General features: G+C 36.9%; 6 protein-coding genes across 8 annotated transcripts; 2 read left to right on the top strand and 4 right to left on the bottom strand.

Moving 5' to 3' along the window:
• Positions 1 to 394: 394 nt before the first annotated feature.
• LOC145032478 (E3 ubiquitin-protein ligase SINAT2-like) lies at positions 395 to 2,809 on the bottom strand. Of its 3 annotated transcripts, XM_078981300.1 has the most exons (5): positions 2,425 to 2,808; positions 2,203 to 2,318; positions 1,511 to 1,755; positions 1,029 to 1,415; positions 395 to 945 (listed from the first exon to the last, which is right to left on the bottom strand). In XM_078981300.1, the coding sequence occupies exons 3-5, from the start codon at positions 1,721 to 1,723 to the stop codon at positions 622 to 624; spliced, it is 924 nt and encodes a 307-aa protein (XP_078837426.1). In that variant the 5' UTR covers positions 1,724 to 1,755; positions 2,203 to 2,318; positions 2,425 to 2,808; the 3' UTR covers positions 395 to 621. The 3 variants fall into 3 exon arrangements, with proteins under 3 accessions (XP_078837426.1, XP_078837427.1, XP_078837425.1); XM_078981301.1 differs by lacking the exon at positions 2,203 to 2,318 and having other exon boundaries at positions 2,425 to 2,809; XM_078981299.1 differs by having other exon boundaries at positions 2,203 to 2,808.
• An 11,114-nt stretch (positions 2,810 to 13,923) lies between these two features.
• LOC145032475 (formate--tetrahydrofolate ligase) lies at positions 13,924 to 17,188 on the top strand. The gene is made up of 5 exons (XM_078981294.1): positions 13,924 to 14,243; positions 14,841 to 14,990; positions 15,187 to 16,362; positions 16,437 to 16,583; positions 16,686 to 17,188. The coding sequence occupies exons 1-5, from the start codon at positions 14,094 to 14,096 to the stop codon at positions 16,959 to 16,961; spliced, it is 1,899 nt and encodes a 632-aa protein (XP_078837420.1). The 5' UTR covers positions 13,924 to 14,093; the 3' UTR covers positions 16,962 to 17,188.
• A 298-nt stretch (positions 17,189 to 17,486) lies between these two features.
• Positions 17,487 to 18,817, bottom strand: LOC145032476 (peroxidase N-like). Its single transcript, XM_078981295.1, has 4 exons — positions 18,562 to 18,817; positions 18,309 to 18,491; positions 18,077 to 18,242; positions 17,487 to 18,007 (listed from the first exon to the last, which is right to left on the bottom strand). The coding sequence occupies exons 1-4, from the start codon at positions 18,772 to 18,774 to the stop codon at positions 17,586 to 17,588; spliced, it is 984 nt and encodes a 327-aa protein (XP_078837421.1). The 5' UTR covers positions 18,775 to 18,817; the 3' UTR covers positions 17,487 to 17,585.
• Positions 18,818 to 18,921: 104 nt separating this feature from the next.
• LOC145032474 (Pentatricopeptide repeat (PPR) superfamily protein) lies at positions 18,922 to 22,484 on the bottom strand. The gene has a single exon (XM_078981293.1). The coding sequence runs from the start codon at positions 22,217 to 22,219 to the stop codon at positions 20,045 to 20,047; it is 2,175 nt and encodes a 724-aa protein (XP_078837419.1). The 5' UTR covers positions 22,220 to 22,484; the 3' UTR covers positions 18,922 to 20,044.
• A 16,589-nt stretch (positions 22,485 to 39,073) lies between these two features.
• On the top strand, positions 39,074 to 41,835 carry LOC145032473 (P-loop containing nucleoside triphosphate hydrolases superfamily protein). The gene is made up of 2 exons (XM_078981292.1): positions 39,074 to 39,419; positions 39,875 to 41,835. Exons 1-2 carry the CDS (start codon positions 39,359 to 39,361, stop codon positions 41,428 to 41,430), a joined length of 1,617 nt encoding a protein of 538 aa, XP_078837418.1. The 5' UTR covers positions 39,074 to 39,358; the 3' UTR covers positions 41,431 to 41,835.
• Positions 41,836 to 44,134: 2,299 nt separating this feature from the next.
• On the bottom strand, positions 44,135 to 53,825 carry LOC145032472 (callose synthase 3-like). The gene is made up of 35 exons (XM_078981291.1): positions 53,639 to 53,825; positions 53,284 to 53,552; positions 52,728 to 52,828; positions 52,478 to 52,602; positions 52,285 to 52,378; positions 52,056 to 52,166; positions 51,536 to 51,964; positions 51,316 to 51,453; positions 51,159 to 51,235; positions 50,973 to 51,066; positions 50,776 to 50,895; positions 50,579 to 50,696; positions 50,114 to 50,501; positions 49,960 to 50,020; positions 49,782 to 49,863; positions 49,651 to 49,700; positions 49,487 to 49,573; positions 49,264 to 49,401; positions 48,986 to 49,165; positions 48,717 to 48,877; positions 48,521 to 48,644; positions 48,331 to 48,428; positions 48,140 to 48,242; positions 47,902 to 48,053; positions 47,703 to 47,812; positions 47,497 to 47,622; positions 47,361 to 47,429; positions 46,927 to 47,264; positions 46,726 to 46,845; positions 46,431 to 46,633; positions 46,228 to 46,340; positions 45,897 to 46,126; positions 44,962 to 45,810; positions 44,690 to 44,875; positions 44,135 to 44,590 (listed from the first exon to the last, which is right to left on the bottom strand). Exons 2-35 carry the CDS (start codon positions 53,483 to 53,485, stop codon positions 44,342 to 44,344), a joined length of 5,826 nt encoding a protein of 1,941 aa, XP_078837417.1. The 5' UTR covers positions 53,486 to 53,552; positions 53,639 to 53,825; the 3' UTR covers positions 44,135 to 44,341.
• Between the last annotated feature and the right edge of the window lie 17,797 nt (positions 53,826 to 71,622).

Raw genomic sequence — 71,622 nt, 5'->3', positions numbered from 1 at the left:
TTATATCTTGGTCTTCCGGTCGGGTCAAAAATGGCTAGGGCGTAGGGTTGGAAAACGGTCATAGACAGGTCTGAAAAATAATTGTATAATTGGAAAGTGGAGATGCTTTCAATTGGTGGTCACTTTATGCTTCCCACTCCATTCTTCGTAGAGTGTTGGTGGCCATAAAAAAACATTGACATGACACTATTTTTGAGTCTCTAGTGGAATATTAGTTCAATTGGTTTAATGATAGGAAACATAAAACTACTCTAAACCGGGTCTTCTGGATACAAAATCCAGTGATCACCGCTCCTTGCAAATGTTGTAGTTTTCTCCCTACTTACGTTTTCTTTATTAGAATCATATTATCAATGGAAATTGATCGTTTTAGCCAAGAGCAACAACATGACAATGACTTGAAAAATATTTCTGTTTCGGACAAAGTTTACCCTGATAAATGAGCACCAGGCAACTTTCATCAACATCCCCCGTAATAACTCACCCCTGTGCAAAAATATCAAGCAATAAACTAGACTCTAAAAATGTGAATTCTGTTAGAGCCACAGGGCTCTATATCAGTCTTGAGCCAGAACCTGGAAGTCAGTCCAGTGAGTATGACTTCCACTTCCAGGTTGTAGCTCAAGACTGTTCTTTCCATATGCGTCCAGACACTTTTAGCTTCAGCTCCTGCCTGTCCCCACCAGAAAAGAACAACGCTATATTCCTTGTTATAATCAGCCCATCAAGACTATCACGAACAGTCTTGTGACTATCACGAATACTCCTCGGGATCCCTTGCCACTTCAACTTTCTACCATTTCCTCCAACTTCCAGACTGTAACTAAACTTGTTAGCATCATTTTCATCCCCCATGAACCGCAAAAACGCCATATAAACCGGTGCTGCTCCCAGATGAAAAGCTTCAAAATGCAAGCAGAATTGGTATCCAAAGCAGTTGAAAATCTGCACACCCAAAATCTTATTAGCTCACAGGGACTGTTTACGTTACTTGGTATTTCTAAAAGGGGGTGAAGTGTAGATCTTACGGTCAACATCCAAGTAGCATTCTCGATCTCATGAGGATTAGGCTTCACATACCGGTGGTTGAAGCTAGAGCCATCATGCATATCAACATTATGATCGGTCTTCAAATGTGCAACAATGAATGGAATATCACCGGTGACTGGACATTCTGCACCTGCGTAAGGACAATTATACCCTCGATGCTTGCAATCTTCTTCATGCCTCATCCTGCTGTGATATGCTAAAATATCTTGGCAACCATAAACATGGTATTTGCATGGTAATTCAATGGACTCTGCAACTTTTTCCAAAGCCAAACACCTTATATTTCCAAGCTCTTGTCTACATATCGGGCAACTGTTTTGAACTTTAGTCTTGCAAATCACACATATCGTGTGCCCATTTGGACACTACACATAAACATTCAAATTTAGAACATAATTCTTATTTGTATTCATTATTCACATGAGAATTGGTCAATTGGGAAGAGAAAAAAAAAACGTACTTGATGAATTGGGGGACACATTATGTTGAGGCATACAGGGCACTCAAGTAGATCATGAACAGCACTGTTTGATGCCATTCCAGGCCTTCCACCAATAGAATTACATATTCTGAGGCCATTTCTTCCTTCCACATTTGCAGATTTGACACTGTAATCAGCAATGGCAGCACGTGATTCAGTCACATCCTGGTAAACATTACCTCCAGGAGCCATGTTCTTGCTTTCTTGTGGTATTTGATTTGATCCTGAAAGTTGAAATCAAACCAAAATTATTATGAAAAACCCTAATTTTGAAAGTTTGAATGCAGATGGGCAGGGATGGAGAGGGGAAAGACATAACATAGACAATAAAGTTGAGTTGAATAAAGGTAGACATAACTTATAAGATATAGGTATGGGATTATACTATTATAGGGAAAACAAGATAACTGTTATACAAAGAAAGAATCCATTCCACAGATAGCGTTGGAAAGAAGATTTCTTTATGAGTGCAAGAAACCTACAGCCATGGGTTAACTTTTCATATCCAAATGTAGCAGATTTTAACAAACATTCAATCCGAATATCAGAATATGTTTTCTAGCGAACCTCATCCGAGGTTGACTAGACACCTACTACAATTTCGGTATGGGAGACTGGTGTTAACGGATTCAAATAACTGAGAAATTAAGGTATTTAACCATGGAATTTACCTGAATTCCTTTAAAGAAAACTCATACATTCCTCGCTAAATCGTAACATCGTTGTTGAATTTCAAGAAGAAAACAAGTTGACTTGGCCCATAATTTTTTCAGAGACTTTTTTTTCACTTGAATCATCAACGGACGTTAGTTTCAACGAATCAAAACATGCGCAGAAAACAGAATCGTTATAATCAAGAGACTGATACAGATAGCTAAAACGTAAGAACTGACCAAGAACTGCAAACCCCAGATGAGAAAGTCAATACCCAGAAGCCAAAACGAAGCAACCCATCAGTACTTGGGGTTTGTTATGAGTTTGTTGTAATGATACAACAAGATTAGGGTTTAAATAGATAGAGTAGATCGGATGAATTGACTTGAAGTGGTGATAAATTCCGACACTTAAAGATTTGGGCAATCTTGAACTCCCAGGATTCATTCAATTCTGTGAATCTATCTAGGATTGTAGAACGGTTGAGATGGTAATAAATATTGGGATTTTTATGATGTGTGTGTTTAACAGCTAATAAGGGGATTTGAGCAATGGTTTTGAAATGCAAATTTATGGTTTTTCCTGTTGTCTTGTTTTGAATTTAGTTTTGGCTTTTACGAGACATTTGCGCACGCGTTGCTCTGTTATCATCAACTTTAACTCTATTTATGATTTCATTATCACCCATTAATCTCAAATAAGAGATAGAGTAAACCACAAATTTCCTTCTGTGCTATATGTTTTTTTTCTTTTTTTTCTTTTTTGAAAAGGCAAATAGATTAATCGTTATTAATATTTTGATCTTGGTTAAATCTGTGCAGCCGTCATATGCAATTTTAAAGCGTTTTTTTTTTTTTGTTACTTTGTTAAATTCTAATCTTTTTCTATAAGCTAATATTTGAGCATTTGCTATGGCCTATGGTGGACTTAGACAAGATCGGAAATAAAAATCTTAATGGGAATGGAGCCTAGGTATTTGGTATATGTATATATTAAAAAAAAAAAAAAAGTTATGTTCTCTATTTCCTACTAAATTTGCTATATGTATATGAAAATATTCCCCTATTTATTTGTGTTGTTAGATTTTCTCTTAAAAATATTAATATGTATATGTTGCATGTTGTTAGAGATGTAAATGAACCGAACGGACATGAACAAAGACTTTTTTTGTTTGTTCATTTAACTTAGTCGAACAAACGAACGGATAAATGAATGACTTTTCTTGTTAATGTTCGTTAGTTTAACAAATTACATTATTCATGTTCGTTTGTTTAGGTTCGTGAAATGATAAACGGACGAACACAAATGAACATAGATAAACAAATACAACTCAACATATATAAACATAAACGAACAAATAATATAATATTGTAATAAAAAACAATAGAATATATATGAAGATAAATAAACTTCAACGACTAATATAAATAAAGTTCACGAACATAAATGAACGAACGGGAGGCTTGTTCATGTAGAGAACTTGCGTTCATATTCATTTATTTATTAAATAAACAAACATAATCGAACTTCTCGTCGAATGTTCGTTTTGTTTACAACTCTACATATTGTTTTTTTATTTGGGTTGCTTTTACTAGTGTTATTATACAAACATTTAGATTTGTCTAACAAAACCACCATGCAACTATCAAGGTTCAAAGTAAGTACGAAGCAAAACATAAAAACATTTTTACTTATCATCAATAGAAATGATCAATAAAAACGGTCATAATTGCAACATCAATATATATATATTTTTTTATCATAGAAAAGTCGGGCATTTTGCTTTTCTCTTTATCAACGTATGTTTTTCACTCTTCTTATTTTTGTATAATTTCTCAAAATTTATACTCTACAATCTCAGTGTAATGTTAGGCTAATGCTCAACAACGTTGATTTTTTCCTTGTGTCCAATGTTCATTTTTTTTTTTAAATTCAATAGTCCCGATAATATCTTTCGTTGTTGTTTGACTCTATTAGATTACTCTTTTTTTAACATTCTAAAATTTCCAGATAAATTTTTTCATTTCAAACATCCAGTATTCATGTCAAAACAACCAAAAGTATATCATAATGAAAATAATATCAGAGTACAAATCTCAAAATTATATAATATGGAAAAACAAGAGCAGATGTGGTACGATTAAGTCGGACCCTTCCCTTTCGAGCTGGAAGTATCTAAAACACAAACTGTGTTGGTGATTTTAGTGTCACCATGTCATTTTATGTAATTGGAACTAATATATAAGCTAAGGGACTTCATAATTTGTACTATACCATATGTACGGGTTTTGTGCGAAGTACACGTATGTATAAGATCGAATTAGAAGTTGGTTCAACAACAAGTCGGGGGTCCGGGGTTTCCAAAGGGGCAGAGATCCTTTGGCGGGGTCTAGGGGCAGCACCCCTAGCTGGGTCGAGGGGCAGCGCCGCCAAAAGGTCTCCGAATTTTACATATGGGAACATAGTGGGAAATTCAAATTGTTGATAGTGATTATGGTAAAACTAACGAAATTCGTTAGTTTTGGAAACCCTAAATTCTCATTAAAAATCTGGATATCCTTGACTTGCTTCCAAAGCAACCCATAAGAGAAACCCTAATCTTGTTTATTATATAAACGACTCTTCTCTTTGAGAAAAGACACACAAAATTTGTTAGCTCTCTTTTTCTTCAAACGAACACATAATCCTTCTAGCAATTTAGCTTACGTTTTCTATACCTGATTCGCAAGTGTCCTCTTGGATTATCCTAGGTTGAATTTCTTGCAACCCGGGCATAGAGTAGAAAATATCAGTTCAGAAAGTGTTCACACGATCCAAGGGGTATCCAAATCTCCAACGTAACCCTATTTCCTCTAACAAACTGAAAATCGTAAGCACAAAACTTAGTGAGCTCCCACAAAATACCTGATACCATATATACAAAATACTCAAAGCATAACTGAGTCTATTTCAACCCATTCAGCCTCTTTCAACCGGTATTGGGTCTATTTCAACCCCTTTGGTCTCTTTCAACCGGTATTGGGTATATTTCAACCCCTTCGGTCTCTTTCAATCGGTACTAGGTATATTTCAACCTTTTCGATCTCTTTCAACCGGTATTGGGTCTATTACACCCCTACAACTAACACATAATCATAACAGTAAGAGTCACAAAGAAAACAAACATATACAAGCAATACAGGAGATTGTCATGAAGATAACTATCATCCTACCAATATAGTCTAGTGAGCCAACATTGGTGTCTTTGACCCACGATTAAAGCGAAGGAAACTCACCTCAGTTTGAAGATATCAAATCATACTCGAGCTGTCGAATCGTGAAGTCCTCTCACTAAATCACAAATAATAGAATCCTAATTAGCAATTAGGTCACTAACCCTACCCAAGAGTCTAAATCCCAAATCTTGGCTTCCAGGGTAAAAGGTTGCTTAACCCTTCCCTTATTGGGCCTAACATACCAAGGCCCAACTCTAATATAGCCAAAAGTCCAAAAGACATTCCATGCCCATTATGGGCCTTAAGTCCAAAAAGGCCCAACACAACAAGGATTACGGCCCAACAAGGGCCCAAATGCATAAGCCCAAAAGTGGTCCGAAACTAAAAGCCCTAAAACCTCTCTGTTAAGTACACTAAGTGTACCATCAGTATGCTTGACGTACTCGAGTGCTTCGCAAGGTCGGGACTCCGGGTGAGTACGCTCAGCGTACACCCATGTACGCCCCAGTTGGCCATTGATTACTTTTAAGGTCTTAATTCCTTAAGATCTAATGTCCAACTTCATATATAAGCTTATTAAAACGTATTAAGCCATAAAGTTGCAAACTTTATGTTTTTTCATGGCTTAAAAAGGTCAAATCGTTGATTTTAACATACTAACTTCATGAAACAATCCTCCACCCTTTAATAAGCTAGAAAGGGTGAATAACCTCTGGATGTACAAGCTCCCTAATGTCCAATGCTTATCCACTAGTCTTCTTCTTCTTCTTCAAGATACACCACGCACACACAAAACACACACACACACACACACAAGGTTAATCTCTTTGGAAAATGGGTTAGAGGTTCGAGGTATAGCTCAAGACGCAACGGAGGTTGATAAGGTGAAGGACTTTGGGGACTTAATGTACTTAGATAGGGTGCAAATCCTAAAAATAAGGGTTTACCCCTAACTCACATACGCCATGCGCATGCAAGGGTACACTCAGCATACCAGGGGAACACCCCGCCTCATGCATGTATTAGAGTACGCCCGATGTACATATATGTACGCCCAACATACTTGGGTCCTAGTCAACAAATAAATGAGATAGTTTTGCTAAGAGTTACCAGACAAACCGAGCGTTATAACTCTCCCCCACTTAAATCAAACTTCATCCTCAAAGTTTGATGCCGCAAATAAATTTGGGTAATGTTCCCTCGTCTATTCCTTAGGCTCGCATGTCCTCTCAGAACCCTTTTTGTGCTGCCACTGCACATTCACTAATCCCACAACCTTGTTCCTCAAGGTTTTCGTCTTCCGGTCAAGGATCACCACCAGTCTGTCAATGTAATTCAAGCGGTCATCTACCTGAATATCCTCCAATGGAACCACTGCGGAATCATCCTACAGTACAACGAGAAAACTCACCTCGCAAAGTAGCTCAAAAGCCAACATGTCCTCAAAATCCCACAACAAGTGCTAGGCGTCACCTAGATAACCACACGAGGCAAATCCTTAATTTACCTATCAGGACATTAATGGTGTGTGACAACCGTCAATTTTGGTCAAGTCAAAGTCAAATAAAGTCAACAAGTCAAACCGATCAACTCCGTTAACCTTTGTATATTAGGGTTTACAATATGTTAGCTACGGTACAACTCGCTATTTTAATAAGAAATTATCACTTGGAAAGTTCGTATGATCGAAATTCTTAAACCCTAAACGGGGTAAGTGGGGTAACAAAGTGATAAAACACTAAGGCATACCCTTCGGGGGTGTATAAGACTCTTAAACATGGCTTAACGGGGTTTACAAACCTTGCCTTATGAAGTTAAACACTCAAAAAGGTCGCAAACGAAGCCCCTCTCAATCTCTCTTTATAAACCTCTCTTTATCTGAAATCTCTCCCAAATCTCTCTAAGTATGTGAAACCTCTCCCAAATCTCTCTCAACCTTTTTATAGTCATCCGGATCATCTCGACCCTTAACCGGGTCAAAAACCACTTAAAACGGGGTAATTATTGGTAAAACAGCCTTAAGGAACCGAAGTCTCCCCTTAGGAAGCAAACCCTCTTGGACCAAACCCGAACCCTCTTGGACCGAACTCGAACCCTCTTGGACGGAAATCGAAGCCTGCTGAACCGAACCCTCTTGGACCGAACCCGAAGCCTGTTGAGCCGAACCTTCTCGGACCAAAACCACCTTTCGCCTTCGGCCCTTTCTCGCTTTCGGTCTATTTCACCTTCGGGCCCAGCAGCAGGGACTGAACTTCGGCCCAATCTGAGAGACTTCGCAAGAAGCCCTTTTCCACCCGGTTTTCGATCACGACTTCGTTTTAAGCCCGTTTTCGGTGATTTTCGCATGGGATTTTCATATGAACCCATATTTTATTATTTTAAACATTCAAAGACCATAAAATAATCCTATCCTAAGGATTTTCATAATAAAACCCACCATTTTCTTAAGAGTTAAGGCTGGCTTAGTACAAAAGTGGTGTCCATTGACTTTTGCTTAAAGTTATGACACCTTTAGCTTACTATTCACACTTTATGTCACTATTCACCATGAGCCCTCACCTATTCATTTTACTTTTCACACTTCCCCAACAAGTTTCCTTACTTACACACACAAAGGATCATTATCCTTCACATCCAAGATCACATTCACTTTTCAAAAAAAAAAAAAAAAAAAAAAAAAAACACTCATTCTCTCACTTCCTCCCTCCGAGAACTCGAAATTCCCTGGAGGTTTTGAGCTTCTCACGCATATTTGGTAAGTAAACTTCATCCTACACTTGGTTAATTTACATTTCTTCACCCAAATCAAGGGTTCCTTACACAAATATCATCATATTTGTTGTTAGATCTTCAAATCTTCAAGCATCTCCCAAGTGTTCTTAAGTTGAAAACTTCTTTCCTCCATCATCCATCTATTGAAATCACTCAAGGTGAGTTCATACCCCTATATTTTCATGTTTTTCTTAAGTTTTATAGGGGGATACAAGTTAAAACACCAGGAACACAACTAAACTCTTCCAATAGCTTTTATCAGAAAAGTTCAACTCCATTCACAGACTGTTCTGGGAAACTTAAACATTTTAGTTTTCAAAACTGTATTAGGTGCAAATAGTTCAGGTCCATACCTTTAAAATGACTACTTGCACATATTTACACGATTTTCCTATGATTTTTGGTGATTTTTACAAAACTGCTTATCACTGTAGCTACGATTTTGGACCAGTCTGTGAATAAGAACGTTTTCACACTAGTTCTAGACTTCTAAAAATCATAAGAAAATTATGAATAAACTAGAAACGATTTCTAAACTCTCAGAATTTACGGATTTTAATTTCAAGTTTTCATGATTTTTCTATAATTTTTCTAAGAATAGGAACAAGAAAGCTAAAACTAGAAAAATATTTAACAAATTCATTTACACCTTGTAACTTGCTGAGCAAGGTGTGTACTTTCATGTGAATACATGTTGCTTCATCTTAGTAAAAGGTATATATTAGTAAATCAAAGGGGTTTTTACCTTTACAAATATAGTAGATAACTATAATAAACAAAGTTATAACCATTACATTTAAACGTTTTTGACAAACTATAATATGTATAGTTTATGTTTCCATTGACACAACAAACACATTTTGGATGGTTTTATTCCCACAGAAAAAGGTTTTACACTCACACACACTACACATAAAATTGTTAACGTAAATTGTGAGACATTCTTCTCAGTACTCCTAGAGTACGGGTTAAAATTCCTGGTAGTTATAACTAGAGTCTCTTGTAGGGAGAACGTGATAGTTGTGTATATATCTATATTGGGTTTAACAAACCCACACCTTAGCTGCACGCAACAGCTAGACCGGCAGGTCTGGGGTGACAAATGTCATTTAACATTTCGACGCCGGAGAAACGTCGTGGCAGGTTCACTAGTCATAGTATGGTTATAGCGACTCACATAGGAAGTTAACAAGTTTATGTCGATTTAAACTTGCATGATTTACTATTTTATATGGAAAAGGACGAGGACACTATTAGTCTTGGCATTTAAGACTACAATACATTTTAAAAGAGTTTTATGTCGATTTAAAATCACTTTTTATATCTATGAGTATGAATATTACTTTTACACTTTCGGTCTTGGAATTAAAGACTACACATCACTTTTGTAAGTTTATGTCGATTTAAACTTGCATGATTCACTATTTTAAATGGAAAAGTACTAGCACACTATTAGTCTTGACATTTTAGACTACAATACATTTTAGAAGGAAAATATTGGATTTTCCTGGAACCAACACTACTTTTACAATAAAGTATTTCAACATTTCATTCAAAAAGCTTATGAACCCACCAGCTTAATTGTTGACACTTTTTCAAAACTACTTGTATTCTCAGGAAATCAACGAATCCAGGTAACCACAAGCTTTTGAGGATGGAACGCTACGACGTTGAACAACTATTTTTACCCCATGTTGTAATCAATCATTTTGAAATATGTAACATTTGAAACCATGTAATTCTTTTCCAATTATATTTATGATTGGTTGTATTGCTTTGATAACTATTGTACTCGTTGTTATGATACTATACATGAAGTCCGCCACCCCCAGACGTTTCTGACATCCTTGGGTTGGGGGTGTGACAGATTGATATCAAATCATTGTTTATAGTGAACAAAGTATATCGAACCACATAAGATATGCATACTATAAATACACTGGGACTAGAAGTCTCTGATTAAACATTTTTCCAATAACTATAATTTTAGAAATGAAATAGTTTCTTGATGTAAAAGTACGAGTACATACATGCATACCGGTACAGAGTCACGCCTAAGGAAAACACAAAATTAAAACGAGGATTTGGACACTACGAGTAAACCTTGGGATGTGTAATCAGACTTGGGATGAATATAGTCTGATCAACTATATTTATCCGAGGTGTGACTATTGTATGCCAGGGCATGGTCATAGTGAGCAACAAGCCCAAAAAAAACAAAAAAAAAACTTCCCATACAAGAAAGTTACTAAGAACCGAACATAACATTTAAATACTATAAGAGTATTTTGTGATATTATAACTTATGTGAAAACTAAACATATCATTAATAATAGGTCTATAGTCACTAAGTGGATACTACAAAATTATATATAACTTAGAGATCAAAGACTTAGAATATGTGGTTATTGCCTTACTTCCTTTTCCTTGTTTGGATGTAAACCTAGGGTAGGATCACTTATTTGAAGGTCTATCGTATCTTTGTTATATGTAATTTGTATACACTATGTCATTATAGAAGTAGTTAATGAGGATCAAATCCGTATAAGTATTTCTAGGAATATGACTAATATATGCTTCCTACCCCTCCTATTCTCGTACGTGTAGCATGGCAAGATTATACTTACCAGGCGACCCCTACTTTCCCAACCAGGGAAATGGTGGATGGATAGGAGAAGAACCTGTAGAGGAGCCCAAATAGGAAAAATCAGAAGAGGAACCAAAGGTGGTCAACCCTCCGTACATAGCCTGGGTTCCTGCAAACTGTTTCGACTACAGCAGACCTGTGACCTGATTGGACAATCGTGATCGAGGGTTGGAGTCGACAACAACGACAAAAATAACCATTTGGAAGCCAACGAAGTTGCAATGAACTCAACCACGGGGGGCCTGTTGACAGAGCCCTCCTGGCGAAGATCCGGCAGGTCGCGAACATCGGGGATCAAATCAGGGAGACTGCGAATAAATTCTGGGAATTGCGTACTACTATAGACGCTACCATCTCACAAACTCGATACTTGTAAAGAAACTACTATTTCAGAGACCAACTTCATAAGGACTTTATCGCAACTCATGCAAAGGCAAGAGGGCCTCAGGATATGCACCCGACGCTCGAAGAGAGAATGGTTGCGGCCAAGCGTCGATTGGCAGAGCTTCAAGGTGCATCGAATTTGTCTCAGGCATCGCGAGGGACGAGTCATCGTGAGTAGAGTTCATACTGCTCACAAGACCTTGTAGATTAGGTTCATGAGTATGCATTGGTGCTACTATATTCTATGACTAAGCCCAACCCTTTTAGGTGGTTATACTAATCGGGGGAATTATTTGTTGTCAGAACTTTTCTTACAATTATCTGGCTTGGAACTGCATCGAGGTCAAAATATTCTCCGAATCTGTAATTACTAAAATCATATTAACAAACGGACTTAGGATAGACCCATTAGACTTCGAGGTCTATTAAGTCTTACTCATGCAACTAAGCATACATCAAGTGGTCGTAAGAAGGACCTAGCTTGGATCAAATTACAAGGTTTCACTTGGATACAGAACTACTAAAATACATGGGTTTATTTTACATAGATTTTCATTAGGAATTGCTTTCGGAACACCATAAGAACCGAAATACAATACACTTAGAATTAAGATAAACTTAGTTAGATAAGTCACGACGCATGGCCCTTTCTAGCGACTCATTATTGTCTCACCTTTAAACATCTTGGTTGAAAGGTGCCTTCTTCGTAGACCTATAGGGTGCGATCATACCAGCTCTAATGCACCGGATCCCATCAGAACTCCTCAGCTAAGAGTGTTGGGCAAAGATAGTAACTAGGATGGGTAAATTTAACATTTGTATAAAACCTACTTCTACCCATTTTCGTAACTCCATCTCGGGAGTGTTTAGCAGAAACACTAAGAATAGTATAACAAAGTGTGAAATTTATATATGCGAATATATATTGTAAGGATGCACTTGAGGTAATCATCCCCACTCACGAAGTCGTTTTTAATCATGAAACAGAATTATGTCTACACCAAGAGGTAACCAACCAACTAGCAAGGTACCAACCCTGCAGATAGACTTTGCTACTTTTCAAGCTACAGTCACGACAGCCGTGGTCGCCGTTATGGCGCAGCTCAATGCTAACCACGCCAGCGGGCGCGAAGATGGTGCCGAAAACACTAACCGAAATAACAATCAGGAACACCAGCATGTGCCTACCAACGAAAATACCTCGAGCCACAAACCTAAGAGCAAGAAACGGAAGTTTTGGAACAAAAAGAAGTGCAACCCATCTCAAAAGCACGCTAAAAGGCAACAATCCATGGTTGCTCCTATAATTACAATTGCAGTCACAACACATGCCTCAACCTTAGCCACAACGACGACCACTCAAGCACCGGTCAGACAGTATATGGGAACACTTCCAATGTGTAACAAGTGTAACTACCATCACACAGGAGCTTGCCGAATTCCACACTATATCAACTGCAACAGGAAAGGACATACCGTTCGCTCCTGCAGGACCCCGACCCAGCACATCACTTCAACCACCAATACCAATGTAGGTCCAGGGTGCCACCTATGCAATGAAATGGGACACTTCAAGAGAGACTGTCCAACTGAGATGAATAACGGGGGAACAGGATGAGTGTGGCACCAAACCAGCAAGGGCAACAAGGAATCTTATTAGGAATTTTGTAATGTTTCCAACAACGAAAACGTTTAAGTACCTTATGCTTGTAATGATTTCGGTGTGCTCACTAAAAATTACTGTCTTTCAAAAAGTAGTTAAAATACCCTCTCGTTAAATCAAATCAAACCAGAGACACTCATATGTGACCTTAGGATCATTACCAGTGATCTGGGATGAATTGATGTATGTGACCAAATCCACGCACTTTTTAGGTAAGACAAGACCAAACGCGTAACAAAGGGAAAATGACTTATTAAAGAAAATATATAAATAATAAATACATAAATAAGAAATTAATTAAAAAATAAATTAACAAGGGCACAATAATCTTTTTTGGTAAGATAATGACCAAACGCGTAACAAAAATAAACAATGAGAGCATGCGAGTTAACAAAACAAGTCAGGGACCAAAAACACAAATTTTCCCAAACCATAATGACCATTTGTGTAATTTATTTTTACTTTTCATTTTGTTAATATTTGGGTAACTATTTTTTTACACGTCTAGGTAACGAGCTTGTTGAAAATGTTCACGTCTAGGATTTAACCTATTATAACAAAATCATAATGATCATATGTAAACACTTCTAATAAATTTGTTACCTAGATGTGTAAAAAAAAAGTGATTACCTAGATGTGAACCGAAAAGTTAATTATTTTAATAAAACATTTTTCCAAAAACAAATATAAATGACAGAAATAACTTTTGAATTGGATAAAACTTGTAAGAAAATCAACTTTTTAAATCGGTGTTGCAAGTTCAAAACTTTTTGAACGAACATGAGATTTTCGATTAACCACATGGAACGTTTTTACGATTTTGTCTTTAAATTAATTAGAAAAAACCATAAAAAAAAAAACAACTATATTAGAAACTAAAACCATGAAGATAAACATATAAATATCTTTATAAATTGTCATCAACTATCGGATTTTCACATTTAATTTTTTCAAAGTGTCACTCATAGAAAGTCAAAAAGAGTAAAATGCAATTGCAATTGCATGGGCTCCACTTATCCTTGATCAATAGGACCAAGCCCACACAAGGTTCGCATTTCAATATTCAACACTAATCACAATCATTCATAAACACAGTCTGACAGTGCATCTAAGAACGAATGACATAGATTCATTGTTTTTTTATTTTCTTTTCTATAAAAAGATTAAAACCTAGGGGAAGAAATCCAAGATCTTTGCATAAAACCCCCTTTATCTCGAAGAACAAAGATGAGTTCAAGAAAATTAGAAGTGGTATCTCCTGTTCCAGCAGATATAGATATTGCAAATTCAGTTATTCCTCTACACATCGCTGAGATTGCTAAAGATCTCAATCTTAACCCTGACCACTATGATCTTTACGGAAAATACAAGGCCAAGGTATGTGCTCTTCGCATTTCTTTGTACAATCTTAATTTACACTTCGTTTGTTAGCGATGTAATTTAGTCCCCACAGCTACAATCTGACTTTGGAAGTCAAAGTGGCCTCTCTTTACTTCAGGTAGATCTTGGGAAAATTTTGTTATCGATCTTACAACTGGATACTACTAGGTTTGTCGTCAAAAGTCAAACTTAATCTCTTTTTTGTATAGTATGTTATGATCTGGCCATTTTTTATTATTATCTGCCCATATGTGAGTTTTAGGTTTTATTGTCTGTGAATAATGAACTTAAAGAAATAAAATACCCATTTGATCCCCAAAAGCTATAAAATGATATCGGATATTCGGATGTTACTTCCTTTTTTTTTTTTATTACTTCAAATCGATTTCCGAGAATCTTTTTTAAAAGAGAAAAGCCAAATGGGATCATGTAAATGGCCATTGAAACCGGAGCTCTTTTCTCAACCGAGATATTATACGACTGATTTAGCGATTTAAGTATGTGTAAATTCTGGATTTTGTTGTGCAATGATATGGGTATGCGAAAATTTTAGGTTTTTTTTTTTTTGTGATTTGGGTGTTTGGATTTTTTTAGGTTTTGTTGTCTGTTTTTGATGAACTGAAAGAAAGAGAAGATGGGTATTATGTTGTTGTTGGAGGAATTACTCCAACACCTCTTGGAGAAGGCAAATCTACTACCACTGTTGGTCTTTGTCAAGCTTTGGGAGCTTTTCTTGATAAAAAGGTAACATTCTTCACTTAATTTTCACATTTTTCATTTTCATATCAAGAATCTCATATGGGTTTCAGTCACTACATGATTACATCTTGATCTTTAGTTATAACATTGGTGTTCTACTTGTATATAATGCAATTTTAGGTTGTGGGTTCTTGTAAAAATTAGGGTTTAATGTTCATGATCACATTCTTGATGTTGTTAGGTTGTCACCACCCTCAGACAACCATCACAAGGGCCAACATTTGGGATCAAAGGTGGTGCAGCCGGTGGTGGTTACAGTCAAGTCATCCCTATGGATGAGTTCAATCTTCATTTGACCGGTGACATTCATGCAATCACCGCCTCAAACAACCTTCTTGCTGCCGCCATTGACACACGAATCTTCCATGAAAACACACAAACTGATAAAGCTCTGTTCAGCCGCTTATGTCCACCAAACAAAGAAGGTGTCCGCACCTTTAATGACATAATGTTCAGACGATTAAAAAAGCTGAATATTACCAAGACAAAACCCGAGGATTTGACCCCAGAAGAAGTCAACAAATTTGCAAGACTCGACATTGACCCTGATAGCATCACATGGAGGAGGGTTATGGATGTAAATGACCGTTTCTTGAGGAAAATCACGGTGGGTCAAGGCCCTGATGAGAAAGGAATGGTGAGAGAAACAGCTTTTGACATATCAGTTGCTAGTGAGATAATGGCGGTTTTAGCCCTGACAACATCTTTATCTGACATGAGAGAACGCCTCGGGAAGATGGTGATTGGGAACAGCAAATCCGGTGACCCTGTAACAGCTGATGATCTTGGGCTTGGTGGCGCATTGACTGTGCTCATGAAAGACGCCATTAATCCAACCCTAATGCAGACCCTTGAAGGCACCCCTGTTCTTGTTCATGCGGGCCCGTTTGCCAACATAGCCCATGGAAACTCTTCAATTGTGGCTGATAAAATTGCATTGAAGCTGGTGGGCCCCGGTGGGTATGTTGTGACAGAAGCGGGTTTTGGGTCGGATATAGGAACTGAAAAGTTTATGAACATTAAATGTCGATATAGCGGGTTGAAACCTCAATGTGCGATTATTGTGGCCACGATTAGGGCTCTGAAGATGCACGGTGGTGGGCCCCTGGTAACCGCCGGAAAACCGCTTGACAAGGCTTATGTTAACGAAAACGTCGGTCTTGTTGAAGCAGGGTGTGTGAATTTGATTCGACACATTGAGAACACAAAGGCGTATGGTGTGAATGTTGTTGTGGCTGTGAATAAGTTTTCAACTGATACTGATGCAGAAATTGCTGCTGTCAAAAACGCTGCCATTGGAGCTGGTGCTTTTGATGCCGTTCTTTGCACTCACCATGCCCATGGTGGAAAAGGAGCGGTTAGTCATCAGTGATCTTAACTTTATTTACAAAATATAATGAACTTAGTAGCAAATGTCGATTTTATCCCCAGATTGAGCTTGGGATTGCTGTACAAAAAGCCTGTGAAAGCGCGACACAACCTTTGAGATTCTTGTACCCTTTGGATATAAGCATCAAAGAGAAGATAGAAGCCATAGCAAGATCATATGGTGCTAGTGGTGTTGAGTACTCAGAACAGGTATAACTTTCTAGGGTTTTTTCTTTTTAACAGAATCAAATCACTGTAAACTTCAAACAAGTTTTAATGATTCCATATTTTTCTTTCTTTTTGATTTGAAAGGCGGAGAAACAGATTGAGATGTATAGCAAACAAGGGTTTTCTGGTTTGCCAATCTGTATGGCAAAAACACAATACTCGTTTTCTGATAATGCCTCAGCAAAGGGAGCCCCTACAGGATTTGTGTTACCTATTAGGGATGTTAGGGGAAGTATTGGTGCTGGGTTTATTTACCCATTGGTGGGGACGATGAGTACAATGCCTGGACTTCCTACACGTCCTTGCTTTTATGACATTGATCTTGACACTGAAACTGGAAGGGTGAAAGGGCTTTCTTGAAGCTTGTGTACTAAGAACACAAGAACAGAGCTGTTGATCGAAATGTTTGCAGTTCTGCATTTTGGAAAAAGTTGACTTCTTGTACTTTATGTTGTGTACTAGACAAATTAAGACTGTTTCTGTGTGTAATGCCTTCCAAATTAGTGAGTGACAATTGATGTATCCGAAGAAATAACGAATTGAATCAACGCTAGAAGGTAATAAATGATTACTTTTTGATTTTATAACCAAGAAATTGAGGGAGGGAACATTGGTGGTTTGGGCATGAATTTGATCTATCATTGTAGTGTTGATTTTATAACCAAGAAAAGAGGTGTTTGGATATCCGGCAAAAACTAATTGCGATTAGTATTTTCTTAATTGCTTGAAATTGAGATAATTTGACTTAAGATAGAGTAATTATAAGATCATGAAGGGAAACCTATTATTTTAGAATCTGTCCAATCATCAGATATTCAATTATTCAATTTTTTTAAGTCATGATAATTAGGTAATGTGGAATCACGTAGAATTTATACAGAATCCTAAAAAAAAAACACTTTATTCCCATTATTTGCATTTAACTCCTGCAGGATATAATAACTTGTCTCACATAATCTTAGAAAAAGAAAAACAGTAGTGAAATTAGGAATTAACAACCCTGCAATTCTTCCTAATCTCTCCAGCCGACCCAGTAAGTGGTTCTATGTTCCCCATTTTGACCATGGAATTAGCAAAATCATCAGAAAAAAGCTTGGGGTTTTTACTGTAAACATCAACAAGACTTCTTGTAGTTGACACAGCCTGAGCACTCGAATACAAAAACTGATCAGACTCAAGAACTCCCCTCCCTTTGACCAAATTTTGAAAATAATTATTATCAAACAAATCCGTTGAGTTCCAGTCAAGTTGAGTTGTCCGGGTAACATCTCCGGGTGAACATAAATTCTGAAGCCCCGACACCATGTTCCCATCCAACATCGTCCTATCCGGACCATTCGATCCCGAGAAATTAAATAATCTGTTTTGAAATGTAGCACAGCTCGCTAACCCAATCGTATGCGCACCTACAATTTTTACACTATCAGTATCAATCTCAGTCCAATGCACATCAAACACAGGTATAGTATAACTACCTGATAGCGACACGACGTCGGTGAGATTAAGGCCTACAGCTTGAAACTTGAGAGTGATGTTACCAACCGACTCAAATGGCGCGGGTAGTTTTGAATTAGCTCCGGATTGATTCGCCACGAGCCCGTCCCGTCTTCCTAGTAACACCTTCCATGATGGTCCCCCACTCTGCAAATGATTTGATTTTGCGGTCAGTTTCTTTTTCTAATTCGGGCAGGATGTTTTGATACTTACCAAGAGAACGGAATCCCGGGCAGCTATGGCGAGAATGTCAGCACATGAAACTACTCCACTACACGAGCTTTCCACGGCGGTTTTAATGGCATCCACCACCTCGTACCCTCTAGCGGAATTGATGTTTGGAAAAGCGGTTTTCTCTCCGTTGCTTCCATCCAATAAAATTGATGCATCACACCCCTATTTTTTTTTTTATATTAAGACGGATAATTTGGCATTATATGGATTAATCGATTAGATAAGGACTTACATTTACAAAACAATCATGGAAGTGAAGGCGGAGTAAAGAAGCTGCCATTCTTGTTTCGGTTTTGATCGCGTTCATCATTTGTTTGCGTACAATACTGAGAAGATTGGGACATGACTTTGAGTAAAAAGTTGTTGTTAGTTGAGAATTTGCAAGCAAACATAACATGGAGATGGTTATGAACCATGCAAAGGTGATGTTGGTTGAGTTCTTCATGACTTGTCAAATGGTATGTGAATTATAGTTGGAGAATCACTTATGACTTAACTTATATATATATAGTGTCATATAAATGAAGTCATCTAGTTAACAAGGTTAATAAAATAATTTATCACATAAAAGTGGATATTGACAAAGCATCTGAAACTATATACTATATAGTGCTGTGATGTATGGCGGCTGCAAATTCCGGTAAACCTGCAACTTGTAAGATAAAAGTCTGCATAAACTGAATCACTAATGGTTTTAATATTGTTAAAAAATTCATGGATTAGTGAGATAATAGTGGTTAACTCTTATCAGATTGTATAAAATATATATGAATCTCCAAGAAGTTCATGAATCACAGTAAACTAAACCTTATGGTGGAGGTGGTAGGCAATGGCAAATTGGCAATCCCATAATCTCCACTATTGAGCATCCACTAACCACTTCTTTATGCATATTTTATACCTTAAGTGATGGTTACCATTACTAATTGTATTTTAAAGATATTCTTAGGGTTGCAAACTTTGTTTCTTCATGCTATGGTGACATTCTGCTTGTATATATCTTGACACAGAGACAGAGGGCACTTTTGAAAGGTATATGTAATTATATTCACGTGGAAGGTGATTTCAAAGCACCATATGCACAAAAAATGGTGTAAAATCTGCAGAGAGTGATAGTTTCATACAACCAAATACACCATCTTTAACAACAAAAAGTATATTCTTTTTTTGTAACTTATATAGATTTTCAAAACACACCTTATGTTTTTTTAGAGTTACAAATTTGTCTTACATATTTTGCATTACAGTAACTTTATAAATTATATTATTACACAACTATAGCCAAATAAATTATTCATATATAATTCACCCAAATAGATTATTATATGGGTAAAGAAAATTTTGTGAATTGCATTTAAATAGATTATTATATGGCCTTAACTAGTCAGCTAATAACCCTACAACACTTTTACTTCAATACTAAAACAAAATGGCGATAATAAACACAGATAATCTTAGAAATAGCTAACAGAATCCACACCTAGTTCTACCATACTTTGGCAACCTATACCTTCGACAATAAACCCCAAATTTTATAAGATTATAAATTTCAGAGGACATAAACACAAAGATTGAGCAACAATATCAATGTGTACCCAATTAAGATCTCAAATTTTAACAAACTTTTAAAAACTAACATATATGAAGTACCTGATTTAGATCTCAAAGAGTCTTCCAGTGGTCAAGATTTGATCTGACATTCCAAATGTAGCAACTTAATAGCATTCCATAGAAAATGAAGCTTCTGAATCTTGAAGCATGGTAGTTCTTCTATTCATAATAGCACAATCACAATCATGCATCAAAGTATCCGGATCATAAAAAATCTTCAAACTTGCAATATCATTGGTTAATTTTGTCAACATTTGGTATATCTCCTGGTTTCGAGTGTGTGAATGATCATCAGCATTAAAGGCATGCAACTGATTCTGAACTTCTATCCAACTCCAACCTGGTACCTTCTTCACCCCTTTCTCTTTCATAATTCTCTTTAAAACAGCAACTTCATCCCATCGCCTAAGATGTCCATACAAGTCACATAGAAGAACATAAGTGCAATGTTCATAAGGTTCTGATTTCAATAAAAAGTTTCCCACTTCCATTGCTAATTCAACATCACCACACAATCTACAAGCCCCCAATAAAGTCTTCCATACCATTGCATTAGGTTGAAATGGCATTGACCCAACCACCTCTTTTGCCTCTTTGAGACATGCAGCACGTCCCAATAGATCAACCACACAAGCATAATGTTCCATTCGAGGTGAAATCCCATAATCAGATTCCATGTTTTTTAAAAACTCATATCCTTCTTCAACTAAACCAATGTGGCTACATGCAGTTAGAACTGCAACAAAAGTTATATGATCCACTTTCACTTTTCTTTCCCTCATTTGAGAGAAAAGATCCAGTGCAACATGACCTTGACCATCTTGGGCATATGCAAATATCATCGAGTTCCATGTAACTGAGTTTTCTTTATGGGAAGTTTCAAAGGATCTTCTAGCATCCTCAATGATCCCACACTTAGAGTACATGACTACCAAAGAGCTAGTTACAAATTCATTAGACTCAAAACCTGATCTTATGGTCAAACCATGGATTTGTTGACCCAATTGTAAGCTTGCCAGATCTGCACAAGATCTAAGGACTGCAGAAAACGCATAATAATCCATCTCCAGGTTTCCAGATTGCATTATCTGAAAAAGTTTCAAGGCATTCTCACTAAACCCATGCTGTGAAAGTCCTGTTAACATTGAATTCCAAGAAACTCGGTCCTTGAACTCCATGTGCTCGAATATTCTTATTGCATATTCCATGTAGTTGCCAGGAGGTCCACTAAACATAGCCATCAATGAATTTGAAATTGGTGTCAGATGTTCGACTCCCCTTTTGATTACCAATGCATGTAAAGATTGTCCTTGATTTCGGATTTCTTCTTCGAAGCAAGAACTTATCATGCTAGTGTATGTATAAATGTCAGGTTCAAATCCCAATATTTGCATCTTGGAGAAAAGATTAAATGCAAGTACTCGTTCATCATGTTCCAAGCAAGCTGCCAGCATGGCATTCCAAGAGACAATGTCCAGAAAGTCAACTCCACCATCAAATACCCCCTTGGCATCTGTGATTGACCCACACTTGGAGTAAGCACTGATTGTAGCATTAAGTACAGAGCTATCAGATTCCATACCATGTTTTATGATCGCACAGTGGACCTGCATTGTTAGCTCATGGAACTCAGGTTTATCAAACAATGTTAGAATTGGGGAAAAGGTGCCATCATCAAGCCTCACACCTTCCCTATGCATTGATTTGAATAGCTGAAAAGAATTCACATGGTCACCAGTTTCAACATACCCTGAAATCAGAGCATTCCATGACACAGAATTAGGGTTAGGGATGCAATTGAAACACTTATGTGCATCCACCACTCCACCACATTTTGCATACATGTCCAAAAGAGCACTTCCTGAGTATACATTTTCATCATACCCTGTCTTAATGATATTCGCATGCACTTGTTGCCCAGCAAAGAGACAATCATTAGAAGCAATACCCTTGAGTATACTACCAAATGTGTACCCATCAAAGCAAAACCCACAACGTTTCATACGTATTAGAACCTCCCAAGCACTCTCAAGATCTCCATAGTTCACGTAACCAGCTATTAATGAATTCCAAGAAACAGTGTCTTTTTGAGGAATTTCGTCGAACAGTTTGCAGGCAATTCGCAGTTCTCTGATTTTTAAATAACCTCCTAATAGAATATTGGCAGTGTAAGTATCCCTGATAGTTCCTAACTTGACTATTTGAGAATGGTTTGCCGCAAGGGTCGTCGTCGACAAAGCATACACAGAAGTTTCGACGATGCTGCGTAATGACCTCATTCATGAGTAAGCGTCTGGCCTTCATTGTGTCATTTCAAATAATCGAGTTCGCGTCTAATGAAACAAAGGTCTTTAACTTTTCAAGCCATTGTCTTTATGAAGTATACACACCTTAAATCCTTAATTGAAGGAAAGCTCTATTCGATGGAATGTGAAGTAAGAATTAGGGCTAGGATTGGTGATAATTTAGGACAAGGTTTAACTTATTTTCATAGGTTAGGTGGGAGTCGAGTGCAATAAGAGTAAGAATGAGGTGGAGACATGGTTCATGGTTCACGGTGAGGTTGTTTGTTTTTTCTAATCATTTATTGTTGCCCACGCCGCAACACTTGGTCAACTGTTTGTTTTATTAAAGGTTTATGATTTAAAAAATGTTGTGCGTGTAACATTTGATCGTTTGTTTTAGATTTCTTCACATTTTACTTTAACTTATTGCAGCAGTCTGCAGAAGTTAAAAAACAAACAATTTTTTTATTAAATATTGTAGTCGTTTGGTCCCCCCTCTTCTGCTATAGAGGGTTGCAGAGGTGATCCGCATACTTCAGCTATTTTCGATTTGAAAAAACAAACGACACCTTAGTGTTTTACCGCAGAAAACACTACCTCTAGTGTGCAGTTTGGGTTGTACAACCTTTTCTTGCCGTCTCTATCTCACTCTTTCTCCCTTTCTCTATCTCTCTTTTCGATCTTTTTTTTTCATGGTATATCATTCCTAGTGTGTGGTATTGGAGTGTGATGACAATAACATCACACCTTATAGCCTTATCACATGCAAAGGGAACCTAATGTCATGTGATATGTATTTAATGCAAATAATAAAGAAAGAAGTTTTTTTTCGATAAAATAACCAATAATTAACAAAATTATATATATTCGTCATGATAGGCAATAAGATTTGGAAATATATTACGTCTTACGAATCTCAAATACTAAAGGAATTAAATCAAAATTATTCCAAAACATCAAAGAATTATAAGTATTCTAAAGTCTTATATCAGAGAGTTTAGGATTAAGATGTCTAAACATATTGTTAGGTTCTATCACGCCCACGAGATGCTCTATGTAAGATATGTTTGTTTCTAAAAGTTTTATGAGCTACGATCATATCCTAAGCTATGGGTTATGCTGTTGTGTACACTGAGATCGATTGTCTTAGACAAAATCATTTGCGCTATAACCGTTAATCCGGGAGGGATTTATAGTGTAAATCTAAGCATACAACATAGATTTATAAAAATGAGCTTTGGTGTAAATCTATAACAAACGGTATAGATTTATGTGGGTCGATATTCTCCGTCTGTGGTTGCTAGCTACAACTTCGTCTGACGAAACAAAACGGGTGTCAAGTGTTCTTTCTTTGCTACTACACGACTTTTAATACGTTAGTAATGATTCCAGATACCTCCATTTTTTGTGCCCTTCCGGAGCAGGAACATCCCATGTTTGTTTTGTTACCGTATAAAATTTGCATTAGGTTTATACGGGATTTATGCTCACTTATACTAGTTGGAGAGATTGTATTTAGTATGATAGTTTGTGACTCAAAACGGTAAATATCAATACCATAAATTAAGTCATATAACACTTAATTAACAACATGACACAATTGATTAAGGTTTATTAACTTACATTTAATAATATAACGACCCAAAAATCAAGGGTAAAAATTTCATTTTTAATATAACTAAAACATTCATACCATTTAATTGAAACATGTCAAATCATGGTCAAGTAAATCATTTATCAGAGTTTATCCTAAAATCATTCATTGCGGAAATCATAGGTGTGTGCACTGTGATCAATCTGAGCTCTTCTTTTCCAAACCGATGATACATGAAACCAAAACTGTAAACCGTAAGCACAAAGCTTAGCGAGTCCCCCAAAGCATACCCCACACACAATCCACGTAACACATATCTCATCTCATATTAGCTATGCAAGCTATCTCTACCACATATCACATATCAATTAGCTATAACAGCTATCTCTACCACATAATACATAACAATTAGCTATAAAAGCTACCTCTACTACATAATACAAATCAATTAGCTATAAAAGCTACATATACCACATAATACATATCAACTAGCTATAAAAGTTACCTCTACCACATATCACATATCAATCAGCTAGAAAGCTATCTCTACCATTAGCCATAATAGTTATCTCTACCATCAGCCATAAAGGTTATCTCTACCATCAGCCATAAAGGCTATCTCTACCATCAGCCATAAAGGTTATCTCTACCATCAGCCATAAAGGCTATCTCTACCATTAGCCACGAAGGATATCTCTACTGCATATCGCTACAATTAAATATATCACACACCTCAACACATCAAGTATACCAACTATCATAAAATGGGCCGACCTTGGTGTCTTAGACCTATTGGTATGGTGAGAAGCCTCACCTCTCGCATGTTGAACTGATAAGTTGAATTCAGATATGTCCCACACATTTCTCCTTCTCAACTGCCCATAATTATCAGGTGATTAACTTGACACAATCCCATAAGTACCCTTAGGTCAACCCTGGACAAAGTCAAGATCCACCGTCAAGGTCAACAGTCCATGTTGACCTCAACTCGTCGAATACAACCAAACACTCGTCGAGTTCCTTGCTTAATCTCGTCAACTCTCCGAGTCACTTGAATGACTCGTCGAGTTCCATAATGTTTGCGGCCGTAAACCCTCTACTGCAAACTCCTAACCGAGAACCCTTTGGCTGTAAAACCCTTGGCCGAATCATCGAGTAGATTAAAGGACTCGACGAGTCCCTTTAGTCATTGTTTCCGATCCTTTACAGTGGAAACCAAAGCTCCAAATCACATATCTAGCCACTTATGGTGTAGATACCACGTAAAGTTGCAAATTTGACGTGTTATGCAAAGCATCCAAGGCTAGAAACACTTAATAAAAGCTTGACAAGGGACTTAGAGCATAAAGGGGGCCAAGACTTGATAAAGTTGGCAACTTTAAGTTCCCAAAGGCCCAAAGATATCCGAATCTAAAGCCATACACTCATAACAAGCTCAAATCCAAGAATGATCCCAAGCCATGCTAACAATGGCCATGAACTTCCATAGAAGAAAATCTATGCAATGAAAAGCCAAGATTTCGACTTTATACCACAAAGTAGCTGCAACACTGGAGTAAATCCCGGATATACTGCCTTTCATTCAATATAACCTCTTCAAGCTTCAAGTTCCTTCCAAAAGAGCACCAAGAATCACTCTCCAAGCTCACACACACACACGCACACTTAAAGAGAGGGATGGAACGAACTAGGGTTTCTCCGGACAAAGGGGGAAATAAGGGAGGCTGCAAATGAGACATAAGTCCTTTAAATAGGGTACCAAACCCTAAGATTTAGGGTTTCCTCTACAACGCCTACTCGCCAAGTCGGGGCCATCCGACTCATCGAGTAGGGTCGAAATACCGCGGTCCTTTAAATGACTCTACTCGTCGAGTTCCCGACACTAAAAACCTAAAAACTTGCATCCATTAAGCAATTCCTGGAACGGGTGTTACAAATAAGTTATTTATATAAACCCTTTGTTTTTATACGGAAACACATTATTTATGTGGGAGGAGTTGCCCCACTGGTTAAGTGTCGATTTCCAAATGAAGTCAGATAACACTTAATTAACACCACGACACGAATTTACAAAGTTTATAAATTTGAAACTTATGAATTTTACATATAAACTATACAAGGTTTCAAGAGTAAATTTGACTATTTCATGCTTTCATAAAGTCTTATATGACTTTATTTTATATAAACTGGTATTCAAAATCCTTATATAAAAACATTTTGGTCATGGGAACTGTAAAATTTGATTTACTTATATATTTATCAAATAGTGTATTTTTGGATTTGAGCAAACGATATTTCTAAATGAGTCTAAATACACTTTTATAACTCATTTATTTTATACTTTTGATAGAATGCACGTATTTATAAAAGATTGTCAACCAGATAAATTTTATAAAACACTTATGAGTATAAAAATACTTTGTGTCAAAACTTGCAGAATTCACTAACAATATTGTTGACGTATCTTAATGCATGTATTTTAAGGTTATTTAGAGGGTCGGAAGTGTTTGTACAGAACAACCTCTGTTATTTTTATCATACATTTGTAAATGTTGGATTGTTAGGCGTGCATTGTGATTTAGCAATAACTATTGTCAATGTAAATTCTATTTCGGTAATAAAAGAAGATTTTATTTACATTGTGCATCTCGGCGTTTCCGCTGGCGGACGGGGGTGTAATAGGGTTAAAGAAGGTTGTAGGCCGATTTGGGGCCGTGCACGATGTTTAATAAATGTGATCACTGATTTACGTCGTGCATCTCGGCGTTTCCGTTGGCGGTCGGGGGTGTGACAGGGCTGAGTAAGGTTGTAGGCCGATTTGGGGCCGGGTGTGATGTAAGACTACGGCCGGGTTGGTTGCATTCACCTAGAATGTAGTGGACTAGATTTTGTTCGTATGTAGGTCGGTTACGTTACCCCTTGAGGACTTTTGGAGCCATGTTGACGAACATGCTAAGGTAACTTTTATCAGTTATACTTTCGGGTAGAGTCTCGATGCACGACCATGTATGAGGTTGTCAGTCTCAACGAAAGGTTAGGGATTCTACATCCTAGTTTAGTATAAGGTTAACATGGAATCAATAGATCTCGGTTAGAATAAATATGCAAATCCATAGTTATCATAATGTGTGTTATGAATTGGTCTGGCACCTAGGGGTGAAACTTGCGTTGCGAGTCTCCTTGTTTTCAAATGAAATTAGGGATGAGCGTGGGACGGAAGCGGTACCGACCCATCCCGTTCTCGATTTCCCAAATACCGAATTTGATTGAAAGTCAATCCCGAATACCGAACCGAATTAACATCATGGGTACCGGTACCGGTACCGGGAATGGTACCAGTTTTCGGTACTAGTACCGGTACCGGCTGTACCGATTCCCAAATTTCATGTATTTAGAGTACCAAGTGTCGTCCCATAGTTTTAAATTCAGTACGGTTTGGTACTGGTTCCGGTACGGGATCGGGATTTTGGGATAAATTGCTCATCCCTAAATGAAATGTTTCAACCGCAATGAAAAGATGGGGATTCTGTCTTTCAAGTGGCCAACAAAATAATTCAGGGTCGGAAGAGTTTTATTTGTTTCAGATTGTTAATTGGAGTTTTTATGGATATAGGATGTGATAATTTTGTTTGTTGAGAAGACAAACATTGTTTAGGTTCCGAGTTTTCGGGGAGAGCAGTTGGGCTTTCTTTCGATTGCTGAAGACATAGTGATAAGGTTCATTTCTTTGCCAAGATGTGTGATTTATGCTATGAATAGGCTCTGATAACGGCATTGAAGACATTTGGCTATTATGACAGTAGAAGTAGTAAGGAATGATTTCTAGGACGAAATCTAGTTTAAGTGGGGGAGAGTTGTAACATCCTGTTTTGATAAGTTCTTATTTCAGGATTGTGGACAATAAATGGATCAAATGAAGGCCTTGGGCTTCAATGGAATGAAGTCTAAACTCTATTGGAGGTGTATCATGTTAGACAAATGATTTAAACCTTGGATTGTTCGATGGAAGCTGAGGGGTAAAATAGGAAAGGTTATGTTTAAGGATTCTTGCATAAATTAATGATTTTAGTTCGATATGTTTTTAGTCATAAGTATTAAGATAAAATTGTAGAGTTCGTTGATACCTTTCCGTGGATATAAAGATCATCGAAAACAGAGTTGAAGCGAAGAAGTTATAGTTGTTTGAAGTTAAATTGGAAAAAAGGAGTCTGGCAGTACGATGGGCGTACACCAACTAGTACATTGGGCGTACTAGGCTGAAGGAAATCATGTTTTTAGGGTGTTACATTGAGCATAACTTTAGGTACGTTAGGCGTACCGTCGTGGTCCAAAAACCTTATTTTCATGGTTTTGAGCCTTATTTAAGGTCTCTAACCCCTTGGGCTCCTTCCTAACATCAGCCTCCACCCTCTTGAGCCTCCAACTTGAAACCCTAGCCCCTAGATCAAATATTGTGCCTTTCAACGTGTTTTGAGTTCATTTTGGATGAAAGAGAAGTTCAAGCTTTTTGATTGTTGAAGCTCAAGCTTGTGGATCCAAAGCCTACATTGCTTTTCTCAACTCCAGGAGGTATAAGGATTGAATCTTGATGATGCATTTGTTAGATCTAGTTAGGTTTGGGTTTTATGAGATCTTTGGTCACTTTAGTGCATAAATTTTAGATCTTAAAGGTTTGTGACCTTGTTATAGATAAAGTTGGAAACTTTATCCATCTAAACATCATTTTTATTCAAATCTGAAGGTTGGAGACTTAGACTTAATGGATTAAGTTGAAAAAAGATGCATTTTTGGTCCCTTTGAGACTTAAAGACTAGATCTTGGTTGTTTGGACCATCCTAATGGATATAGTTGGAAACTTCATACATTATAGAGCTATTAGGAGTCATAAAAATATGATCTTGATCCATTTCTTCCCTCCATGCAAGAGTTGTGATGCTTTGGTTTGTGTATTAAGTTAGGCTTTTGGTGTATGGTCTCCTTCTAGCCATGGAAAGTCATAAAGTTGGAAACTTTATGACTTAGAATGTTATTTGGTACTAGATTTGAGCTTTGGACGTGAGAAATTAATAAAATAAGCACTTAATGAAGGTAAATGAGACTGGTCAAGTACATTGGGTGTACCTGGTAGTACGTTGAGCGTACCAGGATGGATCCCCATAATCAGGGATCTACTACACTGAGCGTAGTGACTGAGTACATTGGGCGTACTCAGTATGTGTTGACCTCCTTTGAATTTTTTACTTTAACCAAGTTTGACCTAAGGGCATTTTAGGTAATTTGAATAATAGTTTGAGATTTGGGTCCTGTTAATTATATAGGTGACCGATAGAGATAACTTTTGGAGTAGTGATCGGTGCAACTATTCTTTCAAAGTGTAAAGTCAGTCTCCTCACTGTACTTATGGGTCGAAGGCACCAATGTTGGCCCATTGGATTATGTTGTAGGATAGTAGTGATATTTGTGACACTTACTGATATGCTTGTATGTGCTTTATGTCTTTGTGACTATTACTAATATGATTGTATGTTATATACATAGAACCAATCTGGGTTCGACGTCATTATGGACTCGGGGTTGATACGGACCCAACACAACTACATGCTGTTACATGGAGTCATTATGGACTCAGGGTTGATACGGACCAGACATAATTACGTTGTGTTATATTTATATATGTGATATATATGTGGTACTTTAGGAAACTCACTAAACTTTGTGCTTATAGTTATGTTTATGGTTTCAGGTACTTCCGTTTTCAAAAGAAAGGGCCCATGGAGTTTTATTCAACACTGAATGTTTACAAATTAATCTGACATTTTGAGAATACTTTGAATCTGATCGTCTTTTGGAACAATGAATGAATGAATTTAACTTATTTAAACCGAAATTTGTTTACTCGGTATTTTTGGGACATTATAGTGTTACAGTTAGTTTATTTAATTTTCGAGGATACATCATTAGTTCAATGCTATTTTTGGAATACACTACTAGAAAACAGCCATTTAATGACGCGCAAACAATGACATTCGTTGATAGAGGACGCGCATTGGTGTGTGCCCTAAAAAATAATGTCAATTTTGCAAAATTTGAAGGATAGTGGACACGCATTTGTGCATGCCCTAAAATTAGTGTCAGAAACGAAAAAAAAAAAAAGAAATGCGGAGGGCCCCTTTCATAAAATGTGCGTCCTCTAAATGTGTCGCTTTATTTTTTTTTTTTTTGCCTAAGAGCGCGTATTTTTTTTACCCTCTTTCCTCAGTATCTCCCTTTTCATTTACTCCTTGCTTCTCTCTGTAAACCCTAAGCCATCGCCACTGCCACTGTCATTGAACCTTAAAAGCTCAATACACACTAGAATCCTACAATAGAACCCTAATAATCCTTTTGAATCAACACATCCTTTTGAATCGGCTTTTCTTCCTTTACTTCTACACACACACACACACTCTCTTTCTCTCTCTCTCTCTCTCTCTCTCTCTCTCTCTCTCTCTCTCTGCAAGCCCTAAGTTGCCACCACCAATATCGAACCCGATAAGCTTTAAGAGTTTGGAGTGTTGGGTTTTGAGCATTCTAACACTCTTAAGTGTACATGCAATCCTAAATACCTTGGATCTATGTTTTCTCTATTATACATGCAAATAAGAATATCCAAGGTATTATCCTAATCTAGCATACAAAACAATGAGTGTAACAAGATAGAATACATACCTCTTTGATGTAGAAAGTCTTCATGAAGCTTGAGTGCCTAGCCCCAATAGTGTGGAAGCCTCAAATGGAATCACAGTTATCAAAACACTTAGAATAATTTGAGAGAGTTCTACACTTCATGAAATCGGCTAGCCCTTTTCTTCACTTTCTAGTGTGATTCTAGTGGCCGATTTTTGTCAAGAATAAGATCTTTATATAGTGTTACAATTAGGGTAAATCCTTAATTGTCATGGCTTACCATTTCCTTGGATCCATGGGTTCAAATACACCATGGAGCATCCATGGACCATCCTATGGGTTTTAGCCCAACTTGATTATCCATGGAGCATTAGCCCACTATATAAGTATGGATGATTTACACAATCAACCCATATATTTAATTAGTCTTCTTTTGATCACTTAATTAATCCTAGATTAATTCTTGATCAATACTAATTAAATAATCTTATTATTCTTATTATTAATATACTAGAACTTATAATATATTAATAACCATAAGTGTCTTATTTCTCTCATTATAGTCTATCCAAGTGCATGAAGGTTTGCAACCCAAATGGACCATGCCGGGTCGGGTCAAGTCTTACCAATTATAGTTATGGACTTAGACATTAATCTAACATGGAGTGCATCTAGAAACCTAAGCACACACTTCCACCATCTTAAGATACCGGTTCAAGATCAGAACGCCATGTCGTAGTCCACGATTCCATCATCGTCTCCACAAACCGCCATCAATGGCTGAGAAAACGAATGCGATTGGGTCTAGAACGAAATCAAAGCCGAAGCTCGCCATCAACCTAAGCACGCACTTCCTCCTTCTCCTCCAATCCATCTCTCCTCTCCGCCACCGTCGCTGACCTACTCGCCGCCCATCAAGGAGACCCCATTTGATCCCACTCCTTCTTGGTTCACTCCCAAAAGGTACATTCTTCATGTGTCTTCTCTCTCAAAAAATTGTTTCTTCTTTCTGTCTTCAGTTTGACATCCCTGCAACTTCAAAGCTTCAATCAGGTTTCATTATCTACTCCTTATATAACAATTTCTTGTTTTTATTTGTTCTACATTCTACCCTAGCTCTAGAGCAACTTGTTTGGTGTGGAATGGATAGTGTATTAATGTATTGGGATGATATGCTTATGATGGTGGGCCCTTATGGAGATCTAGTTCGCTATCTTTATGATGAACCCATTATCCTTATCCCAGAGTGTGATGGAGCTAGGATATTGTCTAACTTAAACATGGAGTTTCTTCAATGGATCCCAGCTTCTACTGAATCTATCTTCAAGATTGGGAGCACAGAATCAAAAGCTTTATTGTATGATGCTTTGGATCATTTTGACAGGAGGAATACAAAGGTAGGGTGTCACTTTGATCTTTGAATTAGACTTTACATTTCTTTCTTTCCTTCTAACTTCCAATATCAATTTATTCCATTCCAGGCTGATGAAAATTTGAGGTTGATAAAAACATCGTTGCCTGAGGCTGTTAAAGTCTTTAGATGCTGCAAGACATGAGTTTGATCATTTTGACAGGAGGAATGCAATGGTAGGGTGTCACGTGCTCCTCACACTCACATCCCACCTTCAAGAAAATCAAGACCTAAAGATGTAAGTCATTCCCATTCTATTTTCATGATTAAATGACCTTTTTACCCCTGTTTATGCACACACAGTTGATAGATAACCAACATGTTGAATTATTAAACCACTTATAACTTTTTAATCCTTTTCTATAAAACTAACATTATATATTTATATATTTCTTTTCGTTTCACCTTTATTAGCATTCAACTTATGAGGAGACTATTACAGAAATATTAGATGACTGGTAAAATTTTCCATTTTTTTATATATATTTTATAATCTGAGACATTTGATGTAATCAGTTATTTGGTTCCTGCATTTAAGGTATGCTTGAAAATGTTGAAGTTGAAGAGGATCATGAGTGTGTGTGTGTGTGTGTGTTGATGATCTCTTGTTATTCATAAACAGAGGAGATGAAGGTAAAAAGATTATACTCTTTTCCTTTTTGGCCCTTGGTTTTATAAATAATAACATATACACTAAACAATCTTATAGGGACTGACTGCAATGATGCCAACATTTGGTGTTGTCAGTTCTTGAAAAATGTAAGCATCTTTCAGCATTTCAGTTTTCCATATCTCAAAGTATTAAATCATTAAATACACGTAACTACAAAAGGTTTGGTTAAATATATTAAGAGTTTGGCTGGCTCTTAGATGATAGATACCTACCTACCTAATACATGAGTAAAACTAGTTTCTAAACATGATGAGATAGCTGATTGTAAATTTGTCATGCCAGATAAGATAATTTTCTGGAAAGTAGTAGATACTCCGAATCCTATGGGATTTGGACAAACTGACAAAATGTTTACCTAACATATACATATCTTAATCACTCCTACTACTGTGTTGCGATTTGAGTTTATTTACATCTTGAAAGGTCAAAAAAAATTATCACTCATAGTAAATGAATAACACATCTAATCTAGTTATCGTTAATCCTTTTTGGATCTGAAAGCGATATGCTGAAATACTGAGATTACTACTACTGGATGTAGCTTTAGTAATTGAACTCATTGTAATTTATTGTCCTATATATACATCAAGCTGCCCTTGTGCTTAATGCTTCATGTCGCTTCCGATACACATTGGACTTGAGAAAGAATGAAGAGCAAGAAAAAAGGAGAAGGATGATCAGGTCACATGCTCAACTCATAAGGGTAATTTTGTCCATAAATTTGTATATATAGCTTCCCAATCCCAAGTTTGGTTATATATTAGCTAACATCTGATCACCTTTTGTTGGCATGCATTGCTATTCAAATTGGTGGGAGAACATGTAGTTGGTATTTAGTCCCCCAAGTTTCCTTATGATATAAATATAATCTTTTCTTATGTTGAGCTAGCTACATTTTACATATAATTAATTTCCTTCTATTTCCCCTTCATATATATAGTGCTTGGGCCCACTGCGATTCCTGCATCTCCAAGTTGTGGTTATGGTATTTCACTCGAGCAACTTGTTTCCATGACCAGGGACCATAATCTAACTTCTCTTCATCAATATGGAGGGGCAAGTTACTTAGCTTATCAAACATATTTTTCCTATATATATTTTCAGGTGCAAGGGTTATCTGAGATGTTAAAAACCAATCTGGACAAAGGAGTACAAAGACATGAAGATGAATTAAGAAACAGGAGAAATGCCTTTGGATCTAACACTTATCCTGTGAAAAAAAGGAAGAAGCTTCTTTGTATGTTATTTCTCTACAACGACTATTTCTTCTTCGCTTTTATTTACAACTGCAGCTGACTATGGGTATTTTAATTATGTTGACCATAGATGTTCCTTTGGGAAGCTTGGTAAGATTTGACACTTATTATATTGATCGTAGCTGTTGCAACATCACTGGTGCTAGGAATAAAGACCGAGGCAAGTTTTAAATCATACTTTCTCATATATTTAGTCGTTCAGGAGTTTGTGAGCATATTATGACTCCTATTTGTTCCAGTTTTCTTAAAAGGATTGAGGTTTCCGTGTGTAGGGTATTGAAGAAGGATGGTATGATGGAGGAAGCATCACCTTTGTTGTTCTTTTGGTTATTTTTGTGACAGGTGAGGTAGTTGTTTTTATTTTTCCAGTGGTTATGATATTTAAAATGTACTTTCTCATATATTACCGTGTTCTATGAACTATAATAGCAACAAGTGATTATAGACAGTCCCTACAGTTTTCAGAATCTAAATGAGGAAAAGAGAAATATACAGATAAATGTTTGTGTGTTATTTTAATGAGTAAGATATTATTTTTATTATTATTCTACCTTTAGTTGTGTCTTCTTAACATATGCAAATTGAAGCAATTATTGATCCACAGTAAGTCCATGGACTGATTGTTATGCTTATAATGTGTTTTTCGACTGTCCTGTAGGTAGCATCTCAGCTTCTGATTAATTTGGTGTATTATTTTGGCAGGTTGATCCTACGACATGACCAATAATGATCTCTAGGGTCTGCTAGAAGGATTGGAGATTGCAGTTAACCTATATGGCCAATAATGAACTAGTTCAACTATTATTTGTTGATGACTTTCATCTCTTTCACATTTGATGTATTACATTTGTCTACTATTGGAATGATTATTTGTATGACATTAACTTTTGTGCAATGGATTGTACTTTTTGTATATGATATTTTATTTTCTATTATAAGACATGAAATGTAAATTTAATTTGAAAATTAGTAAATCTATAAATCATTTATTTTAAAAAAAATTAAAATTACGATACGCAAAAATGTGTGTCATATTCATTTATGACATGGCCTTTCTTGATAGCGGCTTTAATGATACGCATTGCGTGTCATAAATGCACGTCGTAAATGCGCGTCATCTCTCGTTATGACAAGGTCTTTCTTGACGCACATTTGTGCGTCGTCTGAGCGTTTTACGACGCGCAATGAGCGTCGTCAAAGGTTATTTTTCTAGTAGTGATAACAACATAAGTATATTGGTATTTCTACAAAATCCAAGAACAAACCTCAAGAATAAAAGACAAGGGGAAGCTTCATCAAAGTGGGTGTTGTTATCAAAATTTTGCTATTGTTGTTCTCCTAAATACATCCCCTAGTAGTCTAGTCTTCACTGTTTAATCTTAATAGGCTCGAGACATCATCCACCATGACATATGGGGCCTCTGTTACCCTTTGGAGCTTTTTTTCCTTGTTGACGTCGTAAATGCCAAACTAAGACGTTGGGGCGTCATACAAGCTATTCTAACATTTTTAGAGTGTATGGGACGTTGGGGCATCCTAGAAGGCGTCTTAGATGTTGATTAGTCTTCCAAGCCAATCTTGGTTATGGAAGCCGCACAACTAGCTGAAATACAAACCACAAAATTCGTAAGTAAATTTGTCTAGTTTCCAAAACATATTGATTCAAATCAATAGGATAAACATGGCTTGAGATATGATCAAAACATTGAATAGTAGTCAAATTTCCCAACAATATTTTTCTTCTTAACTCTGCGTAATTCATCCCTTATGCTTGTTAGCCTATTTTTGCTCGTTTTAATTCCTTCAACTTTGATTGCCTACATATTTGTTAAACATTCTATCAAAGTATGGCAAGCTCTTGAGTTATCAGTTATAAAAAATAAACAAATTAAAGCATTTTATATTAAATCAAAATGGCCCAATGAATAAGGACTTTTTCAAAAATAACTTATAGTGGTTGCACACCCTAGATAAGTCATTTTTTAATAAGTTATTCCTTACTAACTTATCAAAAGCTCCTAAACACTCTTTTTAAAACTCCAATTTGGTGCCACTATAAGTTAAAAAGTTCTTATTATTTTAAATAAACCTCTCAAACACCCTCTTAGTTGTTCGTCGGATTCCATTACCAAACATGTCTTACGATTTAAAGGGTGAGTGTTAATCGGTGATTAAGAAGAAACAACTTTTGTAATGTAAAATGTAGCAAGAACTCTAGAATTACCAACAATGGATTACCGAACATAAAGAAAGTACCAATCTAAATTTTTCGTTTTGTATTTCATTTTAAATTTGTCAAGATTTCATCATAGTTTTGGTATTTTTTTAACAAATAGATAATAAAAAGTGCATATTATTTTTAATAAACTATACCATACAATAGAATTAATTGATACGTTCAAAATAAAACCGATGTTAAATATTTTTTGAAGATAAATGTTATACAGGTGTTTTGATTTTGCATTATGTTTTATATAAAAATTTATGTTAAGTATGTGATAAATATATGTAGTCACTTTATAAATCTATAAAAAGTTTATGAATGATGAAAGAGATTTATGATTTATAAAGGTTTATATGTTAGTGATATAGAGGTAACAATGTTAATGAATCAAAGGAAAAATAAAGAAAAGAAAGGTTAGGCTACAAGGAGTGGTCTATAATGTATTTATTCAAAAAGTGTGTCATTTGAGCGCCACCTCAGCTTCATTAAGAGCTTCATTAAGTGTTGTTTGTTTTTCGAAGTAAAATTTTATGAAGTCTGCGAACCACTTTTATAACCTTCTGCAGCAAAAGAAGTTGATCAAACGTATCTTCTGGGTTTGTCTTTCTTTCTTTCTCTCTCTCTCTCTCTCTCTCTCTCTCTCTCTATATATATATATATATATATATATATATATATATATATATATATATATATCATTTGGGTTTGTCTTTCAAGAACTCAAGAAAATCTCATGAACAGTTGAACACAAATACACAGTCAAGAACATACATACACATCAAATTTTATGGATTTATTTTGGAAAAATCTTCTTCAAAACACACATATATTTATGAACATAGATACTCAGGAAAAACACACATCATGGTTTTCTAGATCTGCTCTAAGACTTTTCCGACTGCCACCATTGTCCGTCACCACCACTTGTAACCACTTTCATCTCCACCTAGAAATCACCAAACCCCACCTGGGACGAGGGTTTTAAATCGGAAGATTTTTCCATATTTCCGATTGAATATCAGATGGCTCAATTAATCAATTTATGTAAACAAGTTAAAGATCTATAGATGGGTCGATTTATAGGTGAATGTGTGTGTGTGTTTGTGTGTTTTCGATCACAACTCTCAAGGATTCTCTTCTTCTCATTCGATTTTAAACGTTGAGTTGTGATGGCGAAGGTGTGTAGATGAAGATGTGGATTTTTTGAGTGTAGGCACACCTCCTTCATGAGACATCACCATTACACACATACGGTTAAAGGGAGTGGTAACACTCCTAGCACCTTGTTACATCAGATTTTTGAATGTCATCTCATTTTTCTTCATTTAACACTTAATCTTATCATTTGTTAAGGAGTGATAACACTCCTAACACTCTACTTTTTTTATTTTCTTTTTTTCTAATTTAATTAAATTATTTTATTTTACTACACAAACATATTTTATGCATAAATATTAATCAAAATTTACTTTAATATAATATAAATAAATTACATGAAAATAAATATAATATTTAAGTGTTGGTCCTTTTAGTTCTTTTAAATCAATGTTTGATGCTTGGGACCAAATTTGTAGGGAATTATCAAATGAGGGTTAAAACAATTTTATTGAAATCAAAGTTTTGAGTTGAGACTATATTTGTAAACAAATTTGTAGTGAGGGTAGGAATCATTTATTTGGAAATGAAGTTTTAGAATAGGAAATGGCTTGTTGTCATACACATGAGCATGAAAATTGAGAACCAATGGGATGGAGACTTTTCTTTCTCTCTCCACTCGCAAATGGGTTAACGAATTGAAAATAACGAGTCATCTAACAAGCTTTTAGGATTCGTGTTTAACATTGCTAGCGAGGTTAGTGAGTATGATGACGACCCCTACTCCTCTTAGTCTAAGGGGTTGTGGTTGACAAAAAGTCACCATGACTTTTCAAGCCATGTCACCATACGTGTATGGATGTGAAGACATTCCGTATAGACTTATATTGTTTCAAAAATAATTTTTTGGAAGGAATTTAAAAGAAAAGAAAAAAAAAGTGAAATAATGATATTTTCTCCTAATAAGGATTTGCAGGAAAATAGGCCTAAAAAAGATTTGTTATTTATTGTATTCTTTTCTAACTCAGAACCATGTGTGAATGAGTTCCAACACTGGGAGATATGGATGAGAATTTGGCCCGAAAACTTGAACCGAATCGAAAACCGAACCGAATCGAATTAGACCCGAATAAGCAATTCGATTCGATTTTTTGGTATCTATATAAGGCTTATTCGGTTTTCGGGTTATTCGGTCCAGGTTACCCAAATAAGGGCTTATTCGGTCCAAAAGGACCGAACCGAATATGAAAAATCACATTTTTTCCCCTTGCACGATTGCTTATTCGGTCTTGTGTTTTATCAATCGTTACCCAAAATACCCACATAATGTTTAATGTTTAACTTATATACTTACAGATAGATTTTTGGGTGTTTTGGATGTCTAGTGTTTAGTGTTTAATATGTTGCTTATAACTATATCTTAAGATTGTGGTGGTTGGATTTTACATTTTATATATCAAGAATAGTTAATCCGTATTATTCGTGTTTATCATAAACTACAAAAGTCATATAAAATACAATATTTATAATCACATTATTATGTTATTTGTAAATGTTATTTGGGTTATTCGGCTCCTTTAATCATTTTGTACATGTTATTTGGGTTATTCGGACCGGAACCGAACCGAATCGAACCGAACCGAATAATATCAAAACCGAACCCGTATTGCTTATTTGGTTCGGTTTTCGATTCATATAATTACCTTTAATCGGTTTTCGGTTTTCGGTTTATTCGGATTCGGGTCGGTTCGGTTCGGTTCCGACCCGAATAACATCCCTAGTGAGAGATCTCTAAATTACATTCCAAGATCATATGTCATGGTGAATTTTTTAGAACCAAAGATTGGACTTATTTGAAGAGAAGTACAGTTGAGAGGCTATATATAACAACTTCTAAAAGATGAGGGAGCATCAATGTTAATTGGTGTAAAGAGTAGTAAATTGTCCATAGGTTTCCTCCCCAAAATCATGATTTGCAAGTTCAATTTTTTAGGGTTCATAAACATCTTAAATTTGTTCTATTGCCAGCGTTGTTCTTCCTGGATTTCGATCTCATTTCAATACTTTGGAAATATCCGGTGTTCTCTATCCCCGTTTGCTAGAGGATCTCAATCATTGGTTGCTGAATTTGCTTACGACAGTTATGACCTAATTGCCCCTTTTAATTACGGATATTCCTAGTAGTTGGCTCTTAATTGCTTCGGAATTATTGTCATGAAGAGCGGAAACGATGATCAAAGAATGCTAACAGTACAAGATTCTGTAGAAACTTCAGGTATGGGCTTTTACCCATTCTCATTGAACTCGCTGTTTTTTCAGTATTGTTCATCGTCTTCAGATTGCATGTTGTTCGTTGATCAAAGTATTAACATCATATTATAACTCGCGAAGTCTACAGAATCTACTATTGAGTCCCCAAATCCAGACAACTAGATGTCCAAGCAATATTTCCTAATGTCTAATAAATTAATAATTATGTTGAACTTCGATTTTTCATGTAAATCCTTAACTCCCAACTCCCAAGTTCCAAATTCACAGTTGATTTTGATTTTATCAAAACATGGACCAACATTCTCTGATTGGTGAAGCTTATCGAAGTTTCAATGCATTCATCACCTCAATTATACCTAAAATTGCATATCAAATTTCAAAGTTGTTAACCACTGTATACCTTATTCTTTGTTCTCCAACATTTTCTGGCAAACTCGTTTATTCTGGTTTCTTTCTTAGTGTCTCCTGCAGCTGATGATGTGAAGAAATATAGTGCTCAACAAAGAGAAGCTTTACCAGGAGAACCTCAATGCATAGAATGCGGACGATATGGGGAATACATATGTGATGAAACTGATGATGATATCTGCAGCCTTGAATGTAAGCAGAAGCTCTTGCTTAAAATCAAAGAACCCAAGTTGCCTACTAGTCTCAAGCTTCCTCCCATAAGATTACCCATTAGCGATGAATGCTTTTATGTTAGAGATGGTAATGAAAAAGGTAAACCAGATTCCCACTCATTAACCCCCAACCAAATGGAATCGATTAGACTCAAATTTGAGATTATTGTAAAGGGTACATGTGTTCCACCTCCAGTGTTGTCTTTTTCTCACTGTAACCTTCCTCAGAAGCTCCTGCAAAACATCGAATCTGCAGGGTATGAAATCCCAACACCTGTTCAAATGCAAGCAATTCCTGCTGCCTTAAAGGGTCAAAGCCTGCTTGTGTCAGCCGAGACTGGTTCAGGAAAAACCGCATCTTATTTGATTCCCACAATCTCTTTCTGTGCAAATTTCAGAAAAGAAGAGAAAAAACCATTAGTGATGGTGTTGACACCAACTAGGGAGCTTTCCATACAGGTTGAAGAACAAGCTAAGATACTCGGAAAAGGTTTGCCTTTTAAAACAGCATTAGTGGTAGGTGGTGATGCAATGCCTAAACAGATCCATCGTATACAGGGTGGAGTAGAAATGATTGTTGGGACACCTGGCAGGCTTATTGATCTTTTAACCAAATATGACATTGAACTCGACACTGTATCAATTTTAGTTATAGATGAAGTTGACTGCATGCTCCAAAGAGGTTTCCGTGAACAGGTGATGCAGATTTACAGGGCTCTATCTCAACCTCAAGTGTTACTATACTCTGCAACTGTTCCAGTTGAAGTGGAGAAGATGGGAAGATCATTAGCAAAAGAGATGAATGTGATCACTGTTGGAAAGCTAAACAAACCAAATCAAGCTGTGAAACAGGTGGCTATATGGGTTGAGTCGAAAAGAAAGAAGCAAAAGCTTTTTGATATATTTTCCAGCTCACAGCATTTTAAGCCACCTGTGATAGTGTTTGTGGGTTCAAGGCTTGGTGCGGATCTTCTTTCTGAGGGTATAAGTGTCGCCACAGGGTTAAAAGCTTTGGCTATTCATGGAGAGAAGAGCATGAAAGAAAGGAGAGAAATTTTGAATTCTTTTTTATTAGGGGAGGTTGAGGTTATTGTGGCAACTGGAATATTGGGGAGAGGGATTGATCTTTTGCATGTGAGACAGGTGATTGTGTTTGATATGCCGAATTCCATTAAGGAGTATGTTCATCAGATTGGTAGGGCATCAAGAATGGGAGTGGAAGGTAATTCGATTGTGTTTGTTAATGAGGAGAATAAGAAGCTGTTTCCCGAGTTGATTGGAATCCTGAAAGCTTCTGGGGCTGTGATACCTTGGGAGATTAGCAATTCAAGATACTTGGCAATGGCAGCCCCCAAAGACAACAGAGACAATAGAAAAAGAAAGCCTGTTTGGTAAACTGTTTTACTTTTGTCTCTGTTGTTTTGTTCAGATCAGTTGTTGAAATCAACAACATAGCTTCTGAGTTCATATGAGAAGCTGACACATCTGAAGAGCAGTGAAGATTTTGATATTGACCACATGGACCATTTTTGTGAATTAAGACGTGCATTTTCAAACGTGGTTATTGGCCTGAGTCGTGCATTGAAGATTTTGATATTTCTACAGCGATTTCCACAACAGCTAGGACATGACCCTCTAAGGATGATTGAGAGTTTGAGAAGCATTTTAAAAAGATGGGATGGAACATACGATTTGAAGATGATTGTTACTTTGTTAATTTTTGATGAAAATCCCATTTTAATGTTCTATTTACAACTAAATTTTAAACTTGTAAATTAGTTGATTCATTTTGTCTTGTAAGTACTTCTGTTTTCAAATCCCATACGATGTTTATATTATCTAAATACAATTAATCAAACAAAACACAACTACAAATGCAATAGCATAACTTTATTGTCCAGGCTATGTGCATAATGCGGAACATGGTTATAAACAAATTTATAGGAGAAATAAATTCAAGAAAATAGTAACATAACGAATTGAATAAAGTACTTAAAGAGTATCTTTTTTTATTAAACTTGAATTGAAGAACAGTCGATAAAAGTATTTGGAGAAATGATGATTTGAAAATATTGAGATTTTGAACAATAAAAGTATTTGGAGAAGTGCTGATTTGAAAATATAGAGATTTTGAACAACGCAAAGTAGATAAAGAACCTAAGCATTTGGAGAAATAATGATTTGAAAATCTAGAGATTTTGAGCAACGCAAAGTAGATAAAGAAATCTGTAGAGGGTTTCTTATACATAAACTATATATTCAAAAGAAATATAATTTTTTTCGAATGTTTATAACTTCAGCTCAATTTATAGAAGATTATAATCTTGATATTAATAATCAGATGTTTAGCGGGTCTTCATTCTTGAATAATTTCAATCTTTTCTTGAATAATTTTCTTTTGTTATAATTGGCCGACATAGAAATTTCCTTTTTTTGGCTATCTTTTTGTCTTTTTGTCATGATTTGAATCTTGAAATTGTGACATATGCATAATTGGCCAAGATAGAATTTTCTACTTTTGAAAATCTTCTGTTTTCTTATCATGATTATAATCTTTTTTAATGGTTGTCAATCATCATTTTCTTTAAAAATACATGCAATAATTCTCGATGATGTATTTTGAGAATCATATTTACACACACGGTATACACTCACACAGTGTTTAGATTACACACCATTTTGAGAATCTTGCAATCTTAAATAACATTGAAACAAAATATCTTACATTAAAGGTATTCATCAAAATAAAATTTTATGTATTTTATTCTTTGTATGGATACTCCAAGATTTACCTTTTTTTGATGGCTAAGATCCCGTTATCTTTTTGCTTTTGAAAACAAAGATTTACCACTAGCGTTTTTTTTATTAAATTTCCAAATTAAAAGTAGCGCTTCTATGATCAAATGCTAAAATAATTTCTTAGCTTGTATGAAAAATAACCAAACAATCGTCATCGGTTTCGGTCTTTGCAGTTTGCGTAAATGAAAGATAAAAGTTTCCTCATTATATCATTGTACGTTTAAAGTATAATGTTATTATTCATACTATCTTAAGTTGTTTCATGTAGTACACGGGTTATAACTTATTATGATTAATAAATAAACAATTCAAAATAAATCAACAATAAATAGATAAGGGTAAAATAGATATTTTAAGTCTGGTAAACATGCATATTTTTACGATACAAGGGATGATTTGAGTTAATTTTTGAAAAATATGAACTAAATGTACAGTTTGACACCTGCACGATGGACGATTCTTGTAATTTACTCATGATTTAAATTTTGTTAATTTTAAACGATAGACAGAATTTGTTCAGTCATTTTGATAGAGTAACTTTAAAAGTAATCAAAGGTTCCTTCTTTGTATATTGTATCTATATTAGTTTTTGGTATTGTACAATCATTTAAATTTTGTTCCATGTCATCAATAAATTATTTGATAGAATTTATTTGATTATTATCAATAATTTTGTTCTTTATTAATATTTTGAACAGAATATATCTTTTGGATAATAATTTGGAACACTTACTCATATTTAATTAATTTTTGTTTTAAGATTTTATAAGAAAATTTATTTGTTTTAAACATGATTGAAAAGAAGAGAATTGCTACTGTGACTTATTTCCATTTACGTCTTCCATTAATCCAACCAATCACCAATCACCATCTTGATTTCCTACTTATTAAAACTCTTAGTTTTCTTACAAAATTTCAAACTACCTGAAATAAAATATCACATAACCACCCAAATTATCACTCATAGTTTTCTAAGAAAACTTTAAACTCAATTTAAAGGTTATTTCACAATTACAAATTCTTGCTTCTTGGATCTCGAGTCTTTGTAGTTTGTTCCATATCCACTACTTCTTTGTAGTTTGTCTTTCATTATTACAAAATTGAGGAAAGTATATTTAATGTAATTACATTATAATGGATTATGCAAGGACTCTCAAAACAAAAAAGTCAACAGAATAACCCTGATAATATTTGTGTGCAACCTTATAAAGGTCCCACATTCTCTACATCATACATAGAGCTCTTTCCTTTAAGAGCAAATCTATGTTCTTGCAAATATGACGAGTAGCATTCATGAAAATACGAAAACTCAACATGCATTTTTAAATTAAAATTGATACATTAACAACTCAAAAATTCTCCACGTGATGACAGAATTAACAGTTGTTCAATGCTGAATGCACAATTACAAAGAACTAGCTTAGCTACCTACCCAAAAAAAAAAAAAAAAAAAAAAAAACAGCAGCACAAAGAGACCTCATGATGTTGTTGCATTTGTAGGTTACTACTACTCTTTGTTCCTAGCTGATCGATCTTTCCTATGGCCACCAAGAATACGAGATATCTGCAGACCTCTACTGAAGGCTTGATTGAAGAGCATACGTGTCTGGAACTCTGAAACAAAAGGAAACCATGCAAGAAATGCAACCGGTGTGAACAGAAGCAGACCCATCACTATCTCATATCCACGTGCAAGTGTCTTCACTGATCCCCAGAATCCAGCTGTCTTCACCACCGGTTTACACGCCTGTGCAATCTGCCATCAAAATCAACAAACGCATTTCATCATCATCATCATCATCTTGTTCATATATAATTAAATGAAAAACGAGATAATTCAAGTGTCTTTACTGACCAGTAGTAGTCCCCATCCAGTAGGCATAAAGGCAAGAATGCACACAACAATGTCTTGCAGTGTCATATGAGGAAGTGCAATCAGGATCACAAGAATCGACACAAACATAATGAAGATCGCCCCTTTGATCAGCCGGAAAACAAGTTGGAATTTTGCACTGAATTTCATCCGCCCAAACGAAATAGCCTGTAATCCACATTCAAATATTCATTCTCAGATACCTAAAACACCCACATCCAAAACTATATTATATTATATCATTTTTTTCATACCTTTACAACCAGCAAAATTGCAAAAATGACGACCCATGATATGCCATAAACCAGGACACTCTTCTGATGCTTTGTCATACTCAAATGATAAACAAGCCCATACTGATAAATGAAAAACCGTAATGCCAACAGTATCTCAACTATGACACCACGTTTTCCAGAATATCTCAAGTGTTCCTGTTCTTCCTCCCACCATGATTCCCAACTCTTCTCAGGGGGGACTCCGATTCCACCCTGGTTGCTAATCCACTTATTCCAATCCGACCAATCATCAACAATCTTCTGCCACTCAAAACCCGAGGGATTGAACAGAAACGGAGCAAACAGCCAAGTCCCAACCATGAACCATATTGAAATGGTGATCAACAGATAAGCAACAGCTCCTCTATACGACTCACCAAATATTTGGTAAACAAGAAGCAAGATCATAAGCTCGATTCCTTTCACGAAATGACTACGCGAATAAAGCCGATAGTTTTCAGCAAATTTCGCATGAAAGACAACAAACCCACGCCCTGTTGCTCTGTACTTTGCACCTCCATGAAGCAGTGTTCTACCATAGTAGTGAGTTTTTGTTCCGAGTGAGAAGGTGAAGAAAACAGGGGCGAGTTGTAGTTGCATGAGAATGAATTCACTTAATGCAGTCCGGAAACCTCTTTCTAGACCAATTTCCATCATCATAGGTAAGGCCATTAGGAATCCGATTTGCACAAAGGATTGTGAAGCAAGAGCCACTTGAAGTGGTTTATTGTGGCGAAGGGCAGGTTGGGAAGCAAGACCTTTCTCTAGCCCACTAAGAACCATATACAGACGCCCGTAAAGGAACACGTAGACAGTCAATACGGTTATCTGAAAGCAAACAGGAAAGTGTGGATGAATTTTTTAGCTTCAAAGAAATGTAAAATATAAAATATGAAATGAGAAATTTTGATTACCAAGGTACTAAAGTAGAAACCGATTGTGGTGAAGTAACATGATAACATTCTGAAAAAGTCGAATCGGTGTCCGAGTCGATATAGGTCACGGCTAAGTGTTTGTTCCCCGTTTCCGTTGGCAATTTTGGCCTCGAATAGAGAGATTTGATTTAGACCCACATCTCTTCCTTTACCAACTTGTATGTATTCATGATGTGTCACATTTCCTTCACGAAGTGTAGAATTGAAACCTGTATATACAAAAGAAAGAAAGAGAAATGAGGTGAGTTTAAGAAAAACAGGTTTGGCGTATGATATAGATAAGAAGAGATAATGTTGAGTTTGAAAATACCAGCAAAAATGTCCTCGCTTAGGTTTATGATCTTGGAGGCTTTGCTGACACCTCCTCTTGTAAGGTGAAAGAGTCTATCAAAAACATCTGGATGACCATAGTGAAAACGAACCCTGAAGGGAGGAGTCAAAGTGTAAAATTAGCCTAGGTGCATGAAAATCAAAATGAGGGTTTTATTTAGGGTTTGAGGGTTTAGAACTTACTTCAAAGGGTTGGCTAACAATCTCTGACCAATTGTCACAAAACTTGTTTCCTGATTAGACATGAACCATGCAAGAGAAGAAACACTGCCAGTGAAAATATGCTCCCTCAGTCCCAATATTGTTGGGTTCCTCACATCGTCATGTTTTTTCAAAAACTCTTGGAGCAAGTTCCTCATTTTTAAGGCCTCTTCCATGTAATTGTCCTACAAAAGAAAGATTCTTTTATTTATATTCATATATATATATATAGAAAATAAAGTAAAAGTTTGATGGTAGTGGCATATCGCATGCATACCTGGTTCATGTCAATCGTCTGCAAGCCCTCCCCACGTGTGAAGATGATAGCATGATTCTGATTCTCAGGCTTTCCTTCTCCCAATATTGCAGGTCCAGGCAATTTTATCCTATAAATAACCTGCACATTCAGATCACTTCTATTAATTTTTCAAAAATAAAAAATGAAAAATGAACAGCAAAAGTGTTGGTGTTTTTTTACCTGATCCAAGTTTTGGCCTGTTTCGGAAGCATTAGAATTTGGCATGGCTTTGACTAAAGCAGAGTAATAAACCTTGTTGTTTATTTTCTTAGTTGTGTCTTTACTCGGCTCCTCAACCTCATCAATATATGCTACACGCAGAGATGGATACTCTGTCATGAGCCTCAGGACATTCTGTGCACGAGCATCCCCAGATCGCTTTTGAATACCATATTGTTGGCATGACACCACATATGTAAACTTCATATCAGCTACAGCTTGGCACTGGGCCCACAGTGACCTTTCTCCCTTCATCTGATCTTCATTCAATTCAATTGCCTTGTACCCTTCCATCAGATCTGAAATATCAAACAACATCAACACCAAAATGAATATCTAAATGTTAAAAACTTTTTTGCATTTTTCATGGTTGAAAATCAAAATAGCATACATACCATCATCTTTAGCCATATCAAGGAAAGCCTGAAGCTCCAAGGCTTTACGATAATACATCATTCCCCTAACTGTCATACATTATGGAGAATTAGATTACTGGCAAGTGTAGTAGTAAACTTATTAGGTCAAACTTACCGGTCTTGGTCAAGGTTTGACCTCTGTATGAAGCCCAGAGACGTAGTTGATCCTCTAACTCGTTGTTTCCTTTTAGGTCATGTTCATTTTCACAACCCATTCTCTCAAGAAAGTTGTTCCACTCATCTGTAGGTCAACACCAGTCAATGATTTATATATACACATCCAAGCACTAAGCACCTGATCTGATTATATATATTACAAACCTGGGAAAATCTTTTGTAGATAGAAGAGGATTGACACTCCATCCTCGTTTTGGACTTCTAAATCATGCAATGAAAACAGAACCTCCTCCGTGTAATAAGGAGTGAGGACACTACACAAAAAAAACAAACATATTATCATCTTATATGATATAAACTTCTGTTGAAAAATAACAACTTCACGTTTTCACACAAGACTTACGAGAAGGAAAGCATATTGCGAACTTTGGGTGCTGATGGCATGTCCATAAACAATGAATTGGAGAAGAAGGATATTCGTCTTCTAGCTTCCAAGTTTGATGGCACATCCATGGCAGACTCCTTCACTGTAAGCAATAAGTACAACCTATTGATCTGCAAAATAGACATCAAGAATCCATTATAAAGACCTCAAATTTTAAAAAATCAATTTGTTGTTAGGAGTTAGGAGTTAGAATTACTTTCTCCTTCCAAGCTTCTGATTCTGGAGCTGGGAACATGATTGCTCCTGCAGGTGCAAATAACTGGTACTGTTCATCCGCATCATAACCTGGTCCATCCAAACTATATACCAAACCAAAAAAAGGATAGATATAAGACACAATATAAGAATTAATTAATAAAAGGTGAAAGAAAGAGAAAGGATTTTTACTTAGGAAACTGATCTTCCATTATGTCTCTTGTCACAACTTCATGCATATCCTGGAAAAGGATTACAACTTGATCCCGGTCCTCTTGCTTATTTGTTAACTGTGAATACCAACCAAACCAAACCCCGCATTGTGGTGTTATAGCTACTTCAAACATCATAAAAAGTTATGTCAAAAAAATCATATATATACCAAGTAATTGATAAGCTTGACAACGTGGTCATAGAGGATGGGTAGAGCACTCATTTTGAATTCTCTCACTATATCTCCTTCATCAATATGTTTGTCAACTTCCTCAAATATATCATTGATAACCCTGAAAAGAAAAACCAATTTTATGCTAAATGGAAAAGAAAAACAGAATATGACAAAATCAAACACAACTTACTTCTGCTCACGTCTTCCACGAACCAAAAACTTAATGATATTGCGGAAAGAAGCATAGCACTCACGAACAGCACAAGACATGTAATTATCATTCTCAATTCTCTTCTTCAGCTCACGATCTTTCCCATTGCTGTCTTTTGCCATATCCAATGCGATAGGGATCTATATAGTAATTGGAAAAACAATAGATAATTCCCATTTCCCATAAAAAAAAAAAATTAAGAGTTAATGATTGTGTATTAGTTAGAAACATGGAACATAGTAATATACCATGCTAGCTAACAGAAAAGGAGGCCACTGTATTAGATCCAACTCTCGGTCTGCCCAATATGGAACAAGCAAGAGGTTCATCTCCCTGTCATTGATAAGATCTTCCTCTCTGAAACTTGTGATGATTTTGTTCCATAACTGAGCAAATCTTGCAGCTTCTTTCCCTTTATGGGAGGAGATCTGCATCCCAATAACAACAACAACATCATACTCTTAACTCTTAACTTACAACTAACTAACAGAATCCATCAATTAAAACAGATGATATATAAACTTACTGCTTCGTAATTACGAGATAAAGTAGCTTTAAGTCCTTTCTTTTTCACTGTATCACTTTTCTCAGGTGGAATTAAACAGCCATTAAACGCACCAGGTAACGACTCAAAACGTGATCTCAACATTCCTAAAGTTCGAATCTGCAAACAGTATATTCTTATTAAGATCATTACATAAAGGACGAAAATGTCTTTTTCAAATAGAGATACAAAAAGTTTGACAAACCTCTCCAAGACGACGGAATGCACCATAGACACCTCCAAATAATGTAGAGAATATAGCATACCAGATTTGGGTATCCATAAAATACACCTGTATACATTCCAAGTGTTAACTAAATGATATCTTCCAATGAACAAGTACAACTAAAGGAAGAGATGTAATCCTACAAGAATGATTGGAGCCCAAAGTGCAACCACCACACCAATATTGTTCCTTGCTGCAAAATCCACATAAGTCGGTTTCAGAAAAGAAAAAGGGAAAACGTAATTGAAATTTTGAAATCATCATTCATTGTTACCCTGGGGGAAGAACTCATGCCAAGCGTAAGTATTGATATGAACACTCATGATAGCTTTTGTAGGACTCACAAGTGGTTGTATCTGCAACAATAGTTTATAGCTTTCAATGCTTACAAAAGACAACATGTTTTCAAATATCGCATCAAGATCATAATTAATACAAGGAGAGAACAGAACCTCTAAATAGTAACTGAATGCCAGCTTCGTGATAATGAGCAGAATCCAAAACGTTGTGTACCTGAGATTTTGAATCAATAGCCAATTAGCCATTATATCATGTATACCGCTTTGTGTCTCTTATAACTAATTATGTAGTTTTCTAAAATCTTACTTGAAAAGAGAAAATGTGCTCTCATGCATTCCCCTTCCAACATAAAGCCGAGGCTGAGACCACCACATCATGAGCATGACAATTCTGTAGTCTGAACTCTCAAGGTAACGCCTTATAAAGGGGAATAAAAACAACACAGCAGCAAGCATGTTGGGTGACAAGTAGGCAACAACAGCCAAAATGAACAATGATGGGGAACCTGAGCTGTTCCCAAACCACCCTTTAATGGTCTGAGCCAATCCTTCTGGATCTTTTGATGTATAAGCATAAGTAACAGGTAAGACTATAACCCATGCAGCAGCTGTTACAACCTTCAAAACATATCTTAGCTTCACATAGAAGGGCATTGCTTGTCTTGCCTTCCAATTTAGCACCACATCAAGAACAGCTGCAAAAAATAAAAAGTTTAATCACTCTATAACATCACATATAGTTGTTGTATGTTATATTTGCACACTTGCATACCTTGACCAAGTTTCAATATTGAAGCAGTTATAAAGACACTCAATACTTTCTTAAAAACATCAGAATCAAATATTTTGGTTGGGTTTCCATCGCCATTCCAAGCAACAATAATCATAGCCTTCAAAAGGAACAAACTGTTATCAATCTTGATATGAACAATAATAACTAAAAACAACTGTAATTACAATAGAAGTTACCTGTAAGCATAATATAAAGAAACTCCACATTCTATCAAAGCTTCTAAAAACATGCCAATATGATCGTATCTCAACAAAATTCACTTTAGCAGCCCTTCGACCTCCAGATGATTTTCCATCCTGAATTGTCACAATCATTTAACATTTATGTCATAATCATCCAAAGATATGAAAAGAGCATTATTGATATAACTTACCCCATTTTTATCAGACTCATTGGACTTCATGTTCCCACAAAAAAAATCAGAATCAGCACGCATTGGCCACCCTAACCGGAAACAATCTACTGACCTGAAAAGCTCAAAAAGTTTTTCAGTAATAAACTGATTATAAAACATAATACCAACAATATCTTAATATATATTAAATCTATGAAATCATACCAGAAATATTCGTTTAGATCATCATAGTTTCTCCACTGGGAATGTTTAGATTTCCCTACTTTGCTCCAGGCAGCTTCCTGTGGAACAGCACCCATGAGATAACAACAAACACTACAAGAAAAAAAAATGAGGCAAACTGAGTGTTTTTAATTAATACCTGTGCTATGACATCATAAATAGGAGAAACCACTTTTGTCAAGAAAGCTTCTTCATCTCCTCCATAAGCTGGTTTCACATTCTCACCAGTCATTGGACTGACATTACCAGCTAGCATTCCATATAGTTCAAAAGCCATCTACAAAACATTATATAGTGTCAATTCATGGAAATTGTCCCAAAAGCAAATTAAAAGGTTCCTAATGAAAGCATTAGCATACATGATGATAGATGTAGCAGAGGCACTCAGGCATGAATCTCAAATTTGCAGCCTCTCCCCATATAAGAAGATATAAGCCCATGTATAACAATTTTCGCTGTTGAACTTCTTGTTGTATTGTAGGCAACCAAAGACTACTCTTTCTGTCCAAATACTTGCACCATTTCTTGTAGTTCTTGAAAAGCTTCTTCATCACTTCATTCAATGCACGTTCATCCAACTTTGGCTGCTGATCAGGTTTTGGAATTTGGCGAATATGAACATTTGCAAGCAATAAAATTAGATGCTCCCGTTGATTTGCCACATTATCTTTCTGGAACCCAAACATAGCTTGAAGCCAATCTAGAATGTCCTCTTCATTTTTCTTCTTGTATTCCCTAGGCCATGGAAGACCCCTTGTGTTACGAAGAGCAACAACAGCAGCTTGAATCTGTAAACAAAGTAAGCAGCTTTATAAGAAAACTATTGAGAATGATACAGAAGAAAAAAAAAACGGATGGAAGTTGTAATTGTAAATTCACCTCTGGGAATATCATAATAGCCTGATTGGCACTATCGGGATCAAGAGGTAGAATATTGTAGGGGAGATAGATCTCTGTCTTCTGTGCAACTTTATCATGTGTTTCCAGAATCTGTGAAGCAGTTCATGAAAGAGGGTATAAAAATCAAGAAAGTAAAAGAAAACAAAGACACAATAATGTCGGAAAAGATTCATCAAGAAACAAGTATGAAATTTTCATTTGTACACACCTCACGATCAACTTCCACTGATTGTGTCTGATTCACAGCTTTTAAAACCTCAAAGAGAACATTAGCAGTTTGGTATGCTTTGGTAAGCTGAGCACTGAACAACAATATGAACTTTAAGTACAGAAAAAGAAGAAAAATATGTGATACTTACAGTTACAGGCTTACAGCCACTTGGCATCTTATAAAAACTCACCGGTCTGCCTTATCAGCAGCACTTTGCAAAGCTTGAATGTACTTTGAGTAGTAATGTCTGTAAAAACTCTGCATTTCACGTGCATCACTTTTCTTCATTCTCCCGATTAAAGTTGGATCGTTTTCCTGATCAAGATGAAATAGGATTCTTCATTGATTGAAATGACAAACAGAAAGAGGAACTTGAGGCCATCATTGCATCAGTGAAGTTGTTTCCCAATAACCCAAAAACACCATTAGATAGTACTTACCCTTTCAAGCCTCTGAAGAAGGGCAGTTTTGAATTGACGAACACCACGTCCACTAGAAGTGGGATCCAACCTATGAGCTTTCTCAAATGCATAAAATCGACCTGCAGAAGAACCATGACTATGGCATCAGTTCTCTAAAAGACTATAATTTCCCAGATTCACAAAAAAGATATACTTTTTAAGTTAAAATAAACTGTTTTTCTTACTCATTACCACTACAGTTAACCCACATTGATCAAATACCCATCAGATTAGGCATAAAACTATCAAGAGCTAGACAATACTTGGCGGTTCAACTCAATTAAAAGAACATAGAGAGAACATAAAAGACGACCCTGGTGCAAAAAGAATTATAAGAGGCTAGGACGAGATTAGGGAGGGGAGTGCGAAGTTTTTCTAAGCAAATTCCCCTTCCGAATTTTCATATGGTCACAAAATTGAAGTAAAAACACAGTAAACGCCGCTACTACTAATCAAGCTCAACGTAAACTTAACTACAGGTATAGCATTGTTGACAGTTTTTACACAATTGTGTCTGGACTGGTTCAGAACTTACAAAGATAAGCAACCCTGGGGTTACTAGGCTCGACTTCATTAGCCACACGAAGAATAGGAGCAATCTCGACCAACGACGAGGGAACCACCTCACTATCAAATATCGACTCTCCGAGATTCCCTGCTGTCTGTGTCCGCATGATCCGCCGCTGCGGCGGCGGCGGTTGATCCGACGGACCACTGCCTCCACCTCTCGACGTCATTTTTCTTCACTCTCAAACCACCAACTCAAATACAGCAACCGTGCTCCAACATTAAACTTCAAACCCACTTCAAGATCAACAAACAAAAAGCTGAGAACTTTAAAGTTCACACATTTAATTATTTATTTTTTATTTTTTAAAAAAGAAACTTACAAATACCCAAAAACGGCAAAATACGAAGAGATTAACACAAATAAATGATGTTTTCTAGTTACATTCGTCTACTTGTGGTTTGATTCAGCGAATGTAGCAAACCCTAGGAGAGAGAGAAAAGGGTGAGATTAGAGAGACGGTGGTGGTGGGATGGGAGTGTGTACTGCAACTTTAAGCTACTTAGAAAGAAAGAAAGCACCGCTCTAGAGAGAGAAATGGAGCCAAAAATAAAAATAAAATATTTAATCTGGAGTTTACTGTTGGTGAGCTAAGACAATGGGCTTTGTTTTTCGAACAAATTACATATGTGCCATTGAGGATATTTTGGACCCGTTGTGCCTCTAGCATTTACGTATTTTCCATTTAAACCAACTAACATTTACGTATTTCATCATTATTACGCTTCCCAAACGTAATATAATTTCCTATTTCTATAAAAATATACAAATTCTTTTTTCAATTTGATTTTTGGTTGCAGCTTATTTGAACGATGTTTCAATTGACTTTGGTTATCAAATATTTTTACTAAGCCATATTGATAAATGGTTAAGGTTTGTCAACATATTAAAAAATTTAAAAATAAAAAAACAGCTTTAAAACTGAATAAAAAAAAAGTATGTCTACCCTTAAAATAGCTAAGATATCTAAATAATATGTTATAAATATACATTATCTTTGATATTTCATTTGATTAAATTTTAAAAGATTTGGTTAGAGATATGGAAGTTATTTGATATCTAAATTGCTATAACCAAATCTATAAAAGACGATATATATCATGTTACTCAAGTTTTGTTTATAACGAATATACAGCAGTATCCTGTCTTAAAATAACTATGTGTTTCGTAAAATAATTTTCCTAAAATGGCATAATAATCAATTTAGTGGGCCATTTTGTGTTAAACTGGGTTGCGGTTGAGATGCTATTGCGGTGGTTTTGCTTTACAAGGGTGGTTTCGTCATATTGTTAATTAATATGAGCGTAAAAACAGAAAGAGACATGGGCATTTTTGGAAACTAGGAAATGCTATAAAGTCAGATTCGCTAAAATCCAAAATCCTGCATCCAAAAAGCAACAAAAATTAAAAAGTAGCCGTTTTAAATTTACCCTGTGATCTAATGTCTTTTTAACATTATTTCAGTAATAGCCCCTATCTTTTACGATAAAAAGCAAAAACTACCCATAAATACAGATGATTGGGAGTTTGGTTTTTACCTTTTCAAGAAATATCTTCTTTTCCAAATTTCCATAGTATTTCAGTGCTATTTATTTTTCTCATATATATATATATATATATATATATATATATATATATATATATATATATATATATATATATATATATATATATATATATATATATATATATTACATGTGTCGATGGCTTTTTGGTACGATGAAACTCGTAATCACAAAGATATATAATATAAAAGGAAAATATCATATTATTTTAATAAACTTTAAAATCATCACGTTTGTTTTCACATATTTATTTTTTTCTTGTGCAAAAAGTGACCGGCTAAAATGGTCATTGCCAAAAAAAAAAAAAATAGGTGGATACGTAATCATTGCTTAAGTGGCACTGAGATGGATGCCTACTCACCACAATCAACAATCATGATTGTCGTCACAACCCTACCAATTGTCACCGCCAGCGTACTCCACCGCTCTACCAACACTATTACTTATGTGAAATTTACTCTCTGTATGGATATAAAAGATATGTCTACCATTATTGTTGAGTGGGTGAAGGTTGATAGAACTAGAACATGGGCGGCGAGGAATGGGTCGATACAAGGCCGATTAGGGAAAAAAGCAACAACATGGATGGGTTACCATGGTCGGCCCTAGGGGCAAGGCAAGTTGGTCGACTGCCCCAGGCCTCGCCAAACCTCGGGCCCTCGAAAGTCACGATTAGTGTATGTGTGTGTGTGCATATATAGTTTTCGATAATATTAATATAAAGATGCAAAATAGAAACAAAAGCATTTGGAGTTGAAATGGTTAAGTCGCGCATGCAGTAAAATTCACAAAAAGTGGCACGCGTTCGAGCCTTTTAAACCATTGTGTAATTTTATTTTTTACATCATCCCAAAGAGTTTTTCTCAAGAAGAACAAAGCATATATATTTTATATTTTACATTTTTTTTTGTGCGTCTCCCTTATTTGGTCCAACGTTCTTTGAGAATATCCCCGTTCTTAACCCAATTTTTTTATCCCAAAGCGTCTTCTCAATTCTCAAGAAGAAAAAATAATAAAGAACATCTTCTTAATTCTCAATAAGCAAAAACGATAAGGAGAATGTCAAGTTCGATTTCTAATATCTAATTCTCTGAAGTTCTATTTCTGATAATCAATGTGACACTGAAGTGGATTTCTAATAAACATATTAAATGATTTCTGATGTTCGATTTTCAGGCAATCCTAAACGTTATCTACAAAATCAGATTAAAGGGTTTCCAATTATTGATTTATTATTTCAATTTCTAAAGTTCTTTCTTGATTTTTGATTCCGGAATATTCTTATCTCTAATTATGTGTAATATGTGAAAGTGTTGCTAATTCAACATTTATTTTCAAACTTTTGTTTAGTTTTTTGATTTTTTGTGTTCTTACCTCTGATTATCTATCAGTGTTTGTAAGTTTCATTCTATTTTTTTTATTGTTTTTGTTCTTTAGTATATGTTGTTTCACTACTTGTTTTTAAAGCGAACAACAACGAAATCAAAATACCTCTTTGATTGTATTAGGAAAATAAAACTCAAAACCTAATTATAATTGTTCTTGTAACATCTCAAAAATCAAGGTTAAAATTTTCATTTTTATTATATGCAAAATACTATTGTAACTTTGTCCAAACATTGAAAAGCATTTAAATAAAACTATTATCATAGTTCAATCCCGAAGATAATATATTGCGAAAAACATGAGTGTATGCACTGCAATCGTCTCGAGCCCCTTTTCATTTGAAAATTGGAGGACCTTAAACATAAACTGAAAACCGTAAGCACAAAGCTTAGTGAGTTCCCCAAATATCACATATCATACAAGAGTCATACAATAAACATATATAGTCCCCCCTCCCCGTCATCGATCCCTGCCTGGCTTCGGACCCCGTCCAGCATCGAGTCCCGCTCGACATCAAGTTGAGCTCGGTAAAACGGGCCCCGCCTAACATACAATAACAATGTCAAAATAAACACATACACATGCAATATTCACAGAGATACATAGCATACAAATATCCCTCGGGCCCCGCCCAACATCGGGCCTTAACCTAGAAAACATATAAACACAACACACGAAAAAGTTACGAAGACAACTAGCATACTAACAATATAATATGAACATGGGTCGACCTTGGTGCCATCGACCCGTTAAACCCAGTAAGGAAACTCGCCTCAAATGTTGAAACTCACTGGAAGAAATCCCTAACTGTTGCCATGACAACTCCTCGAGTTAACAATACCAAAATATCACGCAATTAGCAGTTGGGTTCCAAACCATGATCCAAAATCCATACTTGGAGTAAAATAACCAATTTACGCCTAACCCAGTAAGATTCATAACTAAGGCCCAAGCCAAAAACCAACAGGATCCAAACCCACAAAATCCATAAAACCCCACTAATGGCCTAATTTTCCAAATTAGGCCCAATCCCATATGGGCCTTATCCTAAGCCCACATTTTCCAAATCAGATTGCTTCAAAACACCCATTAGGACAAAATTGGTCAAAGGTGTAACATCCTATCTTCAAGTAATTTTAAATTCATTCCTTGGGTTGTAATTGTGTCATTTCTAGTCCTTAGATTAGAAATTAGTGGCCATGGGAAGCCCTAGTGGCAAAATGGTAATTTTTGGAGTAGGAGTTGTACGTTAGGCATACATGGCGTACATGTGAGTACGCTAAGCGTACTAGGGCGCGCCTAGTACGTTGAGTGTATTCATATGTACGCAGGGTACACTAGTGGCTGGGTGAAACCCTAACTTTTAGGGTTTCTGGAGTATTTAAGCATCATTATGGCCCTTTTTCCACCGTCTTTTCAGCCTCCAAGTTTTGGGATCGTTTTTGGCAAACCCTAACTCCTATAGTGTGTATGAGTTAAGAGTGTGTTTCTTGTATGGTTGAAGGAGAAGTTAGTACATCTAAGGAGTCAATGAAGGAAACAGGCTTGTAGATTTGGGATTATCATCTTCTTTAGGAGCTTTATGAGGTATAAAGCTTCTACCTTTATGCTTAGATTGTTTAGATATTGTTTTAGTAGCTTTTTGGTGTTCTTCTTGTCCCAAAGGTCCCATTGTTATGCATGCTTTGATTTGGACGTTGTGAGTTGTCCTTTCAGACCCTAAGAAAGGTTCTAAGTTATAAAAATGAGGCCCCTTTGGCTGGGTTGGCTTCATGTTGCTAATAGGAGGTCTTAATGGATTATGACCATTTATTAATCCCTCTTTGGACGTATAAAGTGTTAAAGTTTGAGACTTTATGATTTAGGAGTACTTTCGAGTCATGGATTTGAAGTTTGAGCTTAGGTGCTTAATCCATTAAGAACTTATAAGGATTTCAAGGCATGCAAGGGTATGCACCACGTAAATTGATGTATGCCTGGTGGTTATCGAGGCCAACAAAAATAATAACCCTAAATATTACACACTAAAATAGTGTATAGTGGTAAAGGGGTCGAATCGACGGAGATTGGTTCAATTTATAACTCTATGAAAAATCTCTTTGTAAAAATACTTGTAAAATAACAATAAAAATAAAGTGGGGGGTTTTGGTGTTTTGAAATACTTGAAACAAACTAGAATTAACTATGATTTAAATGGTCAATTTCAACAAAAATAAGGGTTTGATGTAAAATCAATAAGGGAGACATGGTTGACTTACAGTTTCCTCACTTTGACTTTTGATGAACATATCATTAGAATCCAATGGTGCAATATTTTGATTTAAATCATTAATTTGGCTATAGTAATCCAAGGAGCTTGAGATTACCTAAACTTTTATTAATTGTTGAAATGGCTAGAGAAGCTCATAACAATTTCCTTAGTCAAAGTCACTAATTCCAAATAGCATGTAATTAGTGAAAGTCAACTAGCATTAATAACCAAAAAGTCACCAAATCCAAGAGGTGTCAATTGCTTTCACTACCATGTTGGAGAAAATGTTTTTATGATTGTGTGAAGCAAAAACAACAGAAAAATCATTTGGTGCTTGCTAATTTGAGGATCCTTTACTTAATCAAGAAATTAGCCAACTAATCACCACAAACACATTTAAACTCATGAATAAAAACATACTGGTAGTGATAATATGATAAATCACAAAACATTTCCATAAAGATTTAAGAACAAGTTCATGGATTCTTCAACATTCAACAAAAGTTCAAAGGATTCAACAAGAAGTCAACCAATATTTGTTTAGCCAAGCATGACTAAACTCAAAGGAACAAAATTAGATAAGATTGTACCAAACATTTTACAATAATCAAGAGGTGAAATCAAGATGTTATTGAGGTGTTCTTCAAGATGTTCTTGAGGTGTTCTTGGCCTTCAAAAGTACTCCAAACTCCAGAGAGAAAGTGTCAAACTCGGACCTCCAAGATAAGGCTAAAAAGGCACACCAACATTCCCAATATAGAGCTCTTAGCAAAATCTCAAAATTGCCCTTGTCAGGAATCCACGCGGGCCGCAGGGAATCTTACGTGGGCTGCGTGACTTTGACGGGTTTTTGGGCTTCTTCAAGTCTTGGGCCCCCACAGCTAATCCATTGGCCCAGTTCGTGTCCAATTAGCTTCTAGCCCATTTTTCTTCAATATTTTTTCAATTTGAGCCCAATTTGTCTATCCACATCACTCAAAACTTCCGCAAACTCATAAATATCGATCTTTCACACCCAAGAATTCTCTCGTGCCCTTTCAAATTTAAAGCTCAACACTTCCACGCCTTCTAGCAATTGACAAGCCCACTTCATGAAGCACCTCCATAGTCATCAAGCACGAAATCCCCATTGCTCTTCAAGTCCAATCGCCTCCCAAAAGTCCCGCTCCGCTAGTCTCCAAAAAAAATCTACAATAATGATCAAGAAACTAGAAAGTACCCGAAATGGTCATAAAAATAATAAAAAGGAAAATATGCATGGAAATTAACTAAAATGCGAATGAAATGTGCTAAAAAAAACTATAAAAAGAAGTAAATAAAATGAAGCTAATCACCCCAAACTTAAACCTTACTTGTCCTCAAGTAAGACAAGACTAAAATGATCTCGGGATGAACTATCCTAAGGAAAACAAAAAGAATGGATAGAACCGCAGAACCTGATCACCGTTGGTCAACATGGTTAGAATTGATGTTGCTATTACCTTATGAATTTTTCATCCGATGACAATGGGACCATAAACCACAGCCAGGACAACTACTTTAGGTGAGTAAGGAGGGATGAGCAGTCGCAGCCCCACTGGAACATACATACAATGAATAACATTTATAGTAGGGAGAAAGCAGCTGGATGGGCTCGTGTGGAGCTCTTCTTTAAGTGTACACTTTGATCTCACGTCTGTCGGTTTCTCTCATGTGTAATTGGGTTTAATCGCGCGGACACCGTTGTAGGAATCAGTGCACTTAGTGTTGGCCCAAACCTCCCGTAGTATCCGACCCGACAGTCTCCCTAACATCACCAATTTGTGAAAAACAACTCGATCTATATACAATAAAACAAGCCTATATAAACGAATATCAAATGTCGGGTGACCAAAACGTTGGAAAATTTGTTCAATAACTGAACCAATCACCTTTCTCAGATAGTTGCAACTAGAAATTTGCCTGCCATCTTTGTTTTTTTTTTTTTTGAATTTTTTTTTTTTTGATTTTTTTTTTTTGAATTTTTACTTGAGGGTAATGTATTAACAATCGAAAATTTTAACAAGAAAATCCTTTGACTTAAAATTAGGTTCCCAAAAGTGTGAAAGTGGAACCGAAAGGGTAGTGATATAATCTGAATGGCCTAAGTGTGAAAAATAACCATGTATGGAGCATAAAGATGTAATGTAAGCTTCTTTTCAAACTTGTGGTTTTTCAAAGATGATGAAAATGTCCAAATGTGGACTAAAAGACTCTCTAAAATCCTAAGAAATCGCAAAAAGGATATGGTGATGTAAAGAGACCGAATATGGATTCTACTCGGGGACAAGCACCAATGCTTCATCCTAATAGTTCAAACATGATCAAGTGTGATCCTCTCAACGGTAGTGACCGCAAGGCTAAGAACATCCGTTGCTATAGTATATCCTACAGTTGTTAGTATTGTATGCATAATTCTTCATGAAACTACCTGGCCATGATCACCTACCCCTTTAAGCTACCAACATATAATCCCAAGTATGAAATCCCAAACTGCAACTAATAGTCCCGGTTCGATGGGTGAGATAGCAACAAGATCCTGGACCAATAATGATACAATAACTGTGAACTTGCTCCATGGAATCCAAGAAATGTGAGAATAAACAGACAACAACAATGCATGAATGCTAATGCCTTAGGCTAAATGTTATGCAAAAATATAAAAGGTGAAAAAGAAGAAAATAAAATCTTTTTGGAATGTTAAATAAAAAAAATGAATGAAAATTAGCTTAATACTAAAATGTTATGTAACCTAGTTAAAAATGCATGAAAAGGTAAAAGATAAGGGAAATGCCCTACCCCAAGCTTAAGAACAAGCATTATCCTCAATGCTTAAGGAAAGGGTGGAAATGACCTAAATCGGAGGGTCGGGCGGCGGGAAGTGCCCGTGGCGATAGTGGTAGTCTCACATATCTTGGACCTGGCGAGAAGTGGGCGAGAAGGACTGCTCCAGCCGATCAACACGGGTCGCCACATCCTGGATGGCCCGGGTGTTCTCTTGCGTCTGGGTATCAATGTGCTGCACCATGGAGAACATTGTGGCGAATTGTTCAAAAAACGTAGGGGGAAATATGGTGGGACTTCGTGTCCCCCCTGCTGCTGCGGCTGAAATTGAGGCTCGACGAATTGATGTGCAGGCTGAAACTGGTCATCCTCATCATCTACAGGAGGAAGGTAGTCTGATGGAATGAGTCATTGCTCGGGATCGGTTGGCCCAAAACTCCCTATATACTCATGGGGGAGAATGAGGTATGGTTAGTTGTCAAGCATCCACATGGGACCAATGACCGAATCCCAGATGACTTGCATTCGGCGAAGTGCATGGCCGTTAAGGCTAGAGGGGCCGGAAGTCTTCTCGAATGAAATAGTAGAGAGATGAAGTTGAAGCGGTGGCCGAGATGCAATGAGGGTGATCAATCCCCTAATGAAAATGTCTCCTTTGTCCATACTTGTGAGGTTGTAACATTTGGTGAAGAAAAAGGAGGCAAAATCCGGCCGCAGACCGTTCTCACGAGTCATGTACCAAAGAAAAAATAATTCCGCCTTTGAAATTTGTCCCACTTCTGAGCGGGCGAAAATGGTGCATGGAACTCGATAAGAGGCCTTTGACGAAGACGATGAATATTGTGGCTTGCTGGTAATTTGATGCCAAAAGTGATGTTCATTGAATTTTCCGGGCCATGGGTCTTGTTGGTAATATAGGTTGTCTAGTGGAGCGCCCATCAGGGCGTTCATGACCCGATGCGGTAAGGATCGTTTCTCACTGAGCATTTGGAAGGTGACGGTTTGGGCTTCCTCCTCGAGATTGAATGTGGCAAGAAATTTCAAGGTGGGTTCAACATAGGTGGCGACACGGTTATAGAGGAATTGACCCCACCCGATGTTGTTAAATAATGGTTGGACTCCATCGAGTACCCCAAGACTAGCAAAAGATTCCCTATGGAGGAATTTTTTGACTTGACTTGACTTGATGCTTATTTGAAATGAGAAAATCATAAGTTTGATGGTCCTTGCAATTCAACAAACGAAACGGGGGATCCTTGGATTTTCCTTTCGACCCTCATTTATAGGAAGTAGCTCCCGTCCCCGTTTTTGCACGTTTAGACATTTACTCGGGACAAAATTTTACCAATAATAACTTTCAAGCCACACAATACCAACAGCAAATGAGAAATTGGGGTGTAAATAATCAAGTTAAAGGAATGAAATTACCCAATTTCTTAGACCCGGGATGAATTGGCGCCACCAAAAAGATTTCGTCAAGACACACCCCAAGCTTACAATTTTGCTCCGTATTTGATGCTTTAATCGCTAAAACAACCCCACAAACGAGTTTCAAGATGACTTTCCGGCGACTAGAGTGGCGGCACCCGGAATTAGATGGAAATTTTTCGTGAGTTTTTTGCGGAAAGATTGGTATGGTTAGAAAGCCCTTGAGGAGAAAAACAAAACCCCGTGCTCGGAATATCCAATGGTGGTCGGAAAACGTGAAATAAGGTGGTGGTGGTGGTGGTGGGTGGTGGTGGCGCCCGGAATTCCGGCCATAGATCGGACCGGAATTTGGGTGGGGTTTGTAGATGATGAAAAATGGTGAAGAATGGCGGTGGTTTCACGAAATTCCAACCAGTAGAACTCCGGGAAAATGGATTTTTGTGAGAAGTGGGTTATGGAGTTCTTGAGTTTCTAGAGAGAAAATGGGGGAGTGTGTTAGGTTAGAATGAAGAAGAAGGGTGTTGGAGGAGTTTAATCTATGGTCAAGAAAGGTCAAACCCGGGTCAATGTTGGTCAACTCATTAAACCCCTTGGTCAAAGAAAGTCAAAGTAGTCAACAACTCAAAAGATTCAGTCAAACGACCAACATGCGGGCAGGCGCACGGGCCGCATGCTGGCCGCGTCTAGCCACTCGAAAGAAAACTGGAACGCTTCTGAAACTACATGCGGGCACTACTAGGGTCGCGGGTTGGCCGCGAGTACTGAATGGTCACAAAAATTCTAAGTGCTTCGAATCATCCACGCGGGTAAGGCGCGGGTTGCGGGTTGGCCGCGTCTAGCCGCACAAAAACTCTGAAATACTCTGATCCCTCACGCGGGTGAAGCTCGGGTCGCGGGTTGGCCACGGGTGCTGATTGACAATTGGAACTTTATGCTACGCGGGCCGCGCAAACATTAAGCCTCCAAGCCACGCGGGCCGCGGGGATTTCCTACACTTCAAAAATGAGGTTTTATCAAAAAACTTGATTCTTAAGCCAAAACGATCCCCGTAAGGTCCGGTTTCAAAATTTTGACAAAATTTGGAGTAAAACGGGGAACGAATGGTGAAACCTTTCAAAAAAATATTTTTTTAAAATCCCAAAAAAACGTTTTGTAAAATGATTTATTTGAATTTGAAAAAGGTGAAAGCACATTGCTTTCCAAAAATGCATTTCTTTAACGTCTTTGGCGAGACGTCTTCCTAGCTTGCTTCAACACATCGAGACATCCAAATGGATGATTTCAAGCGCATTAGCACTGAAACCTTCATAGAACGGCTTCAACCGGTGCCCATTGACTTTGAAAATTTGTCCCGTCTTTTCACTTTGAATTTCTATCACCCCATGGTCAGAGGTCTTTATCACAACAAAAGGTCCAATCCATCTTGACCTTAGCTTGCCTGGAAATAACTTCAATCGTGAATGGTATAGTAAGACCCTATGCCCCGGTTCAAAATGCTTCCGGGTGATGGACTTGTCGTGGAAGAGCTTTGTTTTCTCCTTATAAATCCTTGTGTTTTCATAGGAGTCGTTTCTCAATTCTTCTAACTCTTGGAGTTGAAGTTTCCTATGCCTTCTCGCCTCGTCAATGTTGAAGTTGTATTGCTTGACTGCCCAAAATGCACGGTGCTCTAATTCAACGGGAATATGACATGGTTTTCCAAAAACCAGTCTGAATGGCGACATTCCTATCGAGGTCTTATAAGTTGTCCGATAAGCCCATAAGGCATCGTCAAGCATCAAACTCCAATATTTCCTTGTCGGGTTCACTATTTTCTCAAGAATAGACTTCACTTCACGATTCGAGACCTCCGCTTGACCATTCGTTTGAGGGTTGTAGGCGGTAGAGACACGATGGGTCACGTTGTACTTCTTCAATAAAGCCTCCATCATTTTGTTGCAAAAGTGTGTCCATCTATCACTAATCAAAGCCCTAGGCACACCAAATCTCACAAACATATTAGATTTTAAAATCTCGATAACCGTTTTGGCATCATCCGATCTTGTGGCCTTGGCTTCAACCCACTTAGAAACATAGTCAACCACGAGCAAGATGTAAACGTTGCCAAACGAAACAGGAAATGGGCCCATGAAATCAATCCCCCATACGTCAAAAATTTCACAAACAAGGATTGGATTTTGAGGCATTTGGTTCTTTTGCGAAATGTTTCCCATCATTTGACACCGTTCACAACTTTTGCAAGTAATAGCGCGTGACATGGTCGGCCAAAATAATCCACATTCAAGAACCCTTCTCAAGGTTCGGCTTAGTCCGAAGTGTCCCCTACAAGCAAATTCATGACAGAATTGCAAAAAAGATTGGTGCTCTTGTTGGGGTACACATCGCCTAATGATTTGATCAGGATAATGTTTCCACAAATAAGACTAACCCCACCCATAGTTTTTGCATCACTTTTGAGCTTGTCTTTTTTAGCACGTGTGAATGTGTCGGGATACCTTTTTGTGACCAAAAAGTTAACGATATTGGCATACCAAGGAATAGATTGAGTAAGGGAAAAGAGATGCTCATCTGAAAACTCGTTCCGCAACGGGAGAGAAGTTTCATTTGAAGTGATCCGACTTAGATCATCGACAACAAGGTTCTCGCATCTGCTCTTGTCCTAGATTTCCAAGTCAAATTCTTGTAACAGTAGGATCCACCGGATGAGTCTTGGCTTTGAATCTTTCTTTGTCATCAAGTACTTGAGAGTCGCATGATCCGAATACACTATAACTTTGGTGCTAAGTAGATATTACCGAAACTTCTCCAAAGCGAACACTATGGCCAATAGCTCCTTCTCCATGGTAGAGTAGTTGCTTTGAGCATTGTCTAGTGTCCTTGATGCATAATAGATCACGTGGGAGGCCCTCCCATTCTTTTGAACCAAAACGGCGCCTATCGCATAGTTCCTTGCATCACACATGATCTCAAAGGGGAGATCCCAATTTGGTGCTTGCATGATGGGAGAGGATGTAAGCAACTCTTTGAGCTTGTCAAAAGCTTCTTTGCACACCTCATTGAACTCGAAATCAACCTCCTTTTGCAAGAGTTGGAACATTGGTCTTGTTATCTTTGAAAAATCCTTGATGAACCTTCAGTAGAAATCTGCATGGCCCAAAAAAGAACAAACTTCCCGAACACAAGTCGGGTAAGGTAAGCTTTGAATAACATCGATTTTGGCCTTATCTACCTCAATTCCTTTTTTAGACACAATGTGACCCAAAATGAGACCTTGACTCACCATGAAATGACATTTCTCAAAATTCAAAACCAAGTTTATTTCAATGCAACTTTTTAAAAATTTTGTGAGATTGGTCAAACATTCTTGAAAGGAGTTGCCATATACCGTGAAATCGTCCATAAAAACTCCAATTATGTTCTCGACATATTCTGAAAAGATACTAACCATGCAACGTTGGAAAGTGGCCGAGGAATTACATAATCCGAATGGCATTCTACGGTATGCGAAAGTGCCAAATGGACATGTAAAGGTTGTCTTTTATTGGTCTTCCGGTGCCACCGAGATTTTGTGAAAACCGGAATACCCGTCTAGAAAACAATAATGGGATTTTCCTGCCAACCTTTCTAACATTTGGTCAATGAAAGGCAATGGGAAATGATATTTTTCTCATGCTTGCATTAAGTTTGCGGTAGTCAATACATACTCTCCACCCGTTTTGCACATGGGTGGGGACCATCACACCTTTGTTGTTCTCGACCACCGTGATTCCCGTCTTCTTTGGAACAACTTGCACTGGACTCAACCACTTGCTATCCGATATTGGGTAGATCATCCCCGCATCAAGGAGCTTCAAAATATCTTTCTTCATAACTTCCGTCATTGGTGGGTTTAACCTTCTTTGTGTGTCTCGGCTTGGCTTGCATTCATTCTCCACCAAAATTTTGTGCATAGAAGTGGAAGGACTCAACCCTTTAATACCGCAATCGTCCAACCCATGGCTTCTTTATGCTCCTTCAACACCTTGATGAGTTGTTCTTCTTCAAATTCGGTTAAGTGAATATAAATGATAACCGGAAGGGTTTCATTCTTTCCCAAGTAGGCATACTTCAAGTGTTAACGCAAGACCTTCAATTCCAATTCGGGTGGTTGAACAAGGGATGGAGGCAATTTTGTATGAATTGGGGGCAATTCAATTTGCTTGACATCTAATATCTTGGATTTCTTCATCTCCATTTTATTTACCAACTTCTCAACATCCGGATCCAAAGAATAAAACTTTAATTGCTCGGCTAGCTTCCCACAATCGAATCCTTTGCTTAATATCATATCCAACATATCATCGTTAGATAACTCAAACAATTATTGAGTAATTGACTCAACAACATCAACTAAGTACAAAGATGAAACATCACTAGGATATCTCATGACATCATAAATATTAAAACATATTGTTTCGCCATCAAACTCCATTGTCAAACTTCCCGCATACACATCGATCTTCGTCCTAGCCGTCTTCAAAAACGGTCTCCCAAGTAAGATTAGAGCCGATTTGGAGGACACTTGCTCATCTAGGTCAATCACATAGAAATCCTCTGGGAAGACCAATTGGTTCACTTGCACTAGGACATCTTCCAAAACACCTCCAGGAAAGACACTTGATTTATCCGCCAGAGAGATTATGACACCTGTTTCACTTAAGGGTCCGACATTCAATGATTCATACACCAAATAGAGCATAACATTGATAGAGGCACCAATATCAAGCATAACACTACTAAAAGTGACATCTCCAATCTTGCAAGGAACCGTGAACATTCTGAGATCTTTGCATTTGGGTGGAAGTTTCCTTTGTAAAACCGCGAATGCGTTTTCATTCATAAAAAATTTCTCATTTCCCTTCAACTTCCTCTTGTTGGCACAAAGTTCTTTCATGAACTTTGCATATCCCGAGATTTGCTTGATTGCATCAAGTAGCGGGATGTTTACTTCCACCTTTCAAAAGGTGTCCAAAATCTTTCTCTCCTCCATATTCTTCTTTGAAGTTGCTAGTCGGGAGGGGAAGGATGGTTGAGTGGCTATTGGTGTTACTAGAGGGGTAGTCTTATTCGGGGCTCCGACTTGTGCATCGTTCTTGACTATAGGTTCTTCAATGGGAATGATCTCTATTTCTTCCTCTTCTTCCCTCGGCTTCTTCTTCGAACTATTTTCTCCGGATTGTTTGCCACTTCTCAAGGTCACCCCATTGACATTAGGGTTCTTTTCGATTTGAGAGGGGAGTTTACCACGTGATTCCAACTTGCTTATGGATGTAACTATATCTCCCATTTGTGCTTCAAGGTTGGAGATACTAGTCCTTATCTCTTTTTGGAATTGTTGGGTACTAGTGGCTAGGGATTTGACAATGTCTTCAAGGGACATTCCGGAGCTACTTGGTTAAGATTGAGGAGGTTGTTGATGATGCTGCGGAGGGTGCGGTTTGGGTTGATAGTGTGGTTTTTGATGTTGGGAATGAGGTTGTGGTGGTGGATAAGAGGGCCTAAGCAATGCATTTTGAGGCAATGGTCTTAGGTTGTAGCTCGTGTTGGGATTTGGCTTCCAACTTGAATTATATGCATTTTGGTAACCAGATGGTTTGTTGTGTTAGTTTTGGAACTCTCCCGTGGCATTCACATGCTCCGCATCTTCTTGAAGGATGGGACACATATCTGTAGGATGTCCCATTGTTGCACATATTCCACAAACCATCACTTGTGGAGCTTGTCCCATGGCTAGATTTTGGACAACGGAGGTTAGATCTTTGATTTGAGACTCAAGATTTGATGTTCTCACTTCATTGACTTTGTGTTGTGTGTCTGTCTTCATGTATTGGCACGGGCCAAAATGTTGAGAATTCGCAGCTATGGTGTTGTAAAGTTGTCTTGTTTGTTGTGGAGTTTTACTAAAGACATCACCACAACTTGAGGCATCAACTAGTCTTCTCTCCATTGACAACAATCCATCTTAGAAGTGTTAAATGAGGAGTTGTTCCGGAATTTGGTATTGTGGACAACTATAGCACAAGTTGTTGAACCTCTCCCAATAATCATGAAAAGTCTCATTTTGACCTTGGCAGATTCCACACATCTTATTTCTAAGGCTTGAGACTCTTGAAGCGGGATAGAACTTATCAAGGAAAGCTCTTGCCATGTCACTCCATGAGTTGATCGACCCTGGTGGAAGATAGAATAACCAATATTTTGCTCTATCGGCCAATGAAAAGGGGAATGTCCTTAGCTTGATTTGGTAATCGGTTGACCCTTGTGGCTTCATACCAGTGCAAATAATGTGGAACATCTTCAAATGCTTATGAGGGTCTTCATTCTCCAATCCATGAAAAGTTGGTAGGTCATGGACTAAAATTGACTTCAACTCCGAAACTCCTTCCAAAATCGGGTAATTGATACCGGTTGGAGTTTGTGTAACATCGGTCTCCATCATTTGCCTCAAAGTTCTTTTGGGAACCTCTACTCCGTCCGTCATTGCAATTGGTTCAATAATGGGTGGGTTTTGTTGTATAGGTGGTGTTTCGGGAATTTCTTGGCGAGGATCGGGACTAGAATCGGGTTCTATATCACTTAATGAAGCAGTTTCAACCTCCGGGTCCCCGTGGGGGTTAGAAGTTTGACCATGTTCAACTCGTTTTCTTTCGCCAGACGCCTTGCTTCTTTTTCAATTTACGGGTTGTAAATCAAGTCACCTGTACGTTGAGATCTGGGCATAGAGAAACAAATTGATTAAAAATAAACTAATCCCCGGCAACAACGCCAAAATTTGGTGGTTGTCGAGGCCAACAAAAATAATAACCCTAAATATTACACACTAAAATAGTGTATAGTGGTAAAGGGGTCGAATCCACGGAGATTGGTTCAATTTATAACTCTATGAAAAATCTCTTTGTAAAAATACTTGTAAAATAACAATAAAAATAAAGTGGGGGGTTTTGGCGTTTTGAAATACTTGAAACAAACTAGAATTAACTATGATTTAAATGGACAATTTCAACAAGAATAAGGGTTTGATGTAAAATCAATAAGGGAGAGATGGTTGACTTACAGTTTCCTCACTTTGACTTTTGATGAACATATCATTAGAATCCAATGGTGCAATATTTTGATTTAAATCATTAATTTGGCTATAGTAATCCAAGGAGCTTGAGATTACCTAAACTTTTCTTAATTGTTGAAATGGCTAGAGAAACTCATAACAATTTCCTTAGTCAAAGTCACTAATTCCAAATAGCATGTAATTAGTGAAAGTCAACTAGCATTAAGAACCAAAAAGTCACCAAATCCAAGAGGAGTCAATTTCTTTCACTACCATGTTGGAGAAAATGTTTTTATGATTGTGTGAAGCAAAAACAACACAAAAATCATTTGGTGCTTGCTAATTTGAGGATCCTTTACTTAATCAAGAAATTAGCCAACTAATCACCACAAACACATTTAAACTCATGAATAAAAACATACTAGTAGTGATAATATGATAAAGCACAAAACATTTCCATAAAGATTTAAGAACAAGTTCATGGATTCTTCAACATTCAACAAAAGTTCAAAGGATTCAACAAGAAGTCAACTAATATTTGTTTAGCCAAGCATGACTAAACTCAAAGGAACAAAATTAGATAAGATTGTACCAAACATTTTACAATAATCAAGAGGTGAAATCAAGATGTTCTTGAGGTGTTCTTGGCCTTCAAAAGTACTCCAAACTCCAGAGAGAAAGTGTCAAACTCGGACCTCCAAGATAAGGCTAAAAAGGCACACCAACATTCCCAATATAGAGCTCTTAGCAAAATCCCGAAATTGCCCTTGTCAGGAATCCACGTGGGCCGCGGGGAATCTTATGCGGGCCACGTGACTTTGACGGTTTTTTGGGCTTCTTCAAGTCTTGGGCCCCCACAGCTAATCCATTGGCCCAGTTCGAGTCCAATCAACTTCTAGCCCATTTTTCTTCAATGTTTCTTCAATTTGAGCCCAATTTGTCTCTCCACATCACTCAAAACTTCCGCAAACTCCTAAATATCGATTTTGCACACCCAAAAATTCTCTCGTGCCCTTTCAAATTTAAAGCTCAACACTTCCACACCTTCAATCGAGGTGCAACGAATAGCAAGGGAGTTTCATGACCTGCAACAGACCACCAAGAATGTGGCGGAGATCACCACCAAGTTTCGGGAATGAGCATTGTTGATTCCTCAGTATGCCACCGATGAGGACACGAGGATGACGAGGTATCATTCCATGCTGAAGAATGATATCCGGGAGTTTGTGAGCTTTAAAAGGTGCAAGACCCTTAATGAGATGGTAGAAAAGGCCCGTGAACGGGGAGATGGAGCTAGACTTCCACACCAAGCGAAAGCCTGAGCAGGCGTAGACAACAATAGGTCATGATAAAAAGCCTAAAACCTCGGACTCATCCATTAAGGGCCAGCAGGGTCGGGTTCGATGTGCCAAGTGTGGGAGATCACATGGTGGAGCATGTCGAGGGTAGGGCACGATGTGTTATACTTGTGGTCAATTGGGCCACGTGAGTAGGGACTGCCCCAATAAGGGCTTGATTTGTTTTCACTGCAACCAGACCATCCATAAGCGGGCCGATTGTCCGAAGTTGTAAGGAGGGGGAGGAGAAGTGGCAATGCTTATGCCCGCCACACATAGGTGTTGGATTAATGTCTAAGTCCATAACTATAATTGGTAAGACTTGACCTGACCCGGCATGGTCCATTTGGGTTGCATGGCATCATGCACTTGGATAGACTATAATGAGAGAAATAAGACACTTACGGTTATTAATATATTATAAGTTCTAGTATATTAATAATAAGAATAATG

Source organism: Lactuca saligna, chromosome 2, assembly GCF_052625555.1.
Source record: "Lactuca saligna cultivar CGN05327 chromosome 2, ASM5262555v1, whole genome shotgun sequence".
NCBI lineage: Eukaryota > Viridiplantae > Streptophyta > Magnoliopsida > Asterales > Asteraceae > Lactuca > Lactuca saligna.
The sequence above is the reverse complement of the archived record's forward strand: the minus strand, read 5'-3'. Positions and strand labels throughout refer to the sequence as shown.

Excerpts from the sequence above, each read along its gene's own strand:
- LOC145032475 (XM_078981294.1), top strand. The coding sequence starts at position 14,094 with ATGAGTTCAAGAAAATTAGAAGTGGTATCTCCTGTTCCAGCAGATATA. Across the intron at positions 14,991-15,186 it reads GAGCTTTTCTTGATAAAAAG|GTTGTCACCACCCTCAGACA; the intron begins GTAACATTCTTC and ends TGATGTTGTTAG. Across the intron at positions 16,363-16,436 it reads CCCATGGTGGAAAAGGAGCG|ATTGAGCTTGGGATTGCTGT; the intron begins GTTAGTCATCAG and ends TTTTATCCCCAG.
- LOC145032476 (XM_078981295.1), bottom strand. The coding sequence starts at position 18,774 with ATGAAGAACTCAACCAACATCACCTTTGCATGGTTCATAACCATCTCC. Across the intron at positions 18,492-18,561 it reads TCCATGATTGTTTTGTAAAT|GGGTGTGATGCATCAATTTT; the intron begins GTAAGTCCTTAT and ends AAAAAAAAATAG. Across the intron at positions 18,008-18,076 it reads CGACGTCGTGTCGCTATCAG|GTGCGCATACGATTGGGTTA; the intron begins GTAGTTATACTA and ends TAAAAATTGTAG.
- LOC145032472 (XM_078981291.1), bottom strand. The coding sequence starts at position 53,485 with ATGACGTCGAGAGGTGGAGGCAGTGGTCCGTCGGATCAACCGCCGCCG. Across the intron at positions 50,021-50,113 it reads AGCACATTTTCTCTTTTCAA|GTACACAACGTTTTGGATTC; the intron begins GTAAGATTTTAG and ends TCAAAATCTCAG. Across the intron at positions 48,878-48,985 it reads CTTTTCTGTTAGCTAGCATG|ATCCCTATCGCATTGGATAT; the intron begins GTATATTACTAT and ends ATTACTATATAG.
- LOC145032478 (XM_078981301.1), bottom strand. The coding sequence starts at position 1,723 with ATGGCTCCTGGAGGTAATGTTTACCAGGATGTGACTGAATCACGTGCT. Across the intron at positions 1,416-1,510 it reads TGTGTCCCCCAATTCATCAA|TGTCCAAATGGGCACACGAT; the intron begins GTACGTTTTTTT and ends GTTTATGTGTAG. Across the intron at positions 946-1,028 it reads ATGCTACTTGGATGTTGACC|ATTTTCAACTGCTTTGGATA; the intron begins GTAAGATCTACA and ends TTGGGTGTGCAG.
- LOC145032473 (XM_078981292.1), top strand. The coding sequence starts at position 39,359 with ATGAAGAGCGGAAACGATGATCAAAGAATGCTAACAGTACAAGATTCT. Across the intron at positions 39,420-39,874 it reads AGATTCTGTAGAAACTTCAG|TGTCTCCTGCAGCTGATGAT; the intron begins GTATGGGCTTTT and ends TTTCTTTCTTAG.
- LOC145032474 (XM_078981293.1), bottom strand. The coding sequence starts at position 22,219 with ATGAGGTCATTACGCAGCATCGTCGAAACTTCTGTGTATGCTTTGTCG.